The sequence below is a fragment of the Diaphorina citri genome, unplaced genomic scaffold (genome assembly GCF_000475195.1).
Source record: "Diaphorina citri unplaced genomic scaffold, Diaci psyllid genome assembly version 1.1 scaffold1470, whole genome shotgun sequence".
Taxonomy (NCBI): Eukaryota; Metazoa; Arthropoda; class Insecta; order Hemiptera; family Psyllidae; genus Diaphorina; species Diaphorina citri.
Window position 1 is genome coordinate 11,644 of NW_007378896.1, and position 66,931 is coordinate 78,574.

The window sequence follows — 66,931 nt, forward strand, 5'->3', positions numbered from 1 at the left end:
TTCAATACATCCATCTCCTAATTCTGTGCTATGAAAGTACCTATACAAAGTGATTTCGTGACAATAGTGACACTTGTTAAAGTGTTGAAATAATAGCAATTAAAATACTTCGTAATAAAAAAAATACCATAATTTATGTATTTGTCTCATTTCAGAAGCGTTTGAAGAGCTTAGTCTTACCATCAACACTGACATGGCCACTATAGTGCGAGTTATGGCAAGACCGGAGTCAGGTCTGGAGATCCGAGATAGAATGTGGCTCAAAATTACCATACCTAACGCGTTTATCGGTAAGTGCGAACGAATTATATTTATTTATTCCTGCGAACCCTGAATTTCTGGGAATTCACTAATGAAATTCTGATATCACTTCTGTTATAGGCCTTCCCCTCTTATTTATCCTCTCCCTCTTTCTCACACATTCGTATTACAGCACTTAAACTCATCTCTCTCCCACTCATTCGAAAAAAAAAAAAAAAGATAACACAAAATGCAATATCTCCCTCCTCTATCTTCTCTTTTTCTTAGTTCTACTTTTCTTCTCTCTCTCTCTCTCTCTCTCTCTCTCTCCTTGTCCCCATTCATATTCATATACTAACACGTCTCCCTTCTCTCTTTTTTACTGGCATTCTTCTCTCTCTCTCTCTCTTACTCGTATTCATCCCCCCTCTCTCTTTCTCTTCCAGACACCTACATACTTTTCCAAATCTCTTTCTCACCCTTCCCTCTCTCTCTCTCTCTCCTTTGTTTTATGTTACCCGTTTCTTTGCCTCTTTTCCAATACGTATGCATCTGCCACATCCTCTTCTCTCTCTCTCTCTCACTCTTTCTCTTTCTCTCACTCTTTCTCTCTCTCTCACTCTTTCTCTCTCTCTCACTCTTTCTCTCTCTCACTCTTTCTCTCTCTCTCGCTCTTTCTCTCTCTCTCGCTCTTTCTCTCTCTCTCTTTCTTTCTCTCTCTCTCGCTCTTCTCACTCTTTCTCTCTCTCTCACTCTTTCTCTCTCTCTCACTCTTTCTCTCTCTCTCGCTCTTTCTCTCTCTCTCGCTCTTTCTCTCTCTCTCTTTCTTTCTCTCTCTCTCTTTCTTTCTCTCTCTCTCTTTCTTTCTCTCTCTCTCTCTTTCTTTCTCTCTCTCTCTCTCTCTTTTTCTCTCTCTCTCTCCTTTCCTCTTCTTCATCTTCATCCTCTTCTTCTTCTTCGTTTTCCTTCTTCAACTCCTTCTTCTACATCTCTTCCTAATCCTTTTCTTGTACATATCTTGTTTCTTCTCCTCCTCCTCCTCCTCCTCCTCCTCCTCCTCCTCCTCCTTCTCCTCTCTTCCGTCTTCCTCTGACTACTCCGTCTTACACTCACCTCCCCCTCCTCTTCCTTCTCCTCGCCCTCTTACTCTTTCTTCATCTCCTCTTTCTCTCTGTCCGATCCCTCCATCTTCTTCTTCTTCTTCTTCTTCTTCTTCTTCTTCTTCTTCCTTCTCCTCCTTCTCTCTGTCCGATCCCTCCATCTTCTTCTTCTTCCTCTACTTCTCCTTTTCATCTTCCTCTTCTTCCTTCTAATCCTTCTCTCTGTCCGATCCCTCAATCTTCTTCTTCTTCCTCTACTTCTCCTTTTCATCTTCCTCTTCTTCCTCCTCTTCTTCTTCTTCCTCCTCCTCTTCTTCTTTTTCCTTCTTCAACACCTTCTTCTACATCTCTTCCTAATCCTTTTCTTGTACATATCTTGTTTCTTCTTCTCCTCCTCCTCCTTCTCCTCTCTTCCGTCTTCCTCTGACTACTCCGTCTAACCGTCTTACACTCACCCCCCCCTCCTCTTCCTTCTCCTCGCCCTCTTACTCTTTCTTTCTCTCTGTCCGATCCCTCCATCTTCTTCTTCCTCTTCTTCTTCTTCCTCTACTTCTTCCTCTACTTCTCCTTTTCATCTTCCTCATCTTCCTTCTCCTCCTTCTCTCTGTCCGATCCCTCAATCTTTTTCTTCCTCCTCTTCTTCTTCTTCTTCCTCCTCCTCTTCTTCTTCTTCTTCCTCCTCCTCTTCTTCTTCTTCCTCCTCCTCTTCTTCTTCTTCTTCCTCCTCCTCTTCTTCTTCTTCCTTCTCCTCCTCTTCCTTTCTTCCTTCTTGTAACGCTATTTTCCGGATTGGGCCTTTAGTTTGTTACATTATTACTACATAATACATTAGTAGGTACTTACCTACCTATCGTCTTTTGAAAAGCCTCCTATTTGTTAAATACTTATGTATTAGGCTCTAGGTACCTACCTAAGACTTAATGTAGAGCATTGTAGAGCCTATGCGTTATCCCTTGAAACGACCAGCTTAGTGTATTTTCCTGTACAGCACAAAACTGTTTTTGTAGCGGAGATAAATATTTAATGTGTTGCATATTTGTACATTTAGGTATAAATTCCTAAAGCATAGTTTATCGGTATTCTCCTTACTGTTAGCACAAGTTTCTTACCAAACTACACTCTCCTAATTATGAAAATTATCTCCTGAACAAATACCAAAGACTTTGCGTCACATAGGTAACTACCTACGCAAACTAATCTAATTTACCTTATTTACCTAAAATAAAGCTTACGTAGGTAGCTTGGTAGTTAGCTTGGAGCAGGGCCGTATTTCCCATACTTCATTTTTCCCATACTGAAAGGCCAGACTCTGAAAATTTGGACCCTCGCGGGCCCCCACTAGTCAAAATCCTGGATACGGCCCTGACTTGGAGGGTATCGCCTTTGCATTGTAAGCGCTAGATGGCTGGTGCGATTCCCGCTCGGGCCGAGCTTTATCTTGAACAGATAAAGTTTGTTCTCGGAACGGCTGGATTTCTCCTATCCAGTCTTCCTTTTCTCTCCAACTTCGGGACGATAAGACATCTGTTTACAGTTCCCTCTATCAAGCTCTTCAAAAAAGACAACTAATAATAATAATACCTAAATATTAAAAAGTTAGAACTTTCAAGGGTATACACAACACTTGGTAAAACAAATTGAAATCAATAGGGGAAAATGAAAAACATCACTTCCAGCTTATCTGATAAAGATACGGTTTTTACTTTTCTAATCCTTCTTTACTACTTTCTTTCTGCTTCTATTTTCTTTTCTTTTGGTATTTCTTCTTTCCTAATAGTTTCTTTCTTTCTCCTTCAAAAGTTTCTTTTCATAAACTCAGAGAGACAATGGGCTATTCAGAGTATTCAAGAGCTTCACAAAAGTTCAACGTTTCTCGATCGACCTCAGCAAATGGCCGAGAAGCTAGAAAAGACACAATCACACAATAGGCCCCATTTTTTGAAGGACCGAAGTGAGGTGTTTTTTTTTTTTTTTTTTTTTTTTTTTTTTTTTTTTTTTTGTGGGGGTTTTGGAAAGAAAGGAAAACGGAAATATACCTACGGAAAGCGAGAAATTGTGAACGTGGGACGTGTAGAAGGAAGAGGGGGAGAAAAAGAAGGAGACAAAGGGAAGAAGGAGGAGAAGAAGAAGAAGAAGAAGAAGAAAGAGAAGAAGAAGAAGAAGAAGGAGAAGAAGAAGAAGAAGAAGAAGGAGAAGGAGAAGAAGAAGAAGAAAGAGGAGAAGAAGAAGAAGAAGCTAGATGGGGAGACAAAGAGAAGGACGAAGAGAACTAGACGAGAAGGAGGGAGGAGAAGTAGGTGGAGGTGAGGAGAAGAAGGAAAATGAGGATTTAGGAGGAGAGAAGAGAGGGAGAAGAAAGAAGAGAAGAAGGATTGAGGACTGGGAAAAGAAAGGAAGAGGGGGAGGATTAGAAGGTGGATAAGGTAGAAAATATGGAGAAGAAAGAGAAGAAGGAGGAGTAGTTGGATAAGAGCAAAAGAGGAGAAGGAGGAGGAGGAGGAGAAGAAGGAGAAGGAGGAGGAGGAGGAGAAGGAGGAGTTGGATAAGAGCAAAAGAGAGGTATCAAGTTCCCTTTTACCTGTCTAAATAAGGTTTTAATAGAAAGGAACGAGTTTCAAGTTTATGTCGAGTCAAACACATTTCTTGTGGTGAAACGCCAAGTTAAAACGACAAAGTAGAATTTGAAAATCATGGGGAAAATAATGGAAAAGCAACGCACAGAGCGCACTTCCCTGTAAAAAAAAGCACTGTTTTGGAACTTATCAGTTACAGGTCAAAATAGAACAACTATTTATTAATAAAAGGTCTATTTTATCGAACTGCACAAGCAAAGATTTTATCTTCCCTAAATCGAAGAGAGAATGAGTACAGGATAGGAGAAAGCCAGCCGTTCCGAGAACGAACCTTATCTGTTTAGTATGAAATCTGGTCCGGGCGGAAATCGAACCCGTGACTTAGCATTTACAAGGCGGCACTATCATCCGAGCTAAATAGGCGCGGGTAGTACCCATTTTGTGGGTTCACCCCGGGGCCCAGTTGGACCCTGAACGACCCTGTTTTTTTATAATAGCTGAATAGGTAGGTAACTATGTAGGTACGAATGGGTAAGTAGGTAAGTAGGTATTGCAATACATATTTCATGTCATTTCCACATAATTTAAAGTATCTAAGTAGGTACTTATATGTCATTTCCACATACATTTAAAGTATCTAAGCTGGTACTTATATGAACGTCTGCCAAATATTCAAATTTAAAAAAAGTTGGGCCTGAATTGCCTGGAAGAATTGAAAGGTTAAAAAAAAGGCTAGATAGGTAGGTAATTAGGTGCCCAGTGGTCTAAGTACCTACATTTTCCGACCCTTAATGACTATACCCACACACGATGAGTGGGATGGCCCCTAAAACTGTAACTCAATCACCTACTTAGGTAGGTAGGTGGGTAGGTATAGGTAGGTACTTTATTCAACAAATTTTTCAGAAGAAAAAAAACTTCTGCTATTAATAGGTGCCCAATAGGTCAGGTTTGCCATGTTGACTTTTAGCTGTGGGCTGTGCGGAAAAAGAAGAAGATGAATAGTTTTGATAGAGAGAACTGTAACTGCTGAGGTCCTACCCCGAAAGCGAGAGAGGAGGAAGACTGGATAGGAGAAAGCCAGCCGTACCGAGAACGAACTTATCTGTTCAGGATAAAATCCTCCCCGGGCGGGAATCGAATCCGCGGCCTAGTGCTTACAAGGCACACGGGCTACCCTCCAAGCTAACTAGGATTGTAAACTTAGTTCTTAATTTATAAACAAAACCTGGGACGTGAGTTCGATTTCCATCCGGGGCGGATTTTATCCTAAACAGATAAGGTTCGTTCTCGGAACGACTGGCTTTCTTCTATCCTGTCCTCCTCTCTTCGATTTCAGGAGATTCGAGATGATTAAATCTCCCTAGTTACCTCCCTCTGGGTTTTACCTTAAAAACATCCTTAAAGTGAATTTAGCTTTAAAAAACGTACCTACCTAAAACTAGGTAAGTAGGTGTAGATTCCTAGAATATCTCATATCTAGGTACCTACGATAAAATATTTACTTAGCTTCGAAAAAATGTTTGATAAGTTTTTTCATCTCGAACACTCCCTAAATATTCTGACTTACCTTTACCAGGAATTCTTGGCAAACTTTCCGGGAACTTCTGACGGGGAACAAGTCTTTCTCCTCGTCTCTTATTCCGGGAACAACTTTATCGTCCTCCTACCTGAAGCACTATCACTTTTGCACTTTCAAAGAGGTTCTTTATTTTTTACGAATATTAATTTTGTTTGCAAAACTTTCTTTATATTGGAAACTTTTCCCGAAAGTTTCACACGAGTTCGAGAGGAGACCTTATGAAATCCGGTCCGGGCGGAAATCGAACCCGCGACCTAGTGTTTACAAGGCGGCCGTATTATCCGAACTAAATAGGCGGGGTAGCGCCCATTGTTTGGGTTCACCCAGGGGCACAGTTGGACCGTGAACGACCCTGTTTTTTTTAATAGCTAAATAAGTAGGTAACTATGTACGAATGGGTAAGTATAGGTATTGCAATACATATTTCATGTCATTTCCACATACATTTAAAGTATCTAAGCAGGTACTTATATGAAAGGCTGCCAAATATTCAAATTTAAAAAAAGTTGGGCCTGAATTGCCTGGAAGAATTGAAAGGTTAAAAAAAGGCTAGATACCCGAGTAGGCTAAATACCTACACTATAACCTACCTACATTTACCGACCTTTAATGACTATACCCACACACGATGAGTGGAATGGCCCCTAAAACTTCAACTCAATCACCCACTTAGGTAGGTAGGTAGGTAGGTATCTACCTACTTTATTCAACAACTTTTTCAGAAGAAGAAGAAGAAAAAAAAAAAAAAAAAAAAAAAAAAAAAAAAAAAAAAAACTCCTCTTATTAATAGGAACGAAATAGGGCAAGTTTCCCAAAAAACAAAAAACAAAACAAAAAAAAACTTCTGCTATTAATAGGTACGTAATAGGGCAAGTTTGCCATGATGTTGAATTTTAGCTGGGCTGTGCGGAAAAAGAAGAAGGTGAATAGTTTTGATAGAGAGAACTGTAACTGCTGAGGTCTTACCCCGAAAGTGAGAGAGGAGGAAGACCGGATAGGAGAAAGCCAGCCGTTCCGAGAACGAACTTATCTGTTCAGGATAAAATCCTCCCCGGGCGGGAATCGAACCCGCGGCCTAGTGCTTACAAGGCACACGGGCTACCCTCCAAGCTAACTAGGATTGTAAACTTGGTTCTTAATTTATAGAACAAAACCTGGGACGTGAGTTCGATTTCCGCCCGGGGCGGATTTTATTCTAAACAGATAAGGTTCGTTCTCGGAACGACTGGCTTTCTCCTATCCTGTCCTCCTCTCTTCGATTTCAGGAGATTCGGGATGATTAAATCTCCCTAGTTACCTCCGTCTGAATTTAACTTAAAAACATCCTTACAGGAAATTTAGCTTTAAAAATCTGGTGTGAACATCACACGACTTTCCTCATCCTATTGAATGATGCTTATTTGGGTGTTCATCTATTGTAACTTTTACAATATCTCAAACCGTTTAGTCGGTATAGCTGAAAACCGCCAAAAAGCGGTCGAAAACCACCAAAAAGCGGTAAAATGCCGCCAACCGTTGCACCGATCTTAACCAAAAGTTTCGTGTTGCATCCTTGTCACATTTGACAGCTGCGACACGACTTTTCTTATCCTATTGAATGATGCTTATTTGGGTGTTCATCCACCAAAAAGCGGTAAAATGCCGCCAACCGTTGCACCGATCTTAACCAAAAGTTTCGTGTTGCATCCTTGTCACATTTGACAGCTGCTCTTAAAGCCTAACGCCAGCCTAGCTCGGTTGATAGCGTGTCTGCCTCTTAAGTGATGCTAGGCCGCGGATACGATTCCCGCTCGAGGCTGATTTTATCCTAAAGGGATACATAGGGATACATTTATCCAATAAGTACATAGGTACCAATAAGTACATAGGTAAGGTATATCCCAATAAGTACATAAATAGCTAGGTATGTACCTACTCTTTCTTCTTCAAAGTTTGTTTTTTTCGGTAGCTGTAGCTATATACATATATTATGTACGTACGGTATATTTGTCTGTCCTTTGGAATCTTCAGACCAGCTTATCTGATAGAGATCCGGTTTTTACTTTTCTAATCCTTCTTTACTACCTACTTTCTTTGCTTCTATTTTCTTTTCTTAGTATATTTCTTCTTTCCTAATAGTTTCTTTCTTTCTCCTTCAAAAGTTTCTTTTCATAAACTCAGAGAGACAATGGGCTATTCAGAGTATTCACATTACTTTCCTTCCTACAGGATAAGGAAAGTAAAAAACGTACCTACCTAAAACTAGGTAAAGGTAAGTAGGTGTAGATTCCTAGAATATCTCATATCTAGGTACCTACGATAAAATATTTACCTAGCTTTGAAGAAATGTTTGATAAGTTTTCTCATCTCGAACACTCCTTAAATATTGTGACTTACCTTTACCAGGAATTCTTGGCAAACTTTCCGGGAACTTCTGACGAGGAACAAGTCTTTCTCCTCGTCCCTTATTCCGGGAACAACTTTATCGCCCTCCTAGTCCTACCTGAAGCACTATCACTGTTGAACTTTCAAAGAGGTTCTCTATTTTTTTACGAATATTAATTTTGTTTGCAAAACTTTCTTTATATTGGAAACTTTTCCCGAAAGTTTCACACGAGTTCGAGAGGAGACCTCTGACTTACCTTTACCAGGAATTCTTGGCAAACTTTCCGGGAACTTCTGACGAGGAACAAGTCTTTCTCCTCGTCTCTTATTCCGGGAACAACTTTATCGTCCTCCTACCTGAAGCACTATCACTATCACTGTTGAACTTTCAAAGAGGTTCTCTATTTTTTTTACGAATATTAATTTTGTTTGCAAAACTTTTTTTATATTGGAAACTTTTCCCGAAAGTTTCACACGAGTTCGAGAGGAGACCTATTTTTGATTTGTTTGGAGAAGTTGAAAATACCTATTTTAGTATTAAAGCACGATGAGAGATATACTAATTAAAGGACCCTTGTGGGTTATGGGACTTGAAAGGGACCTTGTAGGGCAGGCCCTAATAGGGCTCAAAAAAGGTGCTTTTGGGACTCGAAAGGGCCATTATGGGTTATTGGGCTCAAAAAAGGCCCTCATGGGACTCAAAAGGGCCCGGAACGAAAAGGCCCTTTGGGGCTTTAGAAGGCTTTACTAAAATCTAAACAGCTAGGTATATCTCTTTACTAGTTAGTACAGGGAAGCAGAGACCTTATGCAGAAGGCCCTTTTTATTTGACCTCACCGAAATTTGGACACAAATTTACCGAATTTCACAGACAAACAATTTCGACAGTTACAGCGCAGCGGAGTCTTTCTTTCTCTCTCTCTCTCTCTTTTTCTCTCTCTCTCCCTTCCTCTTCTTCATCTTCATCCTCTTCTTCTTCTTCTTTTTCCTTCTTCAACTCCTTCTTCTACATCTCTTCCTAATCCTTTTCTTGTACGTAATATCTTGTTTCTCTCCTCCTTCTCCTCTCTTCCGTCTTCTTCTGACTACTCCGTCTTACACTCACCTCCCCCTCCTCTGTCTTTTCCTCGCCCTCTTACTCTTTCTTCATCTCCTCTTTCTCTCTGTCCGATCCCTCAATCTTCTTCTTCTTCTTCTTCTTCTTCTCCTTCTTCTTCTTCTTCTTCTTCCTCTACTTCTCCTTTTCATCTTCCTCTTCTTCCTTCTCCTCCTTCTCTCTGTCCGATCCCTCAATCTTCTTCTTCTTCTTCCTCCTCTTCTTCTTCCTTCTCCTCCTCTTCCTTTCTTCCTTCCTTTAACGCTATTTTCCGGATTGGGCCTTTAGTTTGTTACATTATTACTACATAATACATTAGGTAGTATACTTACCTACCTATCGTCTTTTGAAAAGCCTTCTATTTGTTAAATACTTATGTATTAGGCTCTAATAGGTACCTACCTAAGACTTAATGTAGAGCATTGTAGAGCCTATGCGTTATCCCTTGAAACGACCAGCTTAGTGTATTTTCCTGTACATACCTAATGCCTACACAGAACACACTACCGTTAGTAAAGCTTAAAGCCCAACGCCAGCCTAGCTCGGTTGATAGCACGTCTGCCTCTTAAGTGCTAGGCCGCGGGTACGATTCCCGCTCGGGGCTGATTTTATCCCAAAGGAATGTATACCTACCTATGTACCAATAAGTACATAGGTAAGGTATATCCCAATAAATACATAAATAGTTAGGTATGTACCTATACTCTTTCTTCTTCAGAGTTTGTTTTTTTTTTTTGTTTTTTTTTTTTTTTTTTTTTTTTTTTTTTTTTGGGGGCCTTTTTCGGGGTTTTTTTTGCGTCTGCCTCTTAAGTGCTAGGCCGCGGGTACGATTCCCGCTCGGGGCTGATTTTATCCTAAAGGAATGTACCAATAAGTACATAGGTAAGGTACCAATAAGTACATAGGTAAGGTATATCCCAATAAGTACATAAATAGTTAGGTAGGTAGGTATGTACCTACTCTTTCTTCTTCAGAGTTTGTTTTTTCTTTTTTTTTTTTCGGTAGCTATGTACGTACGGTATATCTGTCTGTCCTTTGGAATCTTCAGACCAGCCCGTATCTACCTATCTATTATCATTCTAGTCTAGACAGAAGTAGGTAGGTACAAGATAGCCATGGTAGAAAGAATAAGAGACAAGATAGCTATTATCATATTTTTATTGCATATTGCATAACTATTTTTATTTTCCGGCGGATATACAAATTTACCATTCGAAGTACCTTTGCTTGGCAAGGCGCAGAAGTAGGTATGTACTATGTAGGTAGTTAGTTAGTTACCTCTTATGTAGATACATCTGAAGTTAAGCAACGTTGAACATCATGGCGTGAATCTGCACGGCTGGCCGTCTATAGAACATTAAGTTTTATACAGCATAGACGTGCACTCAAATTTGTAAACTCAAAATTAAAGGAATTTTAATTGTGGGATAAATGCTTGTCACAAACGTCGTTCCCCACTCCATATACTACCTACGCTAAATTTTATGACATGACTAGGACTCGAACCACCAACCTCCAGATTCAATGTCCACCTTTCTAACCACTGCTCCTTCCCCTACTTCATCTTCAAATTGATCCAAAGTGTCCGATGCATCTTGTTGATTCTTATCCAACCCTATGTTCGGAGGATCCTTGCTATCTATCGTACTCTTTTGTGTTATTTCCTGTACGATCCGTTCTAAGAAAATTGAGCACACAGAAAAAAGCACACCAGAAAAAAAATAAATGTCGGAATTTTTTCTCACTGGAAAAAAAAAAAGCACGCGAAATCGCGAACACCTTTTCACGCACTCACGAATTTTTGCAATAACACGAGAGCACCAAACCAAAAGACAAGACACGGAAAATGGAAAAAGTTATGCGAAAGGGTGGGGAGGTGTTCTTTCTGCCATGTAAACAAAAACATACATTTTATAAAAAATATTTCTTCTTCTTTTCCTGCTTCAAAACTTTTTTTATCCAATCCTTAGATTTATGTAAATACCTTGTCTGCAACTAGATTACCTACACAAGGAGGTTGTAGGTGGTTAAATTAAAAGTCACAATATTTAAAAGTCGAAAAAATCCACTCGAAATTACGCGTAAAACAAAACACTGCTTAAACAAGAAAATTGAGCACACAGAAAAAAGCACAGCAGAAAAAAAAATAAATGTCGGAATTTTTTCTCACTGGAAAAAAAAGCACGCGAAATCGCGAACACCTTTTCACGCACTCACGAATTTTTGCAATAACACGAGAGCACCAAAAGACAAGACACGGAAAATGGAAAAAGTTATGCGAAAGGGTGGGGAGGTGTTCTTTCTGCCATGTAAACAAAAACATACATTTGAGAAAATTGAGCACACAGAAAAAAGCACACCAGAAAAAAAAAATAAATGTCGGAATTTTTTCTCACTGGAAAAAAAAAAGCACGCGGAATCGCGAACACCTTTTCACGCACTCACGAATTTTTGCAATAACACGAGAGCACCAAAAGACAAGACACGGAAAATGGAAAAAGTTATGCGAAAGGGTGGGGAGGTGTTCTTTCTGCCATGTAAACAAAAACATACATTTTTTACTGCTGTCCCTAGTTCTTGAACTTGACGCTGCTAAAGGCAAAGCGCTGCTGTCGCTGGGGTAGGGTTGAACTTTGCTTTCAGACGTAGGTAGTACCTAGGTACGTACAGTCGGTACAGTCAATATTGTACATTATTTGTACCTACCTCAAGGTAGCAAATATGGTACCTAGTACTATACTAGTACCTACATAATTATGTAGTGTAGACGAACTTTATTTTACGTAGGTAGGTAAGTACGTACATAATTATAGGTACCACCTACGTATGGAAATTTACAGGGTAAAATCTCAAATACCTACAATGTAGGTAGGCTACCTCAAGGTAGCAAATAGGTATGGTACCTAGTACTAGTAAACTAGTACCTACATAATTATGTAGTGTAGACGAACTTTATTTTACGGAGGTAGGTAAGTACGTACATAATTATAGGTACCACCTACGTATGGAAATTTACAGGGTAAAATCTCAAATACCTACAATGTAGGTAGGTACCTACCTATTTCGATAAAAGTAGGTACCGTAGGTACCTATCTATTATCATTCTAGTCTAGACATAAGTAGGTACAAGATAGCTATTATCATATTTTTATTGCATATTGCATAACTATTTTTATTTTCCGGCGGATATACAAAATTTACCATTCGAAGTACCATTGCTTGGCAAGGCGCAGAAGTACCTAGGTAGTTAGTTACCTACCTCTTATGTACATACATACATCTGAAGTTAAGCAACGTTGAACATCATGGCATGAATCTGAACAGGTGGCCGCCTGTAGAACATAAAGTTTTATACATCATAGACGTGCACTCAAACTTGTGAACTCAAAATTAAAGGAATTTTAATTGTGTTAAGCATAAATGCTTGTCACAAACGTCGTTCCCCACTTCATATAGGTACTACGCTAAATTTTATGACATGACTTGGACTCGAACCACCAACCTCCAGATTCAATGTCCACGGCGCTAACCACTGCACCACTGAGGTTGGTGTGAACTCAAAATTAATTATTTCGACATTAAATCGCCCGAGTCGAGAGAGTTCATTTTTTTTTTTTTTCTTCTTTTTTTTACACTTTGTCATTTGTAGGTACCTATATTAAGTTAAGTACATAGAGTTATCTACTCATATTATGGGTAGGTACATCATTTTGAATTAAAAAAAAAAAAAATAATAAATAAAAATATAATAATAATAATAATAATAATAATAATAATAATAATAATAATAATAATAATAATAAATAATAAATAATAATAATAATAATAATAATAAATAATAATACATAATAATAATAATAATATAATAATAAAAACACAATGAGTACTGTTTCTGTACAACTATTTTGCATTAATTTAATTTACAAATTTATCTACTTAGGTACATATACAAATATTGGAAAATATACAAACTAACAGGGACAAAATTACACAAGTACAATTTTTTTTGACCTATCTCAATATAAAAACGAATTTTGGCCGTTGGCCCCTGGCTATCGGCATCCTAGGACCATATCCAGGATTTTAGTGAGGGGGGAGGGGCAATAATACAAACAATAACTTATCGGAGGGTGTGGATGCTCCAAAATTTTCGGAGTCCGACCACCGTTGAAGGAACAAAAGGTAGGGGGGCCCGAGGGCCTTGGCCACTCCCCCTAAAATACGGCCTTGGCCATCCGAGGCCCTAGCGTCTGACGGAAGTGTCTAGTTATCCAGTCTCCCTTCTTCAGCTTCTTCTACCCATTGTTGATATTTTCCTCTCCCTTCTTTTTCTCTCTTCCTCGTTTCTCATTTCTTTCTCGGACAGAACTTTATCCAAACATTGACTTAAATTCTTTTGACATGTAGGTAGTTACTCTAACTTCTTTTCAGTAAATATTTTGCCAAGGCTTGTCTTTTATCAATGTTTTCTTTCATGTTTCTGTTGTCCACTACACTTTGACCGTCTTCAGTTTTTTCTTGTTGGTTTCTTGTTCTTCTTCTTTTCATCATCATCTTCTACTTCTTCTTCCTTCCTTTCTTTTCTTGTTTCTTCAATAACTTCGTTTCAGCGATTGATGAAGAATCAATCGCTGTCAGTTTGTTCCGTTGTCGTTGTTGCGGTTCTGAAGTGTATTGGGTGGAATGTTGTTGCCTTCAAATATTGGTTACTGATTGATCTCGATGTATTGATTGTTTTCCCCAAGTTGTTCAGTGGCATCTTGGTGAAATTTGCTGATTTGTAGGATTTCAAACTTTCTGCTATGATGTTTTTCAAGAGGTTTTCATTCTTTTCTATAATCTCACTTGGAAGAGAGACATCCGGGTGTTTGCTTTTATGTGTGGTGTTTGTTCCAGAATGATTATTGACATTTATGTTTCCATTTTTCTTTACATCGCGTTGGGGACTAGATCTACTGTCAACTTTTGAAATCTTTTCATTGTTATTTTTGCCCAAAGTCGAAGCTTTTGAGTTCATTCTGTTTATTTTAGAATAACTTCCCATGACTATATCGCTAACATTTGCTTTAATATTGTTTTCATTTGTTTTGGAGCTTACACGTTCAGTAGTAGTTCCTTGGACCGAGTCTACTTCTACTTTATCACTTCTGTCATGGACTGTTCTATCTTCTATGGGCATTAAAATACTGAACATATCATTAGGCAAATTTGTATCTTGGGTATTTTCACTATAAAGGTTTGTGGTGACTGGAGTCTTTTCTATTATAGACGTCACAGTTTTGTACAAGAACAGAGTGGAGTCTGTGGTTGCCAAATCATCTTCCAATGTTGTCAGCTCAGGTCCATTAGTTTGTTCAGTGGTGACAGTGTCCTGTTGAATGCTATCCTTTTGGGGACTTGGAGTATGCTTCTTGATATTGTTTTCTAAAAACAGTTTTTCTCTTTGGCTTTTTATGTTTCTGATGATGATCTCATTGGCTGACAAAGCCTTCTCACCTGGGATTCTTCGTTTTTGGCTTGAATCTTCTTTTGCAGTTTCATTGGATGAAATTTTTTGGAGAAAAGTTTCCTGGTCATGGTCTATGGCTTGGGTTTCTTTGTTGTTTTCAGCACCAGCCTTATTCGATATTTCATGACCGTTTCTTTGATTTTCTTTGCCCCTTTCTCCATTGTCTTGAAATAACTGCATTACATTACTCAGAAGGCTGTCTTTACTGCCCGTGTCTTCTTTGTTTATGGTGGTATTATTTGGGTGAATAGCTGGTGCGCCACTGTCACTTTTTCCGTCATTTAAAGCAGTTTTACTGAGAATTACTTTGCTTGCAGATCCATTTTTGAGGTCTGTCTTGTTTCTAATTATTACAAATACATTTTCATAAATGATTGGTTCACTTGAATTGTTCTCATCAGATTCATTCGAACTTTCTTCTTTTATGTCTTTTTCTTCGTTATTTGCCACATCTGTGCTGGTATTTTCTTTCGACACAGCATCAGAGTTTGAGAGAGTTGGTCCACTATCAATAATTTTGATGGCATCGTTTTTCTGCATTGTGTCTTCTTTGTTTATGGTGGTATTATTTGGGTGAATAGCTGGTGCGCCACTGTCACTTTTTCCGTTATTTAAAGCAGTTTTACTGGGAATTACTTTGCTTGCAGATCCATTTTTGAGATCTGTCTTGTTTCTAATTATTACAAATACATTTTCATAAATGATTGGTTCACTTGAATTGTTCTCATCAGATTTATTCGAACTTTCTTCTTTTATGTCTTTTTCTTCGTTATTTGCCACAGCTGTGCTGGTATTTTCTTTCGACACAGCATCAGAGTTTGAGAGAGTTGGTCCACTATCAATAATTTTGATGGCATCGTTTTTCTGCATCGTTTCTGTCAGTACCTTTTTCTCAGTATTAGAAATCGTTCTTTCTGTTGCATAATAGATAAACTGACCATCTTCAGTTTGGGTTTCCACTTTAGTTTTGATTTCTTGGTCAGTTCCATTTAATTCAACGAAAGACGGGTCTGGTTCTGAATACATTGTGAAGGAATAGGATGGTTTGAATTCATTTTGGTTTCCAGCTTCTTTTGTCTTAGGGTCATTTACTTGTTTGTTCTGAGGACTAGTCATTATAGAAGGTAAAGGAGTAAAATTAGTATCAAACAAGTTCATCTGCAGTGGTTCAGGAATGTTGGGTATCACTATTGGAGGAGGTTTCATGAGTGGGATGATATCGTCTTTTCATTTACTTGTTTGTTCTGAGGACTAGTCATTATAGAAGGTAAAGGAGTATATTTAGTATCAAACAAGTTCATCTGCAGTGGTTCAGGAATGTTGGGTATCACTATTGGAGGAGGTTTCATGAGTGGGATGATATCGTCTTTGTTTTTAGTATTTTTCGAGTTATTTTCTAATGCAGCCATTGGTTTTGTCCGGTTTTGTAAGATGTTTTCTGTTGTAGCTGCAACCTGAACGCTGTCAGAGTTTGAACTTCTCTCCATTACCATTGGTAATATCGGCAAAAAACCATCCTTCATTATAGGACCAAACTCATTTTTAATAGGAGCAATCTCTATATGATCCATGTCGTCTTGTCGCCGGCTGATTTCGTCAGTAATTGTTCCTGCATCTTTCTTTTCATTTTCTATATCCATTTGTGTCTCAACCATTTCGTCATCATTATTTGATCTGAAAAATTCCTCAGCATTTATGATTTTGTCCGCAGTTTTACCAACCAAAATTTGAGAAGAGACAGTAATATCTTTGTTGTTTTGGAAGCTTGGCAGATTTATTGTTTGTGGTGTGATGATGTTGGTTAATTTTTTAACAAAGTTTGGCTGACTATTGTCTGACTGAGTTCCAAAAAGCTGTTCAAGAGGATGGTTAGGTATGTAAACTATTTCATTTATAACCTGACCTTTTGGTTTGAACAATTTATCTTTGCTGTTCTTTATAGGATTGAATTTTTCGTTACTTGAACTGTCAATGATCTCAGTAGGTCTCTGTTGATTGCTTCCTAAATCATTTACCGAGGTTTTAAGATTAAACTTGTTATTTTCAACGTTCTTATTGTTTGTATAAGTGTCGGAGTAATGATCTGTCGTTTGTCTCCTATTGTCAAAGAAATTTTCAAGTTGGGGAAATTTAAAGGTGTTTGGTATAGCTGCTCTTTCTGTGGTTCGTTGATTATTCTCCTTTTGATTATAAGCGATTTCATGGCTATGGAAAGAGGGCAAATCTCCAAGGGTGAACTTTTCAGTTACTCTTTGGGTGTTATCTCTGTGTATAGGGGTCGTTCCCACAAACGATTCTGAACCGATTCTATCACTAATTTGGGTAACGCTTTTTTCAGTAGGAAATCTAAACTTTTTGTTGCTCTTCAGAAAACTTGCATTGTCTTCTAAAAATGTCACATCCTCTTCATTGTCCATTCTTGATTGCATTTCTTTTTCTTTATTTTCAGCTAAATCCCCTTTATTTCCTTTGATCTCATCTTGGTCTTGCAATAGTGTTTTGGGATATATTATTATCCTATAATTACCATCGTCTATTCTTCGAATACTTTGCACGTCATCAGCCAAATTGACATCAGACAATTTAAGAGCTTGAACATAATCATCATGAATATTGAATAGATTATGTATGCTTTCAATTTCTTGTTTGTCAACAGATATATCTTTTTCATGCTCAGTTCCATGGCTCTTTTCCTGACTCCTTCTGGGAGTAAAGGATTTCTTAAATCCTTTATCTTTAGAACCTATATTTCTATTTGGTCCATTAGACTCAGGCTCTAAATGTATATGTGGTTTTCCCTCATTTGTTCTCCTTTTACCATAAGATTCAAAACTGTCTCTATAAAAATCCTCTTCTACATCTTCATCCGATTCATCATAATCATTATAGGTTCTATACCTTTTGTAATTTTTGTTTTTGTATTTCTTTTTGAGATTCCTTTTATATGGTTTCGAACTATTTTTATTCGATCTCAATATTCTCTTTTTCTTTCTTTCTTCGGCTTCCAAGTTCAAATCATTGTTGAGAATTTTCAAATCCTTTGCAGTGGTGTACAAATAACAATGTTCTTTGACAAAACTGTCAAAGTTCGTTTTGAAGAATATCAACATTGGCTTGATGGAGAATTTGACATTTTTACTTCGAGATAGGACTAGTGTATTTTTAGCGAGAGCTTTACAATGTTGTAGTGAAGTTTTAATTATTTGCGGCTCTTCGTCTGTGTCTTCATAATCCTCTTCTTCATAGTCATCATATTCGTCTTCATATTCTTCCCCTTCCCCTACTTCATCTTCAAATTGATCCAAAGTGTCCGATGGATCTTGTTGATTCTTATCCAACCCTATGTTCGGAGGATCCTTGCTATCTATCGTACTCTTTTGTGTTATTTCCTGTACGATCCGTTCTGTATTTGTTATGGTTACTTCATTTTGATCTTTAGTTTTATGCCCTTCTAAATTTGACGATGGAGTGGGTGTTGGAGGTGCCCTTATTTCCTCCTCAGCACTATTGAATTGTGTTTGCTGGGTGCTCTTTACTCTTTCTTCAGCACTATCTTCTACGGACTTTTGATTGGAATTATCATTGGGATTTATATTCCTATGCCTTGACGTTTCATAATTTACGTTTTCATTATCATCATTCAAATTGTTTTTTCTCCCTTGCACACTTTCCGGTCTGGCAAGTGGTAATTGTGACCACTGAGTCGGAGGAGGTTCTGTACTATATTGAGGTTGTGGATTAGTAGTAGGGGTTTTTACCTCGAAATTTCGGAAGTATTCTTCGCTACTCTGGTATTTGGGTTTTTCTGTATTTTCTACACTAACACCATATGGTTTGTAAAACATTTCGATGTTTTCTGGTCTTCTCACAGGTACATTTTCTTCAGGGATAGGTTTTTCAGTTCTCGGTAACTGGGGCTGGGGTTTCTCACAGGTACATTTTCTTCAAGGATAGGTTTTTCAGTTCTCGGTAACTGGGGCTGGGGCACTCTTTCATTATACTGCACATTCTTTGGTGGATAAACTTCCTGTTGGGGCTTCTCACAGGTACATTTTCTTCAGGGATAGGTTTTTCAGTTCTCGGTAACTGGGGCTGGGGCACTCTTTCATTATACTGCACATTCTTTGGTGGATAAACTTCCTGTTGGGGTTTGAAACGAGAATTTGGCAAATTGGGTGAATTGACTTCGCTCTCTTCAATAAGTCTAGGTTTGAATGGTTTAGTGTTCGGTTGAATATTTTGTTTTCCTGTGTTTTCCAGGTTTGGTCTGGAAGGTAAAGTTTGTATTTTTGCGTAATTTGCGCTGTTTTGTCCTACCATACCTGGAGGTTTCGTCTGAATCCTCAAGGACATCCAAGGATCATCAAAGGTGTCTTGAGGTTTCTTATATTGATTTGCTATAACGCTTGCAAGAGTGGGTTTTGCGTTTGGTTTTCTATTTGGTTCGATAGGATTGCTAGTTTTTAAATCCTCTAACGAATCATGGGATGTGTTTTCAGTAACTCGAGTTGGAAGCACAGGAACTTTTAGATATTGAGGATTATTTGGATTCAAGAATTGTTGTTGATTTAACAACGGAATTCTTTGTTCTATTTTTAAATCCTCTAACGAATCATGGGATGTGTTTTCAGTAATTCGAGTTGGAAGCACAGGAACTTTTAGATATTGAGGATTATTTGGATTCAAGAATTGTTGTTGATTTAACAACGGAATTCTTTGTTCTTTCAAATTAATCCGATTTGCTGGAGCTTCCAATTGTAATCCAGAAAAATCGTAGTTTTTATTGAAAGTTTGACGCAAAAAGTTCAACTGCTCTTTGGGTATTGCGGCCGTGGGTAAGATCTGCACAACTTTGGGCGTTTGAAATGCGTTCGATATAACTATAGGTTGGGCTTTCCATGCTTCTAAAATTTTTGGCGTGATTGATTCGGGATTTATTCTGGACAAATCAAAATTATTTACAGGTATTCTATATTTCTCTTTGGCACTTAAATAATCTAGTGATTGGTCTTGCAGGTATCTGGGATTATGGATGATATAATCTCTTCCAAGATTCGTTTGGAAAGCTCGTGATGTTATTGGTTTCCAAGGGCTTGAGTCTGTCACTCGTCCTGTAGGAGTTGGAGAAGTGTTTTGATATTTGAATGATATAATCTCTTCCAAGATCCGTTTGGAAAGCTCGTGATGTTATTGGTTTCCAAGGGCTTGAGTCTGTCACTCGTCCTGTAGGAGTTGGAGAAGTGTTTTGATATTTAGGGTGATTTCTCTGGGTGGTTTGCTGAGGAATTCTCTGGTTTTGTGGCTGGGCCATCTGATCGTTGTTGCCGCCCATGTTCTTGTTCGTTTGCTGCTCAAACAAAGATCTATTTCTTTTATATCTTATCACTTCTTCTTTACTCAACTCATTTTCAAGCCTCAGCTTTTCTTCGATGCTGAAATCATCTACTATTTTTTCACTAATATCCCGTTTGAATCGTTTCATTCTCTCGTGAGGACTATTTACATGGTCTTTCCTACTTTGTTTATTTACATCAGTCACATGTCTTCTATACCGTCCTAGCCGTCTGTTACTACTACGATATCTGACATTTCTATGTCTACTCCCAGTTGCATAATATTCGTCATCTTGTTCAGATCCTAGAGGTAGCACGTCTCTCTCTACATTCTCGCTGTCTATTGTCCTAATCTTCCACACAGCTGTCACGTCAGGATCTGGTTTGCATGTTTTGCTAATACACTCATAGATGGCGCTGTCAGTCTGACGTATTTCAAATTTGACGTTGCGGTTTATGATAACTCCGAACTTGTTATGTTCCGCATCGTCGAGCCCCATTAGGAATTTCCGCTTTAGGAATCTGCTCCTCTTGATTTTCATCCACAGCTTGTACCGCTTCTCGTCATCTTGGATCCGCTTCTCTACGTAGGTCAACGTGTTGAAAAAAGCTTTCTTCAATCCAAGCTGCCAATGATCCCGGTAGTCCAGCTCTTCATCTGTTCTTTGCTGAAAGTACACTGATGCTTGTCTCTTGGTAATCTTGTGTTGCGTTCCGTTGGTTCCCTCGAGTTGAATATCCTGAAAAGGAAAAGAAAACATTTTGTTAAGGTTGAAACTTTGAGCCACATACTCGTGTGTATAAGCGATCATCATCCTTCATTGTACAATAAAATATGTGGAATTGAATGAATTGTATTGAAAACATCCACTTTAAGATATGAAGGTACCTACGTCTACACTACTTTGATCGATGTCGATCTTTATCCTGCTATTATTTCCTCCTACATCCTGACCTTCCAGATGCTCTACAGTCTCTACTCGTGTATCTTACCTATATCTATACTTATTACCTGGTCCCACACAATCTCTAGCTGCTTCTTCTTCACGGCATGTCCATCAGTCTTGTCTATCACAGGTCCAATCACATTCCCCGGCCCGAATTTCCCGCGCCCGGAACAGTCGATTTCATTTTGGCCTTTCTGCCCACGGTTCTTCTCCTTCGAGCATTTGACGGCAGAGTGTTTGTCGGAGTCATCGCTCAGGGAAAATATTTCATTGAGGAAATTCTGGACGTATTGGAAGGCGCTGGTGGCGTTTGCTGGCTCTTGGTGTCCGACCGCTCCCTCAGAATGAGATATCTGCAACAGAGGAGATGCCAAGAGAAATATTGTTAGGAACAGCACAGGAGAAATTTTCATTATGGATTATGGAACTAGTAAAATTTTGCCAGGCTTGTTAGCTTTGAGGGTAGCGCGTCTGCCTTGTAAGCGCAAGGTCGCAAGTTCGATTCCTGCCCGGAGTTGATTTTATCCTGAACAGATAAGGTTCGTTCTTGGAAAGGCTGACTTTCTCCTATCCTTCTCGCTTCGCTTACTAAAGGGAATCAGTCTGTGACCGCGCGGACTCGGCGCAGATACCTTAAATTGGGGAACCAAGGAACGAAATGAAACTATTAGTCATTTTGAGGTTGATCTTGTGTATCACAAGTTACATACACTATCACAAAATAAATTGTCTTCTGTAACTTCTGTTTCACAATATTTAGGTATATTGTGTTTGATAAACATGAAATAAATTGCATTGAATTGAGTTTTCGTAAAAAGATTTGGCTTAACCAAAATATCTAGATGAATATCTTTGTGGAGCAAATGCTACAATGCATACTCATGTAGGCATGTATAGTAGGCATTATAGCATAAGTGCTGCATAACCCAATAATTACTAAGAAATATGAAACACAATAAACGCTGATAAAATCTGACTCCAAATGCTGAAATCGTCTACTATTTTTTCACTAATATCCCGTTTGAATCGTTTCATTCTCTCGTGAGGACTATTTACATGGTCTTCCCTACTTTGTTTATTTACATCAGTCACATGTCTTCTATACCGTCCTAGCCGTCTGTTACTACTACGATATCTGACATTTCTATGTCTACTCCCAGTTGCATAATATTCGTCATCTTGTTCAGATCCTAGAGGTAGCACGTCTCTCTCTACATTCTCGCTGTCTATTGTCCTAATCTTCCACACAGCTGTCACGTCAGGATCTGGTTTGCATGTTTTGCTAATACACTCATAGATGGCGCTGTCAGTCTGACGTATTTCAAATTTGACATTGCGGTTTATGATAACTCCGAACTTGTTATGTTCCGCATCGTCGAGCCCCATTAGGAATTTCCGCTTTAGGAATCTGCTCCTCTTGATTTTCATCCACAGCTTGTACCGCTTCTCGTCATCTTGGATCCGTTTCTCTACGTAGGTCAACGTGTTGAAAAAAGCTTTCTTCAGTCCAAGCTGCCAATGATCCCGGTAGTCCAGCTCTTCATCTGTTCTTTGCTGAAAGTACACTGATGCTTGTCTCTTGGTAATCTTGTGTTGCGTTCCGTTGGTTCCCTCCTCGAGTTGAATATCCTGAAAAGGAAAAGAAAACATTTTGTTAAGGTTGAAACTTTGAGCCACATACTCGTGTGTATAAGCGATCATCATCCTTCATTGTACAATAAAATATGTGGAATTGAATGAATTGTATTGAAAACATCCACTTTAAGATATGAAGGTACCTACGTCTACACTACTTTGATCGATGTCGATCTTTATCCTGCTATTATTTCCTCCTACAGAGTTGAATATCCTGAAAAGGAAAAGAAAACATTTTGTTAAAGTTGAAACTTTGAACCACATACTCATGTGTATAAGCGATTATCATCCTTCATTGTACAATAAATAAAACATGTGGAATTAAATGACTTGTATTCAAAACATCCACTTTAAGATATGAAGGTACCTACGTCTACACTACTTTGATCGATGTCGATCTTTATCCTGCTATTATTTCCTCCTACATCCTGACCTTCCAGATGCTCTACAGTCTCTACTCGTGTATCTTACCTATATCTATACTTATTACCTGGTCCCACACAATCTCTAGCTGCTTCTTCTTCACGGCATGTCCATCAGTCTTGTCTATCACAGGTCCAATCACTTGACTCAAAGGTCCGACATTCCCCGGCCCGAATTTCCCGCGCCCGGAACAGTCGATTTCATTTTGGCCTTTCTGCCCACGGTTCTTCTCCTTCGAGCATTTGACGGCAGAGTGTTTGTCGGAGTCATCGCTCAGGGAAAATATTTCATTGAGGAAATTCTGGACGTATTGAAAGGCGCTGGTGGCGTTTGCTGGCTCTTGGTGTCCGACCGCTCCCTCAGAATGAGATATCTGCAACAGAGGAGATGCCAAGAGAAAATATTGTTAGGAAAAGCACAGGAGAAATTTTCATTATGGATTATTGAACTAGTAAAATTTTGCCAGGCTTGTTAGCTTCGAGGGTAGCGCGTCTGCCTTGTAAGCGCAAGTTCGCAAGTTCGATTCCCGCCCGGAGTTGATTTTATCCCAAACAGATAAGGTTCGTTCTTGGAAAGGCTGACTTTCTCCTATCCTTCTCTCTTCGCTTACTAAAGGGAACTAGTCTGTGACCGCGCGGACTCGGCGCAGATACCTTAATTGGGGAACCAAGGAACGAAATGAAACTATTAGTCATTTTGAGGTTGATCTTGTGTATCACAAGTTACATACACTATCACAAAATTTGTACCTACCTCAAGGTAGCAAATATGGTACCTAGTACTATACTAGTAACTACATAATTATGTAGTGTAGACGAACTTTTTTTTACGTAGGTAGGTGTTAGGTAAGTACGTACATAATTAAATAATTATAGGTACCAACCACGTATGGAAATTTACAGGGTAAAATCTCAAATACCTACAATGTAGGTACCTACCTATTTCGATAAAAGTAGGTACCGTACCTATCTATTATCATTCTAGTCTAGACAGAAGTAGGTACAAGATAGCTATTATCATATTTTTATTGCATATTGCATAACTATTTTTATTTCCCGGCGGATATACAAAATTTACTATTCGAAGTACCATTGCTTGGCAAGATGGCAAGGCGCAGAAGTAGGTAGTTAGTTACTTAGTTACCTCTTATGTACATAGTACATACATCTGAAGGTAAGCAACGTTGAACATCATGGCATGAATCTGATCGGGTGGCCGTCTGTAGAACATTAAGTTTTATACAGCATAGACGTGCACTCAAACTTGTAAACTCAAAATATAAAGGAATTTTAATTGTGGCATAAATGCTTGTCACAAACGTCGTTCCCCACTTCATATAGGTACTACGCTAAATTTTATGACATGACTTGGACTCGAACCACCAACAAAGAATATCAACATTGGCTTGATGGAGAATTTGACATTTTTACTTCGAGATAGGACTAGTGTATTTTTAGCGAGAGCTTTACAATGTTGTAGTGAAGTTTTAATTATTTGCGGCTCTTCGTCTGTGTCTTCATAATCCTCTTCTTCATAGTCATCATATTCGTCTTCATATTCTTCCCCTTCCCCTACTTCATCTTCAAATTGATCCAAAGTGTCCGATGGATCTTGTTGATTCTTATCCAACCCTATGTTCGGAGGATCCTTGCTATCTATCGTACTCTTTTGTGTTATTTCCTGTACGATCCGTTCTGTATTTGTTATGGTTACTTCATTTTGATCTTTAGTTTTATGCCCTTCTAAATTTGACGATGGAGTGGGTGTTGGAGGTGCCCTTATTTCCTCCTCAGCACTATTGAATTGTGTTTGCTGGGTGCTCTTTACTCTTTCTTCAGCATTATCTTCTACGGACTTTTGATTGGAATTATCATTGGGATTTATATTCCTATGCGTTGACGTTTCATAATTTACGTTTTCATTATCATAATTCAAATTGTTTTTTCTCCCTTGCACACTTTCCGGTCTGGCAAGTGGTAATTGTGACCACTGAGTCGGAGGAGGTTCTGTACTATATCTATCTTCTACGGACTTTTGATTGGAATTATCATTGGGATTTATATTCCTATGCCTTGACGTTTCATAATTTACGTTTTCATTATCATCATTCAAATTGTTTTTTCTCCCTTGCACACTTTCCGGTCTGGCAAGTGGTAATTGTGACCACTGAGTCGGAGGAGGTTCTGTACTATATGAATATAAAACGAATTTTGGCCGTTGGCCCCTGGCTATCGGCCATCCTAGGACCATATCCAGGATTTTAGTGAGGGGGGAGGGGGCAATAATACAAACAATAACTTATCGGAGGGTGTGGATGCTCCAAATTTTCGGAGTCCGACCCACCGTGAAGGAACAATAGGGGGGGCCCAGGGCCCTGCCACTCCCCTAAATACGGCCTTGGGCCATCCGAGCCCTAGCGTCTGACGGAAGTGTCTAGTTATCCAGTCTCCCTTTCTTCAGCTTCTTCTACCATTGTTGTATTTTCCTCTCCCTTCTTTTTCCTCTCTTCCTCGTCTCATTTCTTTCTCGGACAGAACTTTATCAAACATTGACTTAAATTCTTTTGACATGTAGGTAGTTACTCTAACTTCTTTCAGTAAATATTTTGCCAAGGCTTGTCTTTTATCAATGTTTTCTTTCATGTTTCTGTTGTCCACTACACTTTGACCGTCTTCAGTTTTTCTTGTTGGTTCTTGTTCTTCTTCTTTTCATCATCATCTTCTACTTCTTCTTCCTTCCTTTCTTTTCTTGTTTCTTCAATAACTTCGTTTCAGCGATTGATGAAGAATCAATCGCTGTCAGTTTGTTCCGTTGTCGTTGTTGCGGTTCTGAAGTGTATTGGGTGGAATGTTGTTGCCTTCAAATATTGGTTACTGATTGATCTCGATGTATCATTTCTTTCTCGGACAGAACTTTATCAAACATTGACTTAAATTCTTTTGACATGTAGTTACTCTAACTTCTTTCAGTAAATATTTTGCCAAGGCTTGCCTTTTATCAATGTTTTCTTTCATGTTTCTGTTGTCCACTACACTTTGACCGTCTTCAGTTTTTCTTGTTGGTTCTTGTTCTTCTTCTTTTTCTTCATCATCATCTTCTACTTCTTCTTCCTTCCTTTCTTTTCTTGTTTCTTCAATAACTTCTTTTCAGCGATTGATGAAGAATCAATCGCTGTCAGTTGTTCCGTTGTCGTTGTTGCGGTTCTGAAGTGTATTGGGTGGAATGTTGTTGCCTTCAAATATTGGTTACTGATTGATCTCGATGTATTGATTGTTTTCCCCAAGTTGTTCAGTGGCATCTTGGTGAAATTTGCTGATTTGTAGGATTTCAAACTTTCTGCTATGATGTTTTTTAAGAGGTTTTCGTTCTTTTCTATGATCTCACTTGGAAGAGAGACATCCGGGTGTTTTCTTTTATGTGTGGTGTTTGTTCCAGAATGATTATTGACATTTATGTTTCCATTTTTCTCTACATCGCGTTGGGGACTAGATCTACTGTCAACATTTGAAATGTTTTCATTGTCATTTTTGCGCAAAGTCGAAGCTTTTGAGTTCATTCTGTTTATTTTAGAATAACTTCCCATGACTATGTCGCTAACGTTTGCTTTAATTTTGTTTTCATTTGTTTTGGAGCTTACACGTTCAGTAGTAGTTCCTTGGACCGAGTCTACTTCTACTTTATCACTTCTGTCATGGACTGAGGACCTTTAGAAGGTACTGTTTTAACTTGGCAGGGCGGAGAGCTCCTTAACAGGCTATTGCTAGTGATATCCTAGTAGATAGTTTTTTCTTTCAATTTCTTAGTTTTGGGAACTTCCTCCAGTTCGTTCTTGGTACTGCGGTCTTGGTAATGTGCACTCCACATTACGTGGACTTGCTATGTAATCTAATCCGACCAATGTTGAAGGTCTTCTGAACGTTCAGCCTGAGTGACTTTACCAATGGTACGTGTGTTACTAGGGGTTTTTATAACAGTTTGTTTGATAATTATACACACGTAGAATTGCAATTGCAATAATTCTGCTAGTTCTTCATTCCCCGGCCCGAATTTCCCGCGCCCGGAACAGTCGATTTCATTTTGGCCTTTCTGCCCACGGTTCTTCTCCTTCGAGCATTTGACGGCAGAGTGTTTGTCGGAGTCATCGCTCAGGGAAAATATTTCATTGAGGAAATTCTGGACGTATTGAAAGGCGCTGGTGGCGTTTGCTGGCTCTTGGTGTCCGACCGCTCCCTCAGAATGAGATATCTGCAACAGAGGAGATGCCAAGAGAAAATATTGTTAGGAAAAGCACAGGAGAAATTTTCATTATGGATTATTGAACTAGTAAAATTTTGCCAGGCTTGTTAGCTTCGAGGGTAGCGCGTCTGCCTTGTAAGCGCAAGTTCGCAAGTTCGATTCCCGCCCGGAGTTGATTTTATCCCAAACAGATAAGGTTCGTTCTTGGAAAGGCTGACTTTCTCCTATCCTTCTCTCTTCGCTTACTAAAGGGAACTAGTCTGTGACCGCGCGGACTCGGCGCAGATACCTTAATTGGGGAACCAAGGAACGAAATGAAACTATTAGTCATTTTGAGGTTGATCTTGTGTATCACAAGTTACATACACTATCACAAAATTGTCTTCTGTAACTTCTGTTTCACAATATTTAGGTATATTGTGTTTGATAAACATGAAATAAATTGCATTGAATTAAGTTTTCGTAAAAAGATTTGGCTTAACCAAAATATCTAGATGAATATCTTTGTGGAGCAAATGCTACAATGAATACTCATGTAGGCATGCATAGTAGGCATTATAGCATAAGTGCTGCATAACCCAATAATTACTAAGAAATATGAAACACAATAAACGCTGATAAAATCTGACTCCAATCCGTGTCTTTACATAATTTTATTGTCGGTCTACAACTCTATCTAGGATGACGTATTTTGTTACAAGTTTTGTTCTTGCATGACTAGGAACTGCATGAGATTGTTGTCTGTCACTTTGTTAGCATTAACATCACCAGTGACATTTTTACTTTGTTCTTTGATTCCTAATGAACATGCGTGTCCTAATCACATCGAGACCTAATTTTGGTTGCGTGTAAGTTTCATAATGTGTAACAATTTGCTTTTTATCGTTTCTCCTAGTCTAGTAGTATTATAGTTTCTTTTAGTGCAAGGAATTGCTGTTTAAGTGTTCTAAAAGCTTTCACCTTTCAACACAAAATGGCATCCGGCCCGAACATTCCCAAGAATCTCAACCGAATTTCTGTCTCATCATGGTTTCCAAGACAAATTGGAGATAGTTAAGATTAGATTAGAAAGGGAACACGTACTGGGATTAGAATTAGAACTATTAGAAGAGAACTTAAGGAGATCGCACCCAACAAAAGAACTTTAGAAATGACATAGTGACACGCGATCTGACAAGTCCTATTGAATTAATTTATACAATAGAATAGAATACGAGGGAGATTTCTTGTTTGTCAATAGATATATCTTTTTCATGCTCAGTCCCATGGCTCTTTTCCTGACTCCTTCTGGGAGTAAAGGATTTCTTAAATCCTTTATCTTTAGAACCTATATTTCTATTTGGTCCATTAGAATTTCTTGTTTGTCAACAGATATATCTTTTTCATGCTCAGTTCCATGGCTCTTTTCCTGACTCCTTCTGGGAGTAAAGGATTTCTTAAATCCTTTATCTTTAGAACCTATATTTCTATTTGGTCCATTAGACTCAGGCTCTAAATGTATATGTGGTTTTCCCTCATTTGTTCTCCTTTTACCATAAGATTCAAAACTGTCTCTATAAAAATCCTCTTCTACATCTTCATCCGATTCATCATAATCATTATAGGTTCTATACCTTTTGTAATTTTTGTTTTTGTATTTCTTTTTGAGATTCCTTTTATATGGTTTCGAACTATTTTTATTCGATCTCAATATTCTCTTTTTCTTTCTTTCTTCGGCTTCCAAGTTCAAATCATTGTTGAGAATTTTCAAATCCTTTGCAGTGGTGTACAAATAACAATGTTCTTTGACAAAACTGTCAAAGTTCGTTTTGAAGAATATCAACATTGGCTTGATGGAGAATTTGACATTTTTACTTCGAGATAGGACTAGTGTATTTTTAGCGAGAGCTTTACAATGTTAAATTACATAGAAAAGTCCCTTTTATGCCCAATTCCCATAATAGTCTGAACAAGGCCTTATTGTCTTTGTTAAAATCTATAGGTTAGTTACCTAGGTACATAATTGTGTGTGATTGTTTACAAGTTGGATTTTTACATTTTAAGGACTTCATGCAGCCTTGATTATAATTTGGTATCAAATTTATTGTCTTCGGAGAGAGCTAAAAGTCCCTTTACCCCCCAGATACCAATTTTAAGGTGTATACCAATATTATTTTTGCCAATTTTACTGTGGATAGGTACCAATTTTATTTGGCAAATTTTGCAATGGATACCAATTTTACTATGGACGCTAATTTTATTGTCAATCTAACAGGACTAATAACAGTGCACGACCTACTACAAGAATATAACGAAGAACACTTGAACATTGTTTCATCATGTCACTCATCACATCTACTATTCTATTCTATTCTTGAATATTGCATTGTTCATGATGAAATTCAAATGAGTATTAAAGTAGAATCGATAATCTAATTACTATTATTACGATTAATAATTTATTGATTGTAGTTTCAATCAGCGACACCCAACTTGAGGGTTTGCAAGTTTGAATGGTGTAAGGTTTCATCAAGGATTTCGGCGCCCAATTACAAATTTCTGCTAGTAATATAAGGGCCAGCCTGGTTAGGTTGGAGGGTAGAGCGTCTGCCTTGTAATCCTTGAGTCGCGGGTTCGATTCCTACCCGGGTCGAACTCGGGCGTTTGTTCTCGGAACGGCTGGCTTCCTGTCCTCCTTCTCTGTTCAATTTCAGACCGTTGAGGGCTCCATTGTTACAGTTCCCTCTATTAAAAATAATAATGTTCATAATATTTTTTAGTATTTTTACAAATGTCCTCTCAACTTTTTGTGTCACTGCTAAGGTGCGCTCCGATTAGGAACCTAATTTCCAAGCCACTTACAAATAGGTAATGCGACTTCCCTCCAAAGAATTTACTTTGGCAACCTCTGCTCTAGATCCTAGATCAGATCTTAATCAAGCTGAATTAATGTTATTAATGCAAGGTTCATTCTAATGAAATTGGATTCTTTCTATTGATTCGAAATTGATTCCATTGTTCCACAGACATTCTCAAGACTCTCATCAGGGGCGTTCAAAGCCTAACCGGGCCCCTGGGGTCCAACAATGGGCCCTCTTCGCAACAATTTTTACTTTCTATAACCAATAGGGCTTTAGAAAATATGTTTCTTTAGGGCTTTAGGAGACCTATACTACAAGACAACAAGATAACGAGATAGTATTGCAATCGTTGCGAATTTTTACAAACAAAAATAGGTACAAAGCAGGTATTCGTATTTCATTTTCCTTTTTTGGGGGGGGGAGGGGAGGGACGAACTGCTGGTTTTGTCCCCCCTTGAAAAGTTCAGACCCGGGGACAAATGGGACCGGACGAACCCCCGTGAGGACGGCCTTGACAATCGTGATTGCTTTTGATATTAATGATATTTCGTCAGATGTAAGTATCATTGTTTCATTATCTGCATCTACAGTACTTCTATATCTATAGTACTTCTACATATTATATCTATGTATAGCAACAGTACTTGTATAATAATAGGTGTAATTGTAGGTTTCACCTCTATACTTGTGGTCAAATCCCCTCCAAAGTCCAAAGGACATTGTACAATTTCTGTTACATAGGTATCTAATGTTTCTGTTATCTATGAAAGCATAGTTTTTTGATTAGGTATGTGTAGGTACCTCGTGCTTGGCTTCAGTAAGCATTTTACTTGGTTTTATTTAACACAGAATTATCGCCATTATCAGATAGGTACCTATTCTGACTCCAATCCGTGTCTTTACATAATTTTATTGTCGGTCTACAACTCTATCTAGGATGACGTATTTTGTTACAAGTTTTGTTCTTGCATGACTAGGAACTGCATGAGATTGTTGTCTGTCACTTTGTTAGCATTAACATCACCAGTGACATTTTTACTTTGTTCTTTAATTCCTAATGAGCATGCGTGTCCTAATCACATCGAGACCTAATTTTGGTTGCGTGTAAGTTTCATAATGTGTAACAGTCTGCTTTTTATCGTTTCTCCTAGTCTAGTAGTATTATAGTTTCTTTTAGTGCAAGGAATTGCTGTTTAAGTGTTCTAAAAGCTTTCACCTTTCAACACAAAATGGCATCCGGCCCGAACATTCCCAAGAATCTCAACCGAATTTCTGTCTCATCATGGTTTCCAAGACAAATTGGAGATAGTTAAGATTAGATTAGAAAGGGAACACGTACTGGGATTAGAATTAGAACTATTAGAGAAGAACTTATGGAGATCGCACCCAACAAAAGAACTTTAGAAATGATATAGTGACATGCGATCTGACAAGTCCTATTGAATTAATTTATACAATAGAATAGAATACGAGGGAAAGATCTATTGAAAACATGAAATGTAAAGGAGAAGAGAACTTAAGGAGATCGCACCCAACAAAAGAACTTTAGAAATGACATAGTGACACGCGATCTGACAAGTCCTATTGAATTAATTTATACAATAGAATAGAATACGAGGGAAAGATCTATTGAAAACATGAAATGTAAAGGAGAAACTCGATAGCCATGGAGGTAGAAATGGAGATAAATTTCAGAGATATGGTCCGAAAATGTCTAAACAGTGTGCTAATTCGACATAATACTTTATAGGTGTTTACCTATACTTATTTACCTATTATCATCAGTTAACACGAGTACACTATCATTTGTTAGAAACGTTTCATCTACATTTGTGGCTTGTGGTTAAAGTGAACTGGATAAATTACATAAATAGCCATAAAGGTTGGAATGGAGATAAATTTCAGAGATATTGTCCGAAAATGTCTAAACAGTGTGCTAATTCGACATAATACTTTATAGGTGTTTACCTATACTTATTTACCTATTATCATCAGTTAACACGAGTACACTATCATTTGTTAGAAACGTTTCATCTACATTTGTGGCTTGTGGTTAAAGTGAACTGGATGAATTACATAGAAAAGCCCCTTTTATACCCAATCCCCATAGTCTGAACAAGGCCTTAGTGTCTTTGTTAAAATCTGTAGGTAGGTTAGTTAGGTACATACCTAATTATGTGTGATTGTTTAGAAGTTGGATTTTTACATTTTAGGGACTTCATGCAGCCTTGATTATAATTTGGTATCAAATTTATTGTCTCCGGAGAGAGCTAAAAGTCCCTTTACCCCCCAGATATCTACCAATTTTAAGGTGTATACCAATATTATTTTTGCCAATTTTACTGTGGATAGGTACCAATTTTATTTGGCAATTTTGCAATGGATACTAATTTTACTATGGACGTTAATTTTATTGTCAATCTAACAGGACTAATAACAGTACCCTACCTACTAAAAGAATATAATGAAGAACACTTGAACATTGTTTCATCATGTCACTCACATCTACTATTCTATTCTATTCTTGAATATTGCATTGTTCATGATGAAATTCAAATGAGTATTAAAGTAGAATCGATAATCTAATCTACTGCTAGTGATTATTCCAACTCGAATCTATGCATGTACGAATCTATCTATGTACAGGTATTTATGTATGTTTGTGCAGTCATTTAAAACAGTTAGTTGCCTGTTCCCAAGAGTAAGGCTTGAAAGTGGTATCCAAAGTGAGTGGGTACGATATGGTGTATGGACTATATCAGGGTTGTCCAACCTTTGCGCACCCGAGGGCCACAAGAGACCAAGGTAGAGAGTTGGCGGGCCGCAAAGTTAAAAATTCAACTCATACAGCTTCCAGAATCCCCAATATCCTTTTCCAAGACTGTGAGACAGTTATCACGCCTGTCTCATGGACATGGAAAGTGAGTCAGTAAGTGGGAGAGCCTCCCACTTTTGAAAATCTTACTCCACGTCACTGATAGTTAGTAGGCTGTACTAGCAACCCACTGTAAATAATAGCAATGAGTAGGAATGTAACAAACACTTCTGGGCTGATGTAAACTATCTAACGAGGCTGTACTAGCAACCCACTGTAAATAATAGCAATGAGTAGGAATGTAACAAACACTTCTGGGCTGATGTAAACTATCTAACGCTCTCCGAGTTATAATTATCTGTTTTTATAGGGAGTTATAGTTATAACTGCTATAGGTTATAATTTCCGTAGCTCAATGGAAAGTATACCGGCATGGGAGCTATTAGAACCCTTGGTACTGCACCCTCGGGATCAAAGATTCTTTAATTGACATATAGGTGTTTCATAGTACATAATTATTGGGTACGCAGCACTTATGCTATAATGTCTACCATATAGTCAGCTCCCATGGAGTAGTGGTCACTGCACTCGCCTTGCACGCGGGACGCGGGAGACCCGGGTTCGATTCCCGGCGGGGTCAAGAAATTTGTATCGTGCAAATGATTGATTCCGTGACTGGCTGTTGCGGGGCCCATAAGTTATAATTTCCGTAGCTCAATGGAAAGTATACCGGCATGGGAGCTATTAGAACCCTTGGTACTCCACCCTCGGGATCAGGGATTCTTTAAATTGACATATAGGAAAACAGAATGCGTAATGCCTATTCAAAGAATTTAGAGTCCAAAACATAAAGCAAATTTGATAAATGTCCTAAATTTGGTGTTCTCGTGTTGACCCAGCACCTAAATGGGAAGTATTGTGTCTCTTCTCGCCCATCTGATGAGAGGCATACTACGGGATGGGATCAGCCTCGTGAGAAAAATGAATAGCTACCTATGACAAATAAATGCGCATAGCGACCGGTGTCAGCACGGTAGGTAAACATTGGATGTTAGGATTATTGAGATATTGGAAAAAATCCTACAATGCTGCAGTGAGCACCAAAGTTGTGACATAATAGCACAAAGAAACTGCATTTACATTACATATAGGAAAACAGAATGTGTAATGCCTATTCAAAGAATTTAGAGTCCAAAATATAAAGCAAATTTGATAAATGTCCTAAAATCAGGCGTATGAATATTCCATTGTCATCCAAATTACAGAAGTGTTGCGAATTTCAACTCAATCGATCATGTCAAAGTGACTTTAAAATTACTGGGCCGCAGAAATGAACTCGCGGGCCGCGGGTTGGACAACCCTGGACTATATGGTAGTGTAGGAGTACATGTATGGGAGGTCAAGGAGGAAGAACGGACTAAGCCACACACCTCGTTTCGAGATAATTCGAGTTAAAGTTCAAGGCCAGCCAATCACTATCAGGTAGACCTGACAGGTACGCCTGAACAGGTCTATCTGTCAGTTCTCAATGATACCTGATAGTGAGTGGCCGGCCCATCTCCTGAATCACTCGGACGGACCCCATTCAGGCAGCAGCTTTCCTAGAGTTGGATGAGGAGGAGTGAAGTCGTCGACAACGTTAGAAACAACAGGACCTTTACAACAGTACTTGTATAATAATAGGTGTAATTGTAGGTTTCACCTCTGTACTCGTGGTCAAATCCCCTCCAAAGTCCAAAGGACATTGTACAATTTCTGTTACATAGGGATCTAATGTTTCTGTTATCTATGAAGGTATAGTTTTTTGATTAGGTATGTGTAGGTACCTCGTGCTTGGCTTCAGTAACTTTCTTGCTCGCCGCAGATTCTGGACTGTTAGTTACCAACTGCTACTGCTACACTGCTGGTGAGCTGGCCCTACAGTGCTAGAGGAAGGCATGGAATCTTCTTCTTTTGGTGCTTGTTGGCCCTACAGTGCTAGAGGAAGGCATGGAATCTTCTTCTTTTGGTGCTTGTTGGCCCTACAGTGCTAGAGGAAGGCATGGAATCTTCTTCTTTTGGTGCTTATTCGTATAGGTACGGTGATTTCTCATAGGATTATCGGGTCTATCACTCTTCTCGATATAGATCTTCACTTTCTTGCTCGCCGTAGATTCTGGACTGCCAGTTACTAGTTAGCAACTGCTACACTGCTGGTCCTAACACTGCTACTGACTGTTTGCCCTACAGTGTTAGAGAAATGTATGGAATCTTCTTCTTTTGGTGCTTTTTCGTTGGGGTAGGGTAATTTCTCATAGGATTAACGGGTCTATCTCTCTTCTCCATATCTTTTTCTTTACTTTCTTGCTCGCCGCAGATTCTGGACTGCTAGTTAGCAAATTCTAGTCTGCTACTTACTGTTGGTCCTACTGGCTACTAACTGCTGGCCCTACAGCGCTTTTCTAAGATCCTCACATAGTTTACCGGCCGTTGATCGGTGTCAACTGAACCGTTCACACTGCCTTGACAACATAGATTCGCCTCGTCGATCGACGGCCGGTCGACTATGTTTTTTCGACACACCTTTAGATCTCTTTTGAATTCAAAATTCCTGCAAAGATGCAGATATATGCATTTACACTTCTGAGCAACAGGGCAATCTGAAAGTGTATCACTTCTTGTTCCAAAGTTGCTCAGGTGTTGCCTTACTTTTCTCGCGTACTGTACGAGTACACCCAATTTGTTCTGTGGTAATAGATTTGGTGTACGGTACTAATTCTAGAGAGTCACATGGTAGTCGAGCATTCACTAGCGTTATCCTATGTATATGGTTATCTCATAGACGTTACTTATTATGGGCCTTGATTATTACTGATCAGAACATCAGCTCGCATCTCTACTTGTACTATTCTTTATACCAGGTACCTAGCAAGCTACGCTTCGAATCTAGATTATTTATTTGAATCTAGAGGTTTGCTAGAGGGAGCAATGGAGGTCTTGTCGTCCCGAAATTGAAGAAAGCAAAACAGGATAGAAGAAACCCAGCCGTTCCGAGAACAAAGCCTACCGGTCTCCTGATGGCGGCCACTCATGCTCAGACTGTCTGTGTGAGAGTGGCCGCCATCCTATTAACCTTATCCAGCCTGAGTGGGGCCGGAAAAAGCCAACAGCACGCGATCGCCCATAAGGTCACCCATCCGAATACTGACCACGCGCAACGTTGCTTCAGTGATCCATCCGAACCTGGTGCAGTCAACGTGCTATCACCGCCGGCTAAGTTGTTCTTTACTTTGCAAGGACGTTGAGATATAAACACAATCCGTGATTCTGAATTTTTGAAAAAGAAAGGCAGTTCTTGAATCCAAACAGAATAATCCTAGCAGAATCATACCTAATCCTAGAAGAACTAGCAGAATTATTGCAATTGCAATTCTACGTGTGTATAATTATCAAACAAACTGTTATAAGGAAAGGCAGTTCTTTAATCCAAAAAGAATAATCCTTGCAGAATCATACCTAATCCTAGAAGAACTAGCAGAATTATTGCAATTGCAATTCTACGTGTGTATAATTATCAAACAAACTGTTATAACGTTTTTCGTCAGCCTCTCAATCAGCCATCATTAGGGTGATGGTTTTGGGCTGACATTTGTTTTTGGCTTTAAATTTTACTAGTGGACGCCTTTCCCACTCAAACTTTGCTATTTCTTCAGCAATGGAAATTCAGGCTGGTATACTCCCTGTTTAAAGTTCCCCAGTCAGAATACGGCCATCCCTAGTTACCTACTGTAGGTAATTTCGTTCAGGACAGCTACACTACTATCACGTCACGTGAGGGCAGTGTGGCTATCATGAACGAAATTAGCGACAATATTATGGGAAAACTATGAAATACATCTTTCTGACTCCCCATGAGCTCACGCAAGCTCATGTACGTCATAGGAGTGCGTTTCTACCTTAAGCGGTGCTTCTGCTTCTGCTTCCCAACTACATCTTTCTGACTCCCCATGAGCTCACGTGACGTGATGGTAGTGCGAGGCTACGCCACTGCTAACTCTTACCAGGTTACCTTTGCCCAAGACTTCACACAATACACGTTTGATATAATTACAGTTCTTCTCATTATTCCTTCGCAACAACGTCATGTCAGAGTGTTGGCTTGTCACATTGCCAGTCTCGGTGACATGGGTAGTGCGAAGTACGTCAATCTCCTAACATGACCACCTCTTTGGTTTTCGACGTGACCTTCAACACCTTAGGTCCGTCGCGCATTGAAACCGTAAACGCGCTATTAAAGTCGCGCGTTCAGAAGCAGCAGACAGAACATTATTCCAAAGTGCAATCTGTCAGCCTAGTTATCTTGGAGGGTAGCGTGCTTGCCTTGTAATTCTCTAAAGGTTTGTTCTCGTAAAGGCTCGCTTTTTTTCTATCCTGGTCTCATCCTCTCTTCGATTTTGGGACGATAAGACCTATGTAGTAGGTAGTTACAGTTTCGCTGTATTGGCCACCGGCAATCATGCTGACTGCTGACGTCTGAAGGAATGAATACTTGGCGTTTCCTTTGCCCACTGTTTGTCTGGGAAGGTGTCCAGGTGGGTAATTATCACAAGACAGTTCATCCGGCATGAGTAGTGACGGTGGGTAGTGCTGCTCTGGATGTTACACATTACACCGTACTGTCTTTCTCTTTGTTTCCCTTTCACATGAGATCCCCTGTTATGCAACCCTAGCTAGCACTATAGGTATAAGTATAATTATGGTATTACTGTATTTATTGTCCTAATAGCTAACACCATTGGGTTCTCTAGCTGTACGCGTGCTATTAGATCTTCTTCTTGTTTCTAATTAAATAGGTTCGGTGTTTATTGTCAGTCTCTTCCAGGCAGCCCTATTTTGTAGGTCATGTCCTGATAAATTTGCTATTAGATACTTGAACGAACCAAGTGAGAGTACATAGATTCCTAATGAACATGCGTGTCCTAATCACATCGAGACCTAATTTTGGTTGCGTGTAAGTTTCATAATGTGTAACAATTTGCTTTTTATCGTTTCTCCTAGTCTAGTAGTATTATAGTTTCTTTTAGTGCAAGGAATTGCTGTTTAAGTGTTCTAAAAGCTTTCACCAGAGTACATATCTTTTTAAGTGACAGAGTTCCCCTGAAAGAGCTCTTCCACTCAACCGCTGCTCTTTACTGGTGCATTCAACGTGCGATAGCTACTGCAGGCCCCGGGCGGGGATTGCACCCCACGTATTAGCGCTTACAAGGCAGACAGACCCACCATGCTAATAGGCAGGTTTCATTGGCCTTTGAAAGATTTTACCAAGAAAGGCTTGCAATTTCCTATATTGTGTAAGCCCCTTATGTCGCTATGATGTTCTAACTCAACTATTTTTTATTGAGTATCCTATGTCTGTCTGTAACTCTGAATTTTGTCTGTCTGTATGTTTGTTACGAGATAACTTCTATCAAAAGGTTGATATTGATGAAATTCACCACAAATTTGTCTCATTATTAGATTTTGTGGGCTCAATTGACCTTCGAGAACCCCATAGGAACTTTTCTCTAGAGCTAACCATTTACACCGTATGTATGTGTGGGTATGAGTCTATTCAATTTGGTTTATTACATGCTCTTATTACGATTACCTAGTCAATATAATCATAGACATACACAATGGACACCACATCATGGACGCGTGGATTAAAGCTATTATCAATCTCATTGGATCAATATTTGCAAATACCTGAAGGACATGGACTGGTACCAATCAAGCCATTGCTCACAGATTGGATAAACACAGGAGGGAAATGTAAGAATGATCGCGCGATATGTTAAGGGGTACCCATTACACGTTACACGAACACTTACAAGAATTTAACATAAGCGAGTATCAAACAAACTCTGTTTTATAAAATGGCTAGGAACTTACTCCTCACTCTTATAGTGCACTGGACCAACTCTTCTCCCTAGACTGGAATCTTACTGAGCGCCAGTGGTATTTACATGAGCCCAGTGACTCACACTAGTCAGTTGGAGACAATCAGCAGTACTCTCTACTGGCCTTGTATCAAGCCCACATACAGGTCGCACAGCACTGGAAAAACACGATCCGACAGCATTTTTGGTGATCTAGGACACGAAAAGTAAAGTACCCCTGTCTGTTAACTGAGTTCCAGCGGGAGTGCCTACTAGCCTCGTGAAAACCGTCAATGAATTTCATAACTTGGGGGCATTCAGCGTGCTAAGCACACGACATACTACAGCGCAAAATGGGTTCTGACGGGTTTATGCTCTGAGGCTATGGGCGTCTATTACATTAATCTGATTAGACATCACACACACCTTCGTGAAGTTAATTGGCAGCATGACCTGTGTTTGGCGTACTCCGATGGACAGGAAAGAATAGAGATAGCAAAGCTCACGGAAACATAAGAGCCTAGAACCTACTGGTAGAGAAACACTGCTTTCAAGTCACGTGAGCTCATGGAGTCAGAAACAAGTTGTAGTTATTTCGTTCATGATAGCTACACTGCCCTCACGAAAAATGAGGAGGGCTCCTGAACCGTTTTTCACGTTTTCGCAAGCATAGTCAGTCCTCAATATTGTGAAATCTCATTGGTAAGATCGGCCAAAGATAGGGACACAGGGTCATCCATCCCTTTTGTTGAAAACATGAAAGACCTTCTTTACTTCATCACAACACTTGTTTCCACCTTTCTAGGGGCCGGAAATAACAGGAATCAACTCTTTGAGTGGAAGGTAGGTAACCACTGCGTTCTACCATCATATCTCTTGAGTGGAAAGTAACCATTAGACAAAGTGAACGCCGGAGGCGTTCTCCACCACCTTGAAGCTTCATCATTATGTGGTCAAATTGTCATAGCATTCCTTTCCACATACTACTTCCTTGTTCTCCGGTTGTACTTCCACTTTGTCTTGGGAACTGACCAGTTTGCTTAACTTAGGAACTGACATAATTAAATCATATGTGCCGCCACAATCATAACATGTATATTATCAACTGCTATCTTCCCAACAGTCATACCAAGATCTTCTCAATCTGAATAATGAGAGAAAGTGTTTTGGTGATGTTATATATTTCTCCATGTGATACACCTTCAAGTTCTTTCGGTGTGAGGTTACCACGCTTGGATTTTCAAACCGCCAGACTGCACTGCCCAAGTTCACACAGTGGTATTTTATAATTTTGTATAATTATAATTACTATAATTAGGGAATGGGGCAAGTGTGGAGGGGACCTTCCCAGCTGGAGACAGATTTGACGAGGTGTTTGCCTTGTAATCTTAAATTACTATGTTTTTCTGTGGTTGATTCTCAAAATAAATTCGTTTCCTTTTTACTTCTATAATTAGGTATTATTTTATTTTAATTTTAGATATCTATTTATTGAAATAGGTAGTACCTAGGTATTATAACAAGAAAGCCCCAGACCTCACCACAGTATCTTGCTGTAAATTGAATGTTGTAATAAATATTATTCGATAAATGATCTTGGTATTCTTGGTGGTTGTGCATTTGATTGTAGACACAATTCGTCACCTCTGTGTGCAGAGGATGTGGGTTTGACTCCAAAACATGGGGCGGGAAGGTTTTCACAGGTCTGACGACTCCGTAACTTCATTTAGTCTGCTTGGTGTGAAATAGGCTCATTAATTGATATGTATTTCATTAGCAGCTTTCGTCAAAACATTAACCAACCTGCTGCCTTGTAAACCCTAGGTCGCCGGACCGATTAACGCCCGGGACGGATTTTATCCTGAATGGATAATGTTCGTTCTCGGAACGGCTAGCTTCCTCCTATCCTGTTCTCTTTTCAATTTCGGGAAGATCAGACCGTCATTTTTAAAATTCGGGAGGTAGATTCGTAGAATCTTAACCCATCCTTTGGGGCATTTACCCTTACACCTAAGCTTCAGAGTGGGCTGTTTGTGTGGTATTAAGCTGAATTTGGAAGGTAAGGTTCAATTGTTTTCAACTAGTAGTGAAAGGCTATCATCCCAGTGATTTAATTTACACCAATATTTACATTCATACAGTGCATCAGACTCACAGCAATGTAACATTTAAAGAGACGGCCGGACCTACAGGCCATTCATCCGATCATTGCGTGCAGTCTGTACCAGCGTTATTCAAACTGATGCGAGGGTATTTTATTTGGAGCCACTTCAGGAGGGGAGAACATTCATATTCGCCCCTATAGTTAACCCTTTGTCGACCAAAATATACTGTAGTTTACAACGACGCTTAGACGTCCTCTGTAACGAACATCTAAAACCTCGATGAAAACTACAGTTTAAATCGGCCACCAAAGGGTTAAGGACAATCCTAGTGTTGACGTTACTATACATGTAACTGGAAAGGTCTTTGATAGAGGTTTAACGTCACTATATAACGGCTAAGGTCTTTCATAGACAATTAACGTCATTGTTCACTGTAAAAACTGCAAAGGTCGTTGATGCTGGGGCTTCTCCCTTCATTCGGTGACAAGCTACCAGCCTTCATACATAACCTCACCCAGCCTGCATGAGTGGGAGTTAAGGACAATCCTAGTGTTGACGTTACTATACATGTAACTGAAAAGGTCTTTGATAGAGATTTAACGTCACTGTAAGACTGCAAAGGTCTTTGATGCTGGGGCTTCTCCCTCCATTCGGTGACAAGCTACCAGCCTGCATACATAACCTCACCCAGCCTGCATCAGTGGTAGCGGGAAAATCCATCCGGATACCAACCACGCGCAACTTTAACATCAGTGATTCATTGGTAACTGGTGAATTCAACGTGCTATCGCCTATCTAACCTCTTATGGGCTTTAAGTGACGAGGTTTTAGTTCTACCGTTCCGTGATCAAGCAAATAACTGGACCCTCAAGAATATGTCTGGCTAGGGGACGTTAAACAAAGAGTAGACTAGCGTCTGGCTGTGGGACTATAAACAGGGAGGAGAACAGCTAACCCTAACCAGCCTAGATCAAAGGGTTCTCTCTGCTTTTAAAGACCAAGCACAAGTCCTCACGATGATTGACTGCGGTTCAGGCCGAGCCAGCCACTTTAACATGGCTAGAGCTAGAGACCATCACCCCGGTGTATAGCAGATACAAAAAGATATCTTTATTCTGCTATTGCCATTCGGCGAAAGCTAAAGCCGCTAAAACAACAACAAGAACAACTCTCAAGAATATGTAGAGCAGGGCCACACCACTTGGAAATGTCGCACAGCATATTATCCTCCGTTATTTCCAACGTAAGTGTGGACCCTGCCTGAGGCTTTGTTGCCAATCAACTTTGAGAACCGATCCCTATTATTGTGAGACCCAGAAACAATTTGCTCCACACTTCCTCTTGAGTCTGAATACCTCCCACTCAGTCAAAGTTGAATAACACCCAGACTGAGGTGAGATAAGAGAAATGTATCCAAATAGATAGAGCAGAGAACAGAACAAAATTGTAGAAAAAATGTAGCAGAGAACAAAATTGTAGAAAAAAATGTAGCAGAGAACAAAATTGTAGAAAAAAAATGTAGCAGAGAATAGAATTGTAGAAAAAAAATGTAGCAGAGAAATTCGATACGGAGCAATAAATTTAGAGAGAATGGACTTGGATTTTAATCCACACTATGGATATGAAATGAACGAAGACTATGGAAGTATATGGACATGGCACAAAGACACAATAAGACAGTATTTAAAGACAACTCTGATGTTGTTATAATCGATGATATGTTAACACGATTACGTAAGGAGAATGAGAAAGGAATCAGCGGAAGCAGACGAATGCGAATAGAGATATACGCGTTATAACAAAACGTCCAAAAGTATTGATAAGCCTATCGTCATCCAAAATAAGCACATTGAAGGTATGGACCCAAAAGGGACTTTTTTAAAGAGGTTTGATAGAGGGAACTTTAACTGCTAGGGTCTTATTCTTATCGTTCCGAAATCGAAGAAAGACAGGATAGGAGAAAGCCAGCCGCTCCGAGAACGAACCTTATCCCTTCAGGATAAAATCCGCCCCGGGTGGGAATCGAGCCCGCGGCCTAGCGCTTACAAGGCAGACGGGCTACCAACCAAGCAAACTAGGCTGGCAAAGAGTTTGAGGAACTTGAAGAAAGGTTCCTTATTCTTTAGGTTGGAGTATGGTTGAGGTACAATGATCTCAATATAATTATTAGGAACTAGGAAGGAAGAAGGAACTAACACAGAGTAACATGGGAAACACATGGGAATTATATGGGAATTTTGCACTCCAAATGGGAAATGCTTTGATTTGAACTGGTTGTATTAGATAATTTCGAGTTTACGAATGGATCTCATTATCTTGAAGTAGGTGGTTTAGAATCTAGGGTGAGACCTAATGGGATTATAGGAGTTCAGCCAAAGAAGTGAGCTCAAAGTTTGAGCTTTGACGATTTTGCATTTCTTTAGTCTGTAAGTATCTGCCTGTTTGTTTGGCAATCTGCTGCGCGATAACTTTCGAACGGATTGTCCGATTTCGACAGAATTTGGCAAACATATTCAAGACACGACGGGAATTTGGTCAACAAATTGTGAGCGTGGTCGGACTTGCACGGATTTCGTAGGGTCTCTTTCTTCTAAGTCTGACTTCTGACAGACTGTCCATGTTAGACTGAGTGAGTCGCACAGTCATTTTACCAGTAGTCAATCAAGACAATGTAACGGGAATCAATTGTATACATAATTAGATATATGTATATCCTGTGGAATTCCCACTCTAATGGGCACTAATTACCTTGGTCATAAATTAATTCATAATGAGTGCATGTATAAATCACTCAGTCTCTGCTCTTTAAATCGTTCGGAAGAAAGTTATACCCAAATACCGGAATTAATCATCGTGAATCGATAGTGTGGGATCGTATAAGGAATTGTATCGTAGGTGTCCAATTGTCCATGTTAGTTAGTTCTGAGTCATATACTGGTGTCTCTGTACGAGGGTTATGGGTATTAGGTCAGTAGCTATATTCGTGACAGAAGAATGGTACCAAACGGTTCTCCGTTATTGTTTTTTTTTTTTTTTTTTTTTTTTTTAAGAGGTTTGTGGGGGGGAACTTTAACTGCTATACAGTGATGTTAAACATACTCGCAAAACTCCCGAGGCTGCCTGAACATGAAATTTGTTTGACATTTCGTTCAAATTTTGTCAAACAAGCCTCCTGGTCAAATACCAACCACACCTACGTCTTAGCAAGACGAACAAAAACAATAAACAGCTCCTTTCTAATAAAATTATTCTTCCTTTATAAGTTCAAAACAAGCACCAACAAACCTAAAGTTGACATAACGTGACATGCAAATTTGCAAAAAATTCTTCTATAAAAGTTCACGGAGAGAAATCAATTTCTTTTTTTGTCCGATTCCAATAAAGAAAGAATGAAAAAAAGATAAAGATAAATACTTATCAGAATATTGACCATCTGATAACAGGTTTTGATTTTGGTATTGACACTACATAAATACGTATGCATCAAAAACAAACAGAAAAAAAAATCTTGATCTCACATTTAGGTAAACCATCAACATCAAACTTAAAGTTGAATTGTCTGAAGATTAAAAAAAAGGAATTGTCTGAAGATTAAAAAAAAGGAATTGTCTGAAGATTAAAAAAAACGGGGTCTGCGAGTATACCATTCCCACACCCATAAGACAGTGTTAGAACTACCGACTACCAGTGTACCGTTGTGTACATCCCACACTATCATGTTTTACCTCATCAGATGAATCAGATGCCCAAACAAGGTCGCTTGGGCATCTTGAGCTACGATTGGATCAAAGTTAAACCGGAAAAAGATAGTTATTATTAAGACAAAATTAATTTGTGATGCGGTGACTGCAGTAAGCTGTAAAAATCAGAAAAACGGCCTCAAATGGGGCCCTCCAAAGCTTAATCATTTCGAAATTGATTTTTCCTTTTTTTATGTTTGATAGAGGGAACTGTAAATGCTAAAGGTGACCGGCCGTCGCGTCGATGGCCGGTTCGACTATGTGTGGACTGAGGACACAGCGTAAGGTCTTATCGTCCCGAAAGCGAAGAGAAGAGGACATTACAACCTACCTCGGTGGTGTAGTGGTCAAGGCGCTCGCCTGGTAAACAGGAGGGCGTGGGTTCAATCCCAGCCGAGGTATGGAATTTTATCCTCAAAATAATTTGAGAATTTGACCACAATAATAGTAGCCTACTGCTGGAGTAAAGGGGCTTTTCAGTCCTATGCGAGCAGTTTATTATTATTATTATTATTATTATTATTATTATTAAAAGATACTCCCAGAAAGTCTGTTAAGGATAAAGTTCGCCTCGGGTGAGAGACGAACTCGCGACTTAAGGCCGGCCATACACTATCAGGTACTCCTGACAGGTCTACCTGACCGACCTAACGCAGTAACGCTTACAAGGCAGACGCGCTACCCTCCAAGCTAACTAGGTTGGCTGCAACTTTAAATACCAACCTTATCCGTTAAAGTTCACCCCAGGCAGGAATCAAACCCGCGACAGACCACTTACAAGGCAGGCCACCTTCAAAGCTAACTAGGTTGGCTGAAACTTTAAATACCAACCTTATCCGTTAAAGTTCACCCCAGGCAGGAATCAAACCCGCGACAGACCACTTACAAGGCAGGCCACCTTCCAAGCTAACCAGGCTGCCGGCTGGCTCCATTCTTAGGCTGGCTGATGTGTTTTTGTTTTTCAGAGCTATACCAAACGTCGGGGCTGTCCAAAGCGTGGCTCACACAGCACCTGGGCGCTCCCTATCAGAAGTTCCACATGAAATTCGTCTCCCCCAACACGTCCCCTCACGTCGCATACGAAACTTCCATGGCGCGACGAACGCGGGACGAAATCATCTCCAACTTTGCTTCGGTGACGAATAAGTTACCTAAGCATGCCATGCGGGAGGGTCTGCTTAGTGTGGCTAAATCACCTATGAACCGAGTTAGGCTGAGGAATAACTTTGTGCGTTCGTATGCGTGTATGTGTATCGCTCAGTATACATTAGGTGAGTCTTTTGATCTGGAGGTTGATGGTTCGAGTCCAAATCAGGTCACTAAATTTAGTGTAGTATATTAAGTGTGGGGAACGATATTTGTGACAAGCCACAATTCAGAAAAGTCAGAATCTAGTTAGCTTGGAAGGTAGCGCTCCTGCCTTAAAAGCATTCGGTTTCAAATTCGATTCCCGCCCGGGGCGAACTTTATCCTAAACAGATAAGGTTCGTTCTCGGAACGGCTGGCTTTCTCCTATCCTGTCTTCCTTCTCTCTTTGATTTCGGGATGATAAGACCTCCGTTGTTACAGTTCCCTCTATCAAAGCTCTCTGTTTCTCATTATTTGAAAGGCCATCCCCATTCTCAATTGATATTATGGAACAGCTTGTTCTAAACTGAATAAAACACTACTTATACTCTGTTCCCACAGGTATAGGGGACCGACATTTAGAGAACACTCTAGTGTGTACCAAGACGGGAAGATGTGTAGGAATAGACTTTGGCTACTCATTTGGCGTGGCTACTCAGTTGCTCCCCATACCCGAGTTGATGCCGTTCCGACTAACCCCGCATATACTGGCGGTCAACGAACCGTACGGTTCTCAAGGTAAGAGGTTGTGGGTTCGACACTTGAACGAAATTGATACTTTACTTTCAAAATCGTTCTTACTTTCCGTTGGGGTTTACAACCAAAAAATCCTTGAGCAGAAACAGTATCTATGGTTCATCCAGATCAATGTGACAGCAATGAGTCATCAACCCAAAATGAAGGAACCAATCATATTGCAGGAAATCCTTACATTGTTGCATTTGAGGTAAAGGGTAAAGGTCTATTTTTGATAAACTCTCTCTTTTAAAATGCAGAGGTAGCTCTAAGTTCAGAGGTTGGATTCCAGAACAGGTAAGGTGGATATCGCCTTACCTGACTTTGTTTCACTGTCGGAGGAAGCACTGTGCAATATACCTTCCCCTTTTAAAGATTCTCTACCATTGCACATGTGACATGTTTGGCAACAATGCCTATTTTTTTGCTGTCACATTGATCTGGACACAATATAGTTACTTAGATCTCTTATGGCTCCTCTTTTATGAGTAGTTGCCTCTGGGAATACTAGGATAGGTACTAGGATTTCATCCATGGTACGAGCATACTCGTATATAGGTCGGGTCGCTTCATCAATAAATCTTGAGGTAAGTATGCCTATTGCCTATGTAGATCGAGATTTAATGAGCAATAGATACCTATAAGTGCTCTATTTAGATTTAAGACGAACGAGTTGTTCCATTATGCTAACAGTGGCTGGCTTTTTCCTATCCGGCATGCCTTCTCTCTTAGCTTTCGGGAAATTAAGACCTCAGTTACAGTTCCCTCTATAGATCAAACCTGTTTGAAAAAGAAAAGTTAGGTTCACAAGAGCAGGGGAGAATCGGACTATAGTTATTAGGCTCATTCATACTTCGTTCCAACAAGTCAGGAATTTACCGCCAGTCATAGGAATCTGTTGGATTTGTAGCTGTACAGATTTATAAAAGTGCATTTTGTCCAACTGGACTGGAATGTTCCTCGACGCGAGTGAAGTGATCTTTACACGAGACCAACGGACAGACGACTCATCATTGACATTCCTGTCCAGTGGAAGAAGTCAGTCCAGTGCACTGACTTAAAGAGTACATAGTTTTCGAGCCATAGACAGGGTTTAAAAGTTTAAAACATAACCAAGTGTTCCGCCGTTCGAATATCATTGGTAATTATTGAGTCAAAGGACCCTTTGTGAAATTTAGAGCGAATAATCTTAATTCCTTTCCAAGTTCCAGTAAGCACGCCTGCTTACCTTTATATCTACGCCACTAGGTTCTGACTATTTTGAAGTCCAAAGTAGTTCAAAGATCTAGAGTAGAGTCGGTTATATCAGCGTACACCAATGCACTACTATCCCAGCCTAGATGACTATAATAGGACAATGGCCACCAACGTTACCTGGATCACCTAGGTCCAGATGGTCTAGATACGTCTTGAGGAGTTCAACTGCTAGACCAGTTTGCTAGGCACGCCCAAGCTAGATATGTATTTGCTGACGGCAATGTCAACCTAATCGGTCATCTTGAGATTGTTAGGCCAGCCACTCACTATCAGGTAGGTATACCTGACAGGTACGGCTGATAGGGTTCGTCTGTCCATCAGGTCTACCAGATACCTGATGAGCACACACACTATCAGGTAGACCTGGCAGGTACGGATGAAAAGGTCCGTCTGTCAGGTCTATCTGATAGTTGATGAGCGCACACACACTATCAGGTAGACCAGACAGGCGGACCTGATCAGGTCTACCTGATAGTGAGTGGCTGGCCTTAGGTGAAGGTAACGAGGAATCGCCAATAGTAACAAATAATACCTATGTAGTCAGGTTTACGAGTAGAGAGGTAGAGACAGATTGTAAGTTTTTTACTGTGTGATTAGGTAGTGGGGAGATTGCACAAAAATGATCTGAGAAAATAAGAAAAGTAAAAGATGTCTAATTGTCTATGATAAATTCCCTTGATAAAAATACAAGCAATAAAGATACATACGTCTTTCTATGTGCTGCGCTAAAGAGGAAAAATAATGAAATTTCGGCAAACATGTTTCAGAGCAATTAGAGGACGTTTTATAGTTCCCCGGTTAATAGGTACACTACGCTAAAAATTATGAATTGACTTGGACTCGAACCATCAACCTCCAGATCCACGGTTCACCGTGCTAATCACGTGCTCTACAGTTCAATGAACTACTAGTCCAGAATTCTAGACCCTTATGAACCATTTATTCTGCAACAGTCCAGTTTACATTAAGCTGGTAATATCTCTAGTTCTCTAGCGTTGGGACAGAAGCTACAACTATTAGGCGTTGGTTGATTTACAGCTTCCCCATTATCTGGCGATGTCTCGCAAGTTTCTGTTTATAATTAAACTTTACTTAAGAAATATGAAAGACCTTGTTTAGACTGCGGCAGTAAAGGGACTTTTCAGTCTCATTCTAGCAGGATAACCAAGGTATATGTACATATTCTATTCTATTCCTTATTCTTCTTGACTAGATACCTATATTTTTTCATCCAGTAACAACCGTGCCACACTTAACGAAGTCTCAAGATAAAATAGAACTTGCGCTGCTTACGGACCTAAACTAAGTGGTCACGATTTCTTGAGCAATCGCCAAGTAGGTTCCTTAGTTGGTTTTGCTCTTAAAATTGAATTTTGTGATAGACAAGGTGACCTTTTTTCCGTCATATTGTTTACTCTTTCCGACATTCATGCAAACATTGTTTACTTTACTATTTGACGTAACTAGAGTAGGACGCATTGCATGAAATGAACGAAGACTATGGAAGTATATGGACATGGCACAAAGACACAATAAGACAGTATTTAAAGACAGCTCTGATATTGTTATAATCGATGATATATATTAACACGATTACGTAAGGAGAATGAGAAAGGAATCAGCGGAAGCAGACGAATGCGAAAAGAGATAATATACGCGTTATAACAAAACATCCAAAAGTATTGATAAGCCTATCGTCATCCAAAATAAGCACATTGAAGGTATGGACCCAAAAGGGACTTTTTTAAAGAGGTTTGATAGAGGAACTTTAACTGCTAGGGTCTTATTCTTATCGTTCCGAAATCGAAGAAAGACAGGATAGGAGAAAGCCAGCCATTCCGAGAACGAACCTTATCCCTTCAGGATAAAATCCGCCCCGGGTGGGAATCGAGCCCACGGCCTAGCGCTTACAAGGCAGACGCGCTACCAACCAAGCAAACTAGGCTGGCAAAGAGTTTGAGGAACTTGAAGAAAGGTTCCTTGGAGGATGCTTGGGGTACAATGATCTCAATAGAATCAGGAACTAGAAAGGAAGAAGGAACTAACACAGAGTAACATGGGAAACACATGGGAATTATATGGGAATTTTGCACTCCGGATGGGAGATGCTTTGATTTGAACTGGTTGTATTAGATAATTTCGAGTTTACGAATGGAACTCATTATCTTGAAGTGGTTTAGAATCTAGGGTGAGACCTAATGGGATTATAGGAGTTCAGCCAAAGAAGTGAGCTCAAAGTTTGAGCTTTGACGATTTTGCATTTCTTTAGTCTGTAAGTATCTGCCTGTTTGTTTGGCAATCTGCTGCGCGATAACTTTCGAACGGATTGTCCGATTTCGACAGAATTTGGCAAACATATTCAAGACACGACGGGAATTTGGTCAACAAATTGTGAGCCTGGTCGGACTTGCACGGATTTCGTAGGGTCTCTTTCTTCTAAGTCTGACTTCTGAGTGAGTCGCACAGTCATTTTACCAGTAGTTAATCAAGACAATGTAACGGGAATCAATTCTATACATACATAATTAGGTAGGTATCCTGTGGAATTCCCACTCTAATGGGCACTAATTACCTTGGTCATAAATTAATTCATAATGAGTGCATGCATAAATCACTCAGTCTCTGCTCTTTAAATCGTTCGGAAGAAAGTTACCCAAATACCGGAATTAATCATCGTGCATCGATAGTGTGGGATCGTATAAGGAATTGTATCGTAGGTGTCCAACTGTCCATGTTAGTTAGTTCTGAGTCATACTGGTGTCTCTGTACGAGGGTTATGGGTATTAGGTCAGTAGCTATATTTGTGACAAAAGAATGGTACCAAACGGTTCTCCGTTATTGTTTTTTTTTTTTTTTTTTATACAATAAACAGCTCCTTTCTAATAAAATTATTCTTTCTTTATAAGTTCAAAACAAGCACCAACAAACCTAAAGTTGACATAACGTGACATGTAAATTTGCAAAAAATTCTTCTATAAAAGTTCACGGAGAGAAATCAATTTCTTTTTTGTCCGATTCCTATAAAGAAAGAAAAAAAGTGTTTTTCGTCAGCCTCTCAATCAGCCCTCACTAGGGTGATGGTTTTGGGCTGACATTTGTTTTTGGCTTTAAATTTTACGAGTGGACGCCTTTCCCACTCAAACTTTGCTATTTCTTTAGCAATGGAAATTCAGGCTGGTATACTCCCTGTTTAAAGTTCCCCAGTCAGAATACGGCCATCCCTAGTTACCTACTGTAGGTAATTTCGTTCAGGACAGCTACACTACTATCACGTCACGTGAGGGCAGTGTGGCTATCATGAACGAAATTAGCGACAGTATTATGGGAAAACTTTGAAATACATCTTTCTGACTCCCCATGAGCTCACACAAGCTCATGTGACGTCGTAGGAGTGCGTTTCAACCTTAAGCGGTGCTTCTGCTTCCCAACTACATCTTTCTGACTCCCCATGAGCTCACGTGACGTGATGGTAGTGCGATGCTTCCGTATAGGCTACGCCACTGCTAACTCTTACCAGGTTACCTTTGCCCAAGACTTCACACAATACACGTTTGATATAATTACAGTTCTTCTCATTATTCCTTCGCAACAACGTCATGTCAGAGTGTTGGCTTGTCACATTGCCAGTCTCGGTGACATGGGTAGTGCGAAGTACGTCAATCTCCTAACATGACCACCTCTTTGGTTTTCGACGTGACCTTCAACACCTTAGGTCCGTCGCGCATTGAAACCGTAAACGCGCTATTAAAGTCGCGCGTTCAGAAGCAGCAGACAGAACATTATTCCAAAGTGCAATCTGTCAGCCTAGTTATCTTGGAGGGTAGCGTGCTTGCCTTGTAATTCTCTAAAGGTTTGTTCTCGTAAAGGCTCGCTTTTTTTCTATCCTGGTCTCATCCTCTCTTCGATTTTGGGACGATAAGACCTATGTAGTAGGTAGTTACAGTTTCGCTGTATTGGCCACCGGCAATCATGCTGACTGCTGACGTCTGAAGGAATGAATACTTGGCGTTTCCTTTGCCCACTGTTTGTCTGGGAAGGTGTCCAGGTGGGTAATTATCACAAGACAGTTCATCCGGCTTGAGTAGTGACGGTGGGTAGTGCTGCTCTGGATGTTATACATTACACCGTACTGTCTTTCTCTTTGTTTCCCTTTCACATGAGATCCCCTGTTATGTAACCCTAGCTAGCACTATAGGTATATGGTTTACTGTATTTATTGTCCTAATAGCTAACACCATTGGGTTCTCTAGCTGTACGCGTGCTATTAGATCTTCTTCTTGTTTCTAATTAAATAGGTTGGGTGTTTATTGTCAGTCTACTCAGTCTCTTCCAGGCAGCCCTATTTTGTAGGTCATGTCCTGATAAATTTGCTATTAGATACTTGAACGAACCAAGTGAGAGTACATATCTTTTTAAGTGACAGAGTTCCCCTGAAAGAGCTCTTCCACTCAACCGCTGCTCTTTACTGGTGCATTCAACGTGCGATAGCTACTGCAGGCCCCGGGCGGGGATTGCACCCCACGTATTAGCGCTTACAAGGCAGACAGACCCACCATGCTAATAGGCAGGTTTCATTGGCCTTTGAAAGATTTTACCAAGAAAGGCTTGCAATTTCCTATATTGTGTAAGCCCCTTATGTCGCTATGATGTTCTAACTCAACTATTTTTTATTGAGTATCCTATGTCTGTCTGTAACTCTGAATTTTGTCTGTCTGTATGTTTGTTACGAGATAACTTCTATCAAAAGGTTGATATTGATGAAATTCACCACAAATTTGTCTCATTATTAGATTTTGTGGGCTCAATTGACCTTCGAGAACCCCATAGGAACTTTTCTCTAGAGCTAACCATTTACACCGTATGTATGTGTGGGTATGAGTCTATTCAATTTGGTTTATTACATGCTCTTATTACGATTACCTACTGCTAGTGATTATTCCAACTCGAATCTATGCATGTACGAATCTATCTATGTACAGGTATTTATGTATGTTTGTGCAGTCATTTAAAACAGTTAGTTGCCTGTTCCCAAGAGTAAGGCTTGAAAGTGGTATCCAAAGTGAGTGGGTACGATATGGTGTATGGACTATATCAGGGTTGTCCAACCTTTGCGCACCCGAGGGCCACAAGAGACCAAGGTAGAGAGTTGGCGGGCCGCAAAGTTAAAAATTCAACTCACAGGTGGGGCCTTCTACACGGGCCTTTGCGGGCTTTCGTGGGCCGCAGAAATGAACTCGCGGGCCGCGGGTTGGACAACCCTGGACTATATGGTAGTGTAGGAGTACATGTATGGGAGGTCAAGGAGGAAGAACGGACTAAGCCACACACCTCGTTTCGAGATAATTCGAGTTAAAGTTCAAGGCCAGCCAATCACTATCAGGTAGACCTGACAGGTACGCCTGAACAGGTCTATCTGTCAGTTCTCAATGATACCTGATAGTGAGTGGCCGGCCCATCTCCTGAATCACTCGGACGGACCCCATTCAGGCAGCAGCTTTCCTAGAGTTGGATGAGGAGGAGTGAAGTCGTCGACAACGTTAGAAACAACAGGACCTTTAGAAGGTACTGTTTTAACTTGGCAGGGCGGAGAGCTCCTTAACAGGCTATTGCTAGTGATATCCTAGTAGATAGTTTTTTCTTTCAATTTCTTAGTTTTGGGAACTTCCTCCAGTTCGTTCTTGGTACTGCGGTCTTGGTAATGTGCACTCCACATTACGTGGACTTGCTATGTAATCTAATCCGACCAATGTTGAAGGTCTTCTGAACGTTCAGCCTGAGTGACTTTACCAAACTATCACTCTTCTCGATATCTCGACTACTTTCTTGCTCGCCGCAGATTCTGGACTGTTAGTTACCAACTGCTACTGCTACACTGCTGGTGAGCTGGCCCTACAGTGCTAGAGGAAGGCATGGAATCTTCTTCTTTTGGTGCTTATTCGTATAGGTACGGTGATTTCTCATAGGATTATCGGGTCTATCACTCTTCTCGATATAGATCTTCACTTTCTTGCTCGCCGGCTAACCATTTACACCGTATGTATGTGTGGGTATGAGTCTATTCAATTTGGTTTATTACATGCTCTTATTACGATTACTGCTAGTGAGCATTCCAACTCGAATCTATGTATGTACGTACTACGTAGGTATTTATGTATGTTTGTGCAGTCATTTAAAACAGTTAGTTGACTGTTCCCAAGAGTAATGCTTGAAAGTGGTATCCAAAGTGAGTGGGTACGATATGGTGTATGGACTATATGGTAGTGTAGGAGTACATGTATCGGGGGTCAAGAGGAAGAACGGACTAAGCCACACACCTCGTTTCGAGATAATTCGAGTTAAAGTTCAAGGCCAGCCAATCACTATCAGGTAGACCTGACAGGTACGCCTGAACAGGTCAGTCAGTTCTCAATGATACCTGATAGTGAGTGGCCGGTCCATCTCCTGAATCACTCTGGACGGACCCCATTCAGGCAGCAGCTTTCCTAGAGTTGGATGAGGAGGAGTGAAGTCGTCGACAACGTTAGAAACAACAGGACCTTTAGAAGGTGCATCTATGGGTCAGAAAGAAAGAGTTCGAGACGTTCTACCACCGCGTCATACTGTTTTTCTTGGTAGCAAATTTACCGATCTGTGTCGTATCATGCCCATCCCGTAGTGTGTCTCTCATCAGATGAACCAAGGGCCGGATATAATGTCTGAGGCAATTTCTTCTTTTCAAACCCCAAGTGTGTATTAATATGCTGGCCACTGCTGGGTACCTATTCCTAAACGAATCGAGCTCCTTTTTAAAACCCTCCTTGAATTCTAAGGAATTGTAGGGACTTTGTAACCAAGAATATGTGAATTATTCCTAGGCACTTTCGGGATAGGGCTGAAAAGCCCCAAGAAGTACTCCTTGGATTATATTAGGTATCTAAAAGTACCTAAAAACGGCTTTCTCTGTGGTGTATATTATCTCTTAGTAGCGCTGTCAAACTGTTTTAACTTGGCAGGGCGAAGAGCTCCTTAACAGGCTATTGCTAGTGATACCTGGTAGATAGTTTTTTTCTTTCAATTTCTTAGTTTTGGGAACTTCCTCCAGTTCGTTCTTGGTACTGCGGTCCTGGTAATGGGCACTCCACATTACGTGGACTTGCTATGTAATCTAATCCGACCAATGTTGAAGGTCTTCTGAACGTTCAGCCTGAGTGACTTTACCAAAGATCAGACCGTCATTTTTAAAATTCGGGAGGTACATTCGTAGAATCTTAACCTATCCTTTGGGGCATTTACCCTTACACCTAAGCTTAGCTTCAGAGTGGGCTTTTTGTGTCGTATTAAGCTGAATTTGGAAGGTAAGGTTCAATTGTTTTCAACTAGTAGTGAAAGGCTATCATCCCAGTGATTTAATTTACACCAATATTTACATTCATACAATGCATCAGACTCACAGCAATGTAACATTTAAAGAGACGGCCGGACCTACAGGCCATTCATCCGACCATTGCGTGCAGTCTGTACCAGCGTTATTCAAACTGATACGAGGGTATTTTATTTGGAGCCACTTCAGGAGGGGAGAACATTCATATTCGCCCCTATAGTTAAGGACAATCCTAGCGTGGACGTTACTATACATGTAACTGGAAAGGTCTTTGATAGAGTTTTAACGTCACTATTTCTTGCTCGCCGCAGATTCTGGCCTGTTAGTTACCAACTGCTACTGCTACACTGCTGGTGAGCTGGCCCTACAGTGCTAGAGGAAGGCATGGAATCTTCTTCTTTTGGTGCTTATTCGTATAGGTACGGTAATTTCTCATAGGATTATCGGGTCTATCACTCTTCTCGATATATCTTTCTTCACTTTCTTGCTCGCCGCAGATTCTGGACTGCTAGTTACTAGTTGTCAACTGCTACACTGCTGATCCTAACACTGCTACTGACTGTTGGCCCTGTAGTGTTAGAGAAATGTATGGAATCTTCTTCTTTTGGTGCTTTTTCGTTGGGGTAGGGTAATTTCTCATAGGATTAACGGGTCCATCTCTCTTCTCCATATCTTTTTTATCTTTATTCTGCTATTGCCATTCGGCGAAAGCTAAAGCCGCTAAAACAACAACAACTCTCAAGAATATGTAGAGCAGGGCCACACCACTTGGAAATGTCGCACAGCATATTATCCTCCGATATTTCCAACGTAAGTGTGGACCCTGCCTGAGGCTTTGTTGCCAATCAACTTTGAGAACCGATCCCTATTATTGTGAGACCCAGAAACAATTTGCTCCACACTTCCTCTTGAGTCTGAATACCTCCCACTCAGTCAAAGTTGAATAACACCCAGACTGAGGTGAGATAAGAGAAATGTATCCAAATAGATAGAGCAGAGAACAGAACAAAATTGTAGAAAAAATGTAGCAGAGAACAAAATTGTAGAAAAAAAATGTAGCAGAGAATAGAATTGTAGAAAAAAAATGTAGCAGAGAAATTCGATACGGAGCAATAAATTTAGAGAGAATGGACTTGGATTTTAATCCACACTATGGATATGAAATGAACGAAGACTATGGAAGTATATGGACATGGCACAAAGACACAATAAGACAGTATTTAAAGACAACTCTGATGTTGTTATAATCGATGATATGTTAACACGATTACGTAAGGAGAATGAGAAAGGAATCAGCGGAAGCAGACGAATGCGAATAGAGATATACGCGTTATAACAAAACGTCCAAAAGTATTGATAAGCCTATCGTCATCCAAAATAAGCACATTGAAGGTATGGACCCAAAAGGGACTTTTTTAAAGAGGTTTGATAGAGGGAACTTTAACTGCTAGGGTCTTATTCTTATCGTTCCGAAATCGAAGAAAGACAGGATAGGAGAAAGCCAGCCGCTCCGAGAACGAACCTTATCCCTTCAGGATAAAATAATTCTAGTCTGCTACTTACCTACTGTTGGTCCTACTGGCTACTAACTGCTGGCCCTACAGTGCTTTTCTAAGATCCTCACACAGTTTACCGGCCGTCGATCGGTGTCAACTGAATCGTTCACACTGCCTTGACAACATAGATTCGCCTCGTCGATCGACGGCCGGTCGACTATGTTTTTTGGACACACCTTTAGACCTCTTTTGAATTCAAAATTCCTGCAAAGATGCAGATAGATGCATTTACACTTCTGAGCAACAGGGCAATCCGAAAGTGCATCACTTCTTGTTCCAAAGTTGCTCAGGTGTTGCCTTACTTTTCTCGCGTACTGTACGAGTACACCCAATTTGTTCTGTGGTAATAGATTTGGTGTACGGTACTAATTCTAGAGAGTCACATGGTAGTCGAGCATTCACTAGCGTTATCCTATGTATATGGTTATCTCATAGACGTTACTTATTATGGGCCTTGATTATTACTGATCAGAACATCAGCTCGCATCTCTACTTGTACTATTCTTTATACCAGGTACCTAGCAAGCTACGCTTCGAATCTAGATTATTTATTTGAATCTAGAGGTTTGCTAGAGGGAGCAATGGAGGTCTTGTCGTCCCGAAATTGAAGAAAGCAAAACAGGATAGAAGAAACCCAGCCGTTCCGAGAACAAAGCCTACCGGTCTCCTGATGGCGGCCACTCATGCTCAGACTGTCTGTGTGAGAGTGGCCGCCATCCTATTAACCTTATCCAGCCTGAGTGGGGCCGGAAAAAGCCAACAGCACGCGATCGCCCATAAGGTCACCCATCCGAATACTGACCACGCGCAACGTTGCTTCAGTGATCCATCCGAACCTGGTGCAGTCAACGTGCTATCACCGCCGGCTAAGTTGTTCTTTACTTTGCAAGGACGTTGAGATATAAACACAATCCGTGATTCTGAATTTTTGAAAAAGAAAGGCAGTTCTTGAATCCAAACAGAATAATCCTAGCAGAATCATACCTAATCCTAGAAGAACTAGCAGAATTATTGCAATTGCAATTCTACGTGTGTATAATTATCAAACAAACTGTTATAAAAACCCCTAGTAACACACGTACCATAGTCAATATAATCATAGACATACACAATGGACACCACATCATGGACGCGTGGATTAAAGCTATTATCAATCTCATTGGATCAATATTTGCAAATACCTGAAGGACATGGACTGGTACCAATCAAGCCATTACTCACAGATTGGATAAACAGGGAGAAATGCTAGAATGTTAGGTTAAACAGATAGGAGTACCCAAATCCATTACCATTACCTACACCGCTTACGCTTACACGAACACTTACAAGAACATAACACGAGCGGGTATCAAGCTATATCCACACAATTATAGTCGACGCGACGCGACGGCCGTCGATAGATATCCACACTGCCTGGACAACATAGATTCACCTCGTCACTCGACGGACTATGTGTGGACACAGCTTTACACCATGGCTTGAAACCTACTCTTCAAGCTAGTGTACTGGACCGACTTTTCTCCCTAGACTGGAATGTTCCTGGACGGTAGAGATATTTATAAAGGTGTGAGTCATTAGCTAGTACGTGTGACTCTAATATTCAACTCTAAGCTCAACACCTTAATAAAATATAGCATTTCAACAACCTAAATCAGGGGAAGTAACCCAATAAAAGAGTTCTTCCACCCTAACTTATGGCACCCTATCACTAATACCTCGTGTAGAAGAATCATAGAAGTATAAAACTTCAGCTCATAATTGGACGGCATTCAACGTGCTAAGCACACGACAAACTACAGCGCAAATGGTTTCTGACGGTTTTATGCTCTGAGGCTATGGGCGTCTGTTACATTAATCTGATTTGAGATCACACACACCTTCGTGAAGTTAATTGGCAACATGACGTGTGTTTGGCGTACTCCGATGGACAGGAAAGAATAGAGATAGCAAAGCTCACGGAAACTTAAGAGCCTAGAACCTACTGATAGAGAAACACTGCTAAGATCGGCCAAAGATAGGGACACAGGGTCATCAATCCCTTTTGCTGAAAACATGAAAGACCTTCTTTACTTCATCACAACACTTGTTTGCAGCTTTCTAGGGGCCGGACATAACAGGAATCAACTCTTTGAGTGGAAGGTAGGTAACCACTGCGTTCTACCATATCTCTTGAGTGGAAAGTAACCATTAGACAAAATAAACGCCGGAGGCGTTCTCTACCACCTTGAAGCTTCATCATTATGTGGTCAAATTGTCATAGCATTCCTTTCCACATCCTACTTCCTTGTTCTCCGGTTGTACTTCCCCTTTATCTTGGGAACTGACCAGTTTGTTTAACTTAGGAACTGACATAATTAAATCATATGTGCCGCCACAATCATAACATGTTTATTGTTGGTTATGGTTAAGCTAGAGTTTTAACGAAGTTTAACATTTCTTAAGGTGCGTTCACACATAGTCTACGGCTGTCGATCGACGTGGTGAATCTAGGTTGTCGAAGCAGTGTGCACGGTTTCATTCGACATCGATCGACGGCCGTCGACTGTGTGGATACACTAAGAGATGAGTTTTTGTCTAATTTTTCTGAGTGTCTTCTACAGTTCACTGAACCACGAGGGGGCACTGGGCAATACTAAATCGCCTTAATCTAATCGTGAAATCTCTATGTTGTATGTGTGACTTATATGAGGGTACAAAGCTAACTAGGTTGGCTGAAACTTTAAATACCAACCTTATCCGTTAAAGTTCACCCCAGGCAGGAATCAAACCCGCGACAGACCACTTACAAGGCAGGCCACCTTCCAAGCTAACCAGGCTGCCGGCTGGCTCCATTCTTAATAGATTCCATTCATCGAACCCACTTTTAATAGATTCGATATAACATTCAGGGATCTTGTTGGAATAATGCACCTTGAAATTTCTAAAATTGACGTTAATACCTACCTGACTAATTGACTTCTACCGATAAGAGTTTACTGCACCTTAAAATAGTGTTAGGTACTTAATTCTAAAACTATTAGGTACCAAAATGAGGGTACAAAATACCACGGTAATTTTTTTGCTCGTGAGAATGAATGAAAAATTATCAGATCAAAGATCACATTCCTGTAATACCTTCTAAGTACCTATGTAAGTTACTGATAAAATCAATGGCTGTACCGATACCCATATAGATATCCATATTTTTATTTATAATCATTGTTTAGGTTTGAGGCTTTGAGGTTAATAGACTATTGAAGTACCATCGTCCCGAAATCGAAAAGAGGAGGAGGGAGGATAGGAAAAAAGCCAGCTGTTGCATCGTGAGAAGGAATTTTATTTGCTAAAGTTCGCCCCGTATGGGAATCTATCCCTAAAAATCTTTCTTTTATGCTTAAAAGCAGTGGAGTGTTAAAATTTGAGGGGCCTGAATTTGTCCCTGCGGGGTTGGGATATACTCCAGTACTTTTAACCCAACGGACAATACCACAGTAGGTCGTTAGCGCCGAAAAAGGGCTTACCTGCAGTAGAGACAGCCCCGTCAGAAGAAAGCATATTAGAACAGCGGGTGAACATGACATCTTAGGAACATAGTCGTCCTCCCTAGCCACAGCATGCTGCAGGATAGGTCACAACATTTGGTGACCTCAACCAGTAGGACATTGGGTGTCCGAATCTTCGGGGCAGAATTTGGACGGCCTTTTATGCTTAAAAGTAGTGGAGTGTTATTATTTGAGAGGCCTGAATTTGTCCCTGCGGGGTTAGGATATACTCCAGTACTTTTAACCCAACGGACAATACCACAGTAGGTCGTTAGCGCTGAAAAAGGGCTTACCTGCAGTAGAGACAGCCCCGTCAGAAGAAAGCATATTAGAATAGCGGGTGAACATGACATCTTAGGAACATAGTCGTCCTCCCTAGCCAAAGCATGCTGCAGGATAGGTCACAACATTTGGTGACCTCAACCAGTAGGACATTGGGTGTCCGAATCTTCGGGGCAGAATTTGGACGGCTTCGATTCGAATGTGCTGGTCTGCCTGGAACAAAACCAAGAAAATCATTTATGTAGTTAGTAAGGTAAATATTAAAAAACTTGTCTGGAACAAACCCATGAGAAACGATTAGTAAGGACTCAAGGAGTCAATTTACACTTCGCCTTAATACAAAGGAGACTCTTTGTTTACAAATCCTCTAGAAATAATTGGTATTTAAGGAGTCGTCTGAAACGAAACCAAGTAAATCGTATGATAAATTCCGCCTTTATTAGGTACAATCCAAGGTCTGCTCCTTATTGTAACAAAGTACCTAAAATTCAAGGTGTTTAGGGAATGTGCTTCAAAAAGGAAGACATTGTAGGTAGGTACCTACCTATTGAATATTTGAAATAGGATGAAGTAGCCCCCCTGATGTAATCTACAGAATTGGCTCCTAAGAAAAAAAAAAAAAAAAAAAAAAAAAAAAAAAAAAACTTATATCTCAGAAACGGCTGGGGATTAAGGAATGAAATAAACGGCATCATGTAGATGAAATTTTGATGATTAAAATGGCTTTTTTTAAATTTGCAATTTTTTTTGCAAAATGGCCCATTTTTTGCCAAATATAGGTCACTCTTATGGGAACCCCTATTTTTTATTTAATTTTTGGAATCAGCATAAAATTTTAATTAAAAAAATGTATTCACTCGAAAAAATTTGCTCTGCAAAAATTTGCACAAATCGCGATTTTGTGTGCGTCAGTGACCCCAGATTTGATGAACAACGCAGTTGGTCCTGAGTTAGAGCGAAGAATGCCTTACTGTGTACAAACAGATGGATCTCATTTTGAACAGCTTTTATAAATTTGTTTGTTGTTGTTGATTGTTGTTGAAATAGTTAAGTGAATAATACAAAAACTAAAGAAATAATTAAGAAATTGTTTTTCTTTCTCACAGTGTACAGAATTTTTGTAGAGCAAATTTTTTCGAGTGAATACATTTTTTCAATTAAAATTTTATGCTGATTCCAAAAATTAAATAAAAAATGGGGGTTCCCATAAAAGTGACCTATATTTGGCAAAAATGGGCCGCTTTGCAAAAAAATTGCAAATTTAAAAAATGCCATTTTAATCATCAAAATTTCATCTACATGATGCCGTTTATTTCATTCCTTAATTCCCAGCCGTTTCTGAGATATAAGCGTGGTTCGCAAATCACGAACCACCCTGTATATACACACCCTCTCTACTAATTATGCATAATATGCACATCAGGGCTATAAAAAAGACATATTGGTTTGGAAGAGGTTAGTGGCGTACCTCATGGACATAATTATACTTGAGATCGTGATCAAGGCTAGCACGCTGCACTGTTGCATTATCAGCACATACACCTGATCCTGGCAAGAACCACTTGCCAGATAGGTAACAGGTAGGTACCTCATAAACCATTTAGTATCGGAGAAGAAGTATTTTGTAATAGGTAATTATTTATAACTTTTCATAATTGTTGTGACTTGGAACCACAAGTAGGTCGGTGAACCGTAAAAATCTCTGAGGAAAAGGGTCTGTACCTACCTCTCTACGGTAGGCGGTAGGTAAATTGTAGGTACGAGTATTATGTCTGTGTCTATAGACATAATTAGGTATACCTATACCTTGTAGAACACTTTTCGCGCGGGATGACGGATCAGTACCTAGGCTTAAGGATAGGAGAAAGCCAGCCGTTCCGAGAACGAACATTATACCATCAGGATAAAATTCGCCCCGGGCGGGAATCGAACCCGCGGCCTACAACCGCTATTCCAAAGAGAGAACTTCCAATGGCCTTCCAGTGCCCAAAAACGAAATGAGAAAATTTCTTTTCCTTTCGATATTTTCATAGTTAATCCACAAAAGAGGTTTGACAGAGGGAACTGTAACTGCTATGGTCTTATCCTCCCGAAATCGAAGACAGAAGGAAGACAGGATAGGAGAAATCCAGCCGTTCCGAGAACGAACATTATACCATCAGGATCAAATTCGCCCCGGGTGGGTATTGAACCCGCGGCCTAGCGCTTACAAGGCAGACGCACTACCAACTAAGCTAACTAGGCTGGCTTAATCCACTTTGCTATTAATAAGTGGTAAGTTACCACCAGGGCAATGGCGTACTGCTGGCTTTTCCTGACCCCGCTCAGACTGGGTGAGGTTAGCATGAGAAGGCCACTACCTTGACGCCGAGTGGAGGGTAACACCCCCGTCACTAAAGGGGGTTTTACCCTCCAGTGATGTTAAGATACAGTTAAGATACCTCACTGGCTTTTCCTGACCCCGCTCAGACTGGGTGAGTTTAACATGAGAAGGCCGGTACCTTGACGCCGAGTGGAGGGTAACACCCCCGTCACTAAAGGGGGTTTTACCCTCCAGTGATGTTAAGATACAGATACAGTGATGTTAAGGAAGCAGTAGGCAGCGGTCGCACGACCCGGCAGCTAGGATCGGAACGCCTTAAGATACCTCCAGTGATGTTAAGATACAGATACAGTGATGTTAAGGAAGCAGTAGGCAGCGGTCGCACGACCCGGCAGCTAGGATCGGAACGCCACCTTTAAACATACTCGCAAAACTCCCGAGGCTGCCTGAACATGAAATTTGTTTGACATTTCGTTCAAATTTTGTCAAACAAGCCTCCTGGTCAAACACCAACCACACCTACGTATACAATAAACAGCTCGTTTCTAATAAAATTATTCTTTCTTTATAAGTTCAAAACAAACACCAACAAACCTAAAGTTGACATAACGTGACGTGTAAATTTGCAAAAAATTCTTCTATAAAAGTTCACGGAGAGAAATCAATTTCTTTTTTGTCCGATTCCTATAAAGAAAGAAAAAAAGATAAAGATAAAAACTTATCAGAATATTGACCATCTGATAACAGGTTTTGATTTTGATAATTATTGACACTACATAAATACGTATGCATCAAAAACAATCAAAAAAAATCTTGAACTCACATTTAGGTAAACCATCAAACTTAAAGTTGAATTGTCTGAAGATTAAAAAAAAGGAATTGTCTGAAGATTAAAAAAAAGGAATTGTCTGAAGATTAAAAAAAAGGAATTGTCTGAAGATTAAAAAAAAGGAATTGTCTGAAGATTAAAAAAAAGGAATTGTCTGAAGATTAAAAAAAAGGAATTGTCTGAAGATTAAAAAAAAGGAATTGTCTGAAGATTAAAAAAAAGGAATTGTCTGAAGATTAAAAAAAAGGAATTGTCTGAAGATTAAAAAAAAGGAATTGTCTGAAGATTAAAAAAAAGGAATTGTCTGAAGATTAAAAAAAAGGAATTGTCTGAAGATTAAAAAAAAGGAATTGTCTGAAGATTAAAAAAAAGGAATTGTCTGAAGATTAAAAAAAAGGAATTGTCTGAAGATTAAAAAAAAGGAATTGTCTGAAGATTAAAAAAAAGGAATTGTCTGAAGATTAAAAAAAAGGAATTGTCTGAAGATTAAAAAAAAGGAATTGTCTGAAGATTAAAAAAAAGGAATTGTCTGAAGATTAAAAAAAAGGAATTGTCTGAAGATTAAAAAAAAGGAATTGTCTGAAGATTAAAAAAAAGGAATTGTCTGAAGATTAAAAAAAAGGAATTGTCTGAAGATTAAAAAAAAGGAATTGTCTGAAGATTAAAAAAAAGGAATTGTCTGAAGATTAAAAAAAAGGAATTGTCTGAAGATTAAAAAAAAGGAATTGTCTGAAGATTAAAAAAAAGGAATTGTCTGAAGATTAAAAAAAAGGAATTGTCTGAAGATTAAAAAAAAGGAATTGTCTGAAGATTAAAAAAAAGGAATTGTCTGAAGATTAAAAAAAAGGAATTGTCTGAAGATTAAAAAAAAGGAATGGTATGAGCTAGAGACTTGAAATTTGGTATGTAGTTCACAAATGTGACAAGGATGCAACACAAAACGTTTGGTTGAGATGGTTGCTGCGCTTGGCGGTATTTTGACCGCTTTTGGACAGATTTCGACCGTTTTTTGGCGGTTTTCAGCTATACTGACTAAACGGTTAGAGATATTGTAAAAGTTACAATAGAACATAAAAATAAGCATCATTCAATAGGATAAGGAAAGTCGTGTGATGTTCACACCAGATTTTTTGACAGAGGGAACTGTAAATGCTAAAGGTGACCGGCCGTCGCGTCGTGTCGATCGACGGCCTTCGACTATGTGTGGACACAACTTAAGGTCTTATCGTCCCGAAAACGAAGAGAAGAGGACATTACAACCTACCTCGGTGGTGTAGTGGTCAAGGCGCTCGCCTGGTAAACAGGAGGGCGTGGGTTCAATCCCAGCCGAGGTATGGAATACCTACCTCGGTGGTGTAGTGGTCAAGGCGCTCGCCTGGTAAACAGGAGGGCGTGGGTTCAATCCCAGCCGAGGTATGGAATACCTACCTCGGTGGTGTAGTGGTCAAGGCGCTACCTACCTCGGTGGTGTAGTGGTCAAGGCGCTACCTACCTCGGGGAGCAGTATAAATAAGCACTCTTATTATTATTATTAAAAGATACTCCCAGAAAGTCTGTTAAGGATAAAGTTCGCCTCGGGTGAGAGACGAACTCGCGACTTAAGGCCGGCCATACACTATCAGGTACTCCTGTCAGGTCTACCTGACCGACCTAACGCAGTAACGCTTACAAGGCAGACGCGCTACCCTCCAAGCTAACTAGGTTGGCTGAAACTTTAAATACCAACCTTATCCGTTAAAGTTCACCCCAGGCAGGAATCAAACCCGCGACAGACCACTCATCAGGTACTCCTGACAGGTCTACCTGACCGACCTAACGCTTACAAGGCAGACGCGCTACCCTCCAAGCTAACTAGGTTGGCTGCAACTTTAAATACCAACCTTATCCGTTAAAGTTCACCCCAGGCAGGAATCAAACCCGCGGCAGACCACTTACAAGGCAGGCCACCTTCAAAGCTAACCAGGCTGCCGGCTGGCTCCATTCTCAATAGATTCCATTTATCGGACCCACTTTTAATAGATTCGATATAACATTCAGGGATCTTGTTGGAATAATGCACCTTGAAATTTCTAAAATTGACCTTAATACCTGACTAATTGACTTCTACCGATAAGAGTTTACTGCACCTTAAAATAGTGTTAGGTACTTAATTCTAAAACTATTAGGTACCAAAAAAATGAGGTTAATTGTTAATTGATACTTACAAAGAATGTACTTCACAAAGGAAAGAGTCATTTTTACTTTCCTTATCCTATAGGAAGGAAAGTAATGTAATCGGGTCAAATTTTCGATGGTCAGCTTTTAGTGTCAAAACACGTTTTGAGGTCCCTAGAGCCTAAATCCAAAGTTTCAGCCATTGGTCCGTGTGTGTGTCTGTCTGTGTGTCCGTGTGTGTGTGTCTGTCTTGAAATTTGGTATGTAGCGGTCTAATGTGACAAGGATGCGACACAAAACGTTTGGTTGAGATAGGTGCTGCGGTTGGCGGTATATTGACCGCTTTTTAGCGGTTTTTGACCGGCTTTTTTTTGGCGGTTTTCAGCTATACCGACTAAACGGTTAGAGATATTGTAAAAGTTTGGCTATAAGAACAAGAACACCCAAAATAAGCATCATTCAATAGGATGAGGAAAGTTGTGTGATGTTCACACCAGATTTTTTTATAGACACCCTTCATATACCAAACTACAAGTTTACAGGGGAAAGCTGTTTAAAATTTCAACTATAGAAGCTACAGATAAGTATAGCTATAGATACTCTATTTACCTACCTACTAATTTAGAATCATTAGAGTCTTAATGATTCTTTTCGAGTCTTTCAATCCTTCTTAATTGCCTGTGAAATTCCATTACTGTCACTACATAGGTACTTATACGACCTATTTATAGTTCATCCAGATCAATGTGACAGCAATGAGTCATCAACCTAAAATGAAGGAACCAATCAGATTGCAGGAAATTCTTACATTGTTGCAATTGAGGTAAAGGTCTATTTTTGATAAACTCTCTCTCTTTTTAATGAGGTTAATTGTTAATTGATACTTACAAAGAATGTACTTCACAAAGGAAAGAGTCATTTATAGACACCCTTCATTTACCAAACTACAAGTTTACAGGGGAAAGCTGTTTAAATTTCAACTATAGAAGCTACAGATAAGTATAGCTATAGGTATAGATACTCTAATTACCTTTCTACTAATTTAGAATCATTAGAGTCTTAATGATTCTTTTCGAGTCTTTCAATTGTTCTTAATTGCTTGTGAAATTCCATTACTGTCACTAGTCACTACATAGGTACCTACTTATACCACCTATTTATAGTTCATCCAGATCAATGTGACAGCAATGAGTCATCAACCCAAAATGAAGGATATTATCAATCAATATTATTATCATTAATGAGCTAGAATCATAAGCATACTTTTTTTTTATTTTTATTCTATTATGTTATGAGTTCTGAGCTTGATTTATTAATAAATATTATGAAAGTATTTGCTTAAAAAAAAAAA

General features: G+C 39.7%; 3 protein-coding genes across 4 annotated transcripts in view; 1 reads left to right on the forward strand and 2 right to left on the reverse strand.

Moving 5' to 3' along the window:
* The window catches only part of LOC103516044 (segment polarity protein dishevelled homolog DVL-3-like), a 1,290-nt gene extending 956 nt beyond the window's left edge, over positions 1–334 (forward strand). The window contains exon 3 of the mRNA XM_026828563.1: positions 156–334. Within this exon, the coding sequence (XP_026684364.1) occupies positions 156–334 (179 nt within the window). The remainder of the gene's footprint in view (positions 1–155) is intronic.
* A 13,155-nt stretch (positions 335–13,489) lies between these two features.
* Positions 13,490–18,337, reverse strand: LOC103516046 (uncharacterized protein PFB0145c-like). 2 transcript variants are annotated; one of them, XM_026828564.1, is made up of 3 exons: positions 15,766–18,337; positions 15,311–15,622; positions 13,490–14,980 (listed from the first exon to the last, which is right to left on the reverse strand). In XM_026828564.1, exons 1-3 carry the CDS (start codon positions 18,307–18,309, stop codon positions 13,580–13,582), a joined length of 4,257 nt encoding a protein of 1,418 aa, XP_026684365.1. In that variant the 5' UTR covers positions 18,310–18,337; the 3' UTR covers positions 13,490–13,579. The 2 variants fall into 2 exon arrangements, with proteins under 2 accessions (XP_026684365.1, XP_008479221.2); XM_008480999.2 differs by having other exon boundaries at positions 15,311–15,552; positions 15,696–18,337.
* Positions 18,338–19,490: 1,153 nt separating this feature from the next.
* Positions 19,491–60,693, reverse strand: LOC113470264. Its single transcript, XM_026828565.1, has 4 exons — positions 60,464–60,693; positions 59,972–60,149; positions 20,810–21,097; positions 19,491–20,537 (listed from the first exon to the last, which is right to left on the reverse strand). Exons 2-4 carry the CDS (start codon positions 60,029–60,031, stop codon positions 19,491–19,493), a joined length of 1,395 nt encoding a protein of 464 aa, XP_026684366.1. The 5' UTR covers positions 60,032–60,149; positions 60,464–60,693.
* Between the last annotated feature and the right edge of the window lie 6,238 nt (positions 60,694–66,931).

Bases quoted from the DNA above. Each gene is read 5' to 3' on its own strand.
- LOC113470264 (XM_026828565.1), bottom strand. From the start codon at position 60,031: ATGTCATGTTCACCCGCTGTTCTAATATGCTTTCTTCTGACGGGGCTG. The intron at 21,098-59,971 runs GTAAGCCCTTTT...CCTCTGTTGCAG, and splicing joins CGGGGCTGTCTCTACTGCAG to ATATCTCATTCTGAGGGAGC. The intron at 20,538-20,809 runs GTAATAAGTATA...TTTCCTTTTCAG, and splicing joins TAGAGATTGTGTGGGACCAG to GATATTCAACTCGAGGGAAC.
- LOC103516046 (XM_026828564.1), bottom strand. From the start codon at position 18,309: ATGTTTTACAAACCATATGGTGTTAGTGTAGAAAATACAGAAAAACCC. The intron at 15,623-15,765 runs ATGAACTTGTTT...GAACCACTGCAG, and splicing joins ACATTCCTGAACCACTGCAG to ATGAACTTGTTTGATACTAA. The intron at 14,981-15,310 runs ATTATTGATAGT...GATGCCATCAAA, and splicing joins AGAAAAACGATGCCATCAAA to ATTATTGATAGTGGACCAAC.